Consider the following 72,089-nt stretch of genomic DNA (forward strand, 5'->3'; position numbering starts at 1 on the left):
GATGGCACAGAATTGTTTTGAATTTCAAATAAAAAAAGAAAAGTGTCCAGAAGTTGTATTTTTATAGAGTCCACATCATAGTTACTCAAGTTCACTTGAAACACTAGTTCATTACTCCTGGCATTCGGAGGCGTGGAGTACAGAAGAGGGGGGCCTTGACTTGCAGAGAGTGTTTGATTAGCTTGTGGAGAAGGGTTAGGATAGGCCTCTGAAGTTTCTTGCAAAACAGATTCATTATCATGTATGTCGGTGTCGTTAAGGATCCATGCTGGTTTCAATCGCTCAATGGACACAACAGATGGTTTGTTCTTAAAGAGGATCGTATAAGTATTTTCAGAGCGTGACAGGACCTGGTATGGGCCAGTGTAGGGTGGAGCAAGGGGTGAACGCACGGCGTCTTCTCTAAGCATCACATAGTTACAAGAACTGAGGTGTGGGTGAATGAAAACCGGAGGGTAACATGCGATCGAGGTTGCAGAAAACGTACCTTGGTGATATGCTGTCGAACCTGTCGTACCAACTCAGGAAGTTGATCCTCAGGAAGTAGAGGAGGATCATCAAGAAAATCCGCCGGAAGTGCGAGGTTTTCTCCGTATACCATCTCAGCAACTGACGCTTTAAGGTCTTCTTTGAAAACCATCCTCAACCCTAAAAGGACGCAGGGGAGTGCCTCAGTCCAAGGGGAAGAATGACACATGAGAGCGACCTTCAGGGTACGGTGCCATCGTTCTATTAGGCTGTTAGATTGTGGGTGATAGGCTGTAGTTCTGAATTTGTTGATACCACACAGTTGACAGAGGCGATTAAACAGATTAGATTCAAATTGTCTCCCCTGGTCTGTGGTGAGTGAAGTAGGGCAACCAAAACGAGAAAGCCAATGTTGGACAAGAGCGTTAGCTACATTGTCGGCCGTAATGTCCGCAATGGGGATAGCCTTGGCCCAATGTGTGGTATGATCTATCATGGTCAGTAAGTAACGGAAATTGTTAGATATCGGTAACGGACTGACAATGTCCAAGTGGACATGACGGTATCTACCTGAGGGCACAGTAAATTTGCCTAACGGGGGCTTAGTATGTTTGTGTATTTTGGCTCTCTGGCAAGGAATGCATGCTCTCGCCCACTGATTACAATCTCTTTTTACATTAGGCCAAATGTATCTCTCTGTAATGAGGCGCATAGTCGCGCGAATGTTCGGGTGAGCGAGGTTGTGGATTGTGTCAAAAACGTCTTTCCTAAGAGCTTTAGGGACTATAGGACGAGGATGACCTGTTTTAATGTCACAATACAAAGAGCAATCACCATTAGGGAAGGGAAGTAGAGCAATTTGTAAGGAAGTATCAGAGTCAGAGAGAAGGTGCTGTATCTCTGGGTCGGATAGCTGGAGCTCGTGTAAGCGGTGAGGATCAATAGCTGTCTTCAGGGAGGACAGGCATGACAGGTAGTCTGCTGCAACATTGTCATTACCCCTGATATATTGAAAGCCTGAAACATATTGTAATACTAAATCCATATGGCGGAACCTTCTGGGTAGTACATCTAATGCTGGTTTGCGGAGAGCCTCGACAAGGGGCTTGTGATCTGTGTAAACTGTCACAAGTCGGGCTTCAATATCTGTACGAAAGTACTTTACGGCCTCATAAATGGCGTAAAGTTCATGTTCAAATGTGGACCACTTTCTTTGCGTTTCGGTGAGCTTTTTTGAAAAGAAACACAGGGGTGTAGTACCTGTTGGTAGGGTCTGTTGCAAAACTGCGCCAATGGCATTATCGCTAGCGTCTGTGGTTATTGTCAGGGTGAGGGTGAGACAGGGTAATAGCGTTCACTAAGGCCTACTTAAGTGAGTCAAAGGCTCGCTGCATGGTCTGATCCCATTCTATGTGTCTGTCGCCTGTGGTATTCTTTCCCTTTAAGGCCTCAGTGAGAGGGGCTTGAAGAGATGCCGCATGTGGAATGCGGTGTCTAAAAAAATACCATTCCGAGGTATCTATGTAACTCTTTATAGGTTTGAGGGAAGGGAAGGTCAAGTATTTGTTGTACTCTATCTGAGGTGGGACAAATGCCCTCATTATTGACCATATATCCCAGGAAAGTAACCTCTGGCTTCTCCAGTTGGGATTTGTCATGATTAATCTCGACTCCGTGTCATGCCAATCTATCAAAAACCTGTTGGAGGTGTTGTTTGTGTTCCTCTGCAGTTGTGGAGAAAATAATAATGTCGCCTAGGTAGGCATAGCAAAAATTAAGGCCATGTAGAATGGTGTCAATGAATCTTTGTCAGGTCTGAGCAGCATTCTTCAATCCATAAGGCATAAACAAATATTCATATAGTCCAAATGGGGTGATGATAGCGGTTTTGGGGATATCTTCTGGGTGCATCAGAATCTGATGGTATGCCTTTTTGCAGTCTAACACAGAGAAAAAGTTGGCACCGAACATGGATTGTGAAAAGTCGTGGAGGTGTGGGACAGGGTAGTTATCAAGTATTGTTCTGGCGTTCAAACGCCTATAGTCTCCACAGAGTCGAAAGGAATTGTCCTTTTTGGGAACAACATGTATTGGGGAAGACCACGCACTGTCTGAGGGGTGGACTATACCCAAGCGTAAAAGTTCATTAATACATTCTTTGGCAGTGGTAAGTTTTTTTGCATTGAGGCGACGGGGGCGAGAATGGACAGGCGGTCCCTCAGTTGTGTTAAGCCGGTGACAGACGCCCATAGTAATGGCCTTGATTTTGTGAATAGGTGCGGCCAAAATACGTGGAGGGACACAGGAAGGTGCGACGTTATCATCAGTGCGCAGTAAGTATGAAAGGGAACTAACCTGAAACATGTTATCATTGAACGGTAGTTCAGTGAAAGCTGCAGTGTTGTCCACGGAGCTGCGCTGTGCAACAGCCAGCGGGATTCCATTGACTATGGTGTCACTGCATGAAGGAATCGATGCACGTGCATGCGTGGCGTTGCCTGTAACAGCTGTCGCCTCTGTGTTTTCATGAGAGGCGGACGGTGAAGCACAGGGTGGGGGGTTGCTGGGCGGGTTGCCGTCTTCGCTGTCCGGGTTGTGGCAGGTGCTGCTGTGGCTGCATATAAACAGCAGTGCAGTATGCAGATCCCATGTAGTTTCGTGCATGTTATTACTTTTAATTTTGATCTCCTCTCTAAACCCGCGCAATTCATCAGTCAGGGCATCACAACGTTGAAGTAGCCTTGCATTGTCTTCAGACAGTTGGTCGATTTCAAGGTGTTGCGTAACTAAGTTCACTATGGCAGCTTTGACCTCCTCAGATAGAATAGAAACTGTCTCTTTGTCTTGTTGACAGGACGTATTCGAGCTGCATTCTGTCCACGTGGATGGGGAAAATCTCGCCGAAAATTTTTGTTTAAAATCCACTGAGCAGAGGGCAGGTGTAATTAAGTCCAAAGAAAAGTTATGGGCAGTTGAGAAGCCCGATCCTAACACTGGCTCGTCGATTTCTACTACCAAAAATGTCCATTCATAATTATGTGTATCATCAAATTAAATGCGAAGTTGCGTTGCACCATAAAACTTTAATGAGGAATTGTTGGCTGCTCTGATTTGGTGAGGCGAATGCTTGATTGTAGAAGGATAAACTTGCCGATCCTGTGTTGTTACCGGGTGAAGGACGTCACTTGAAGCTGTGGTATGGGATGGTGAAGGATAATGTGGAATCTGGTGCTCAGCCAGTGTACTCTGTCTGTTGTTTTGGAAAGTTCAGCCTCTGCCATGAGGGGGAGGCGTAATGTTGAGGGGGGCACACGTAGATAACTTTCTTCTGTTGATTATCTTATATGCGGCATCAGCCAGCAATAATTTTGCTTGTAGAGGTTCCTGGTCGTGTGATAGGAGCTGCAGTTGGATAGCTTGCGGCAGCTTTGCAACCCAGAAAGAAAGTAAAGCTTCATCTGGCATAGTTTTGCTATCGAAGACTGCTCTGATACGTCGCCACAGTTGTGAAGGAGTCGAGTCTTTGAGATGTACATCTTGCAGTATGTATAAAACAGTCTCTTGCGTAGTCTTAGCTAGACATTCGCAAATCTGTTGTTTTGCCAGTGCGTAACGATTTGCGGGGGCTGCCTACAGCACTAAGTCTTGTACCCACTCAGCGTGGTCCTCTAGGGCATTAATAAGTGCAATAAATTTAGCACTATCTGAATCAATGTTTAGGGCGGCAATATAGTCTCTGCCAAAATAAACCACGTATGCGGATTTTCCATCGTGAACCTTGGTAATTTAGGAATTTTCTCACTCTTGTGTTGTGGATATAACAGATTTGATAGCACAGTGGACAGGAGTGGCGGAGTGTTTATGAAGCTGTCAATCGCGGCGTTCGCGGCGGCTGGTTTAAACACAGCTGGCGTGGGAGGCGCGGCAGGCACAGCCGGGGCTGCGGAAACAATCGGGGCGGGACGACTGTCCAACCAGTAATTGTTGTCACTGAAATTTGTACCCATCTGTTTTTGTAGTGAGAATTTGTCCAAAACTGATTTCTCAGCAATATATGGGGAGCTCCAAGTGATCTGTGGGCTCGAAAAGTCTGTGAGGTTCATAGTGTTGGGGCACTGTTGCACACTACATGTCACAGGAGGTTGTAAATACGATGCACTGTGAGTCACAAATTTAGGCACAGCACTCATGATTGGTTTGTAATAGACAAACGTAGAAAAACATTGCACAGCAGGTGACATCACTGACGATGCTGAATGAGTCCACAGCAGCATTGTTGATGGCGGAGAAAACTCCACGGCGTTGTACTTATCTTCCAATTTTATCCCAGGTGTTGGTGGCGTTGTGAATAGGAAACCGTGGAGAGGCAGTGTAGAGGCACCATTAGTATCATGTTGTAGTCCGAAAGGAACGGAAGGTGAGCAATGTGGAGATGTCGAAGTAAACGGCCACATTGTCGAATCGGACGTATGTTGCGCATCGGAGGTCACCAGTATGGCGAGTGTTATACTTATAACACAGAAAACACCATTTACTTTCACTATGTAATATTTTATTGGCACACGATAAATCAAAACACAAAGAAATAGATTTCGACAATCACGGTAACAGTCATGACGAATGTCTCACACCAACTGGACAACAACCAAAGTAAAGTAGAACGAAGTACAAAAAAGCAAAGATATTAATATTTTCTGGCAGTTCTGCCACAGTGTCATCGATGTAGCAATAAAAGCAACTAGGCTTTGCAGGAGCCATGTCCAGGGCAATGTCCTCAAAGTACTCCATAGACGGGATGGCTATTAATGGAGCTAATGGCCTTGCTATCATAACGCTGTCCATGTGGTAACAATATTCTCTATCATATAAAAGATATGATGATGTCAAAGTGTGCTTAAATAGACTGACAACACTGTTGTCAGATAACTGGGAGAGCAGATCTATAAATATTCACTCACATTCTCATCAAAGATTCTATAGATCTGCTCTCCCAGTTATTCGATGATGCTGTTGTGGGTTTAATAAGGCACACTCTGACATCATTGTGAGAGAGAGTTCAGGTTGGTTACACCAAACAACACACATTTAGCAGTAGTTCATTTATTCACCTAAACTAAAACACATGCAAGGTTCACAAATAACTGGACATGGCAGAAGGGCCCAAAGACAATGTTCAGATTCCAAAGACGAACGCATATCGATGCTGGTGTCGACTTCATCAGTGCCACATATCCCCCCCCCCCCCTCTGTATGGAGTACTCTTGAGTGGCTGGGGGGAGGGGGCGGGGGGTGACTAAGGTGTCGGCAGGGGTGGTCTGCGGGAGCTGGACCACGGTCAGCGCAACAGTGTCATCAGGGAGCTGTGTGGGTCCATTTCGTGAAGGAAGGTTTGGCCACTGAACCTGGAAGTCATTGAAGCGAGCTGGACATCGTACTGGGCATGCTGGTTGTGCAGCAAAATGTAGGACGGTGGTTTGTAGGTGGAATGGAGCGATGATGACGATGTCTCTGGTGGGCATGGCAAACACACGAAGCATGTCAAGGTTGACGTCGGGCAGGAGGGGAACACATTTCACCAGGTGGCAGGGAATGGTGGAGATTGTGTCATGAGCACTGGATGAAGAGAAACACATGACAAACAGTGTATAATCACGCAGTATTATTGAGATGTCATGGATTATATCAGGAGGGAAAGGCACAAACACCTCGAGTGAGGGCACATTCAAGATGGGGGGGCGTGAGAAACCTCGACAGGGTGAGGCAGGCAACGGTGGAGAGGTCAAAGGGACTAGCAAAGGGCCCGGCAACGAGGGTGTGATCATAGCTAAGCTCGATGTGGGGAGCATGTGCTCACTCGACGGAGTGTGTGAGACCGGAGTAGTGGGCGAGGTCAGAGAAGAGATCAACGATTGGAGCTGGGAGTCACGCGATCGAGTGTGTAAGTCTGACGTGGAGCGAGTGGTCAGAGTGTCATGAGCCATGACAGTGAGTGGTGTGGTTGTGGCCTGAAGGGGGGTAGAAGAAGGCTCAACATGAGCAGGCTTAAGTCTGTTGAGAGAGACTGTAACAGCTCAATCTTTCATCTGGATGTCATAGGTGTTGGCTGAGCACTGGAGAACTCGGTATGGGCCAGTATATGGAGGGTGTAGGGGAGCACAGACAGTGTCATTTCGGAGCATGGCATACTTATAATTGTCCAGAGATTTTGGGACGTGAACTTTAGGGCGGGAATGGCTGGCAGGTGGAGGGATATGGAGGTTGATGAAGCGGTGTCTGACACAGTCCACGAAGGAAGGTAAGTCAGACTGAGGGAGAGAAGTGGAAGGGCTCACAAGTTCGCCAGGGAGAACAATGTCTGGCTGTATACGAACTCAGCTATTGTGCCTTTGAAGTCTTCCTCATAGATCGCACGAATGCCAAGTAGCACAAGGGGAAGGGCTTCCATCCATAGTGAGTCGTGGTGTTGAAGAGCCGCCTTGACAGTGCAGTGCCAGTGCTCAGCTAGCCCGTTACTTGGTGGGTTGTGGATGCTGTGGTATGGATGCGCCGGATGCCGCAAATGTTACAAATCTCGTTGAACGGGGCCGACTCAAATTGTCTCCCCTGGTCAGTCGTGATGATATCTGGACTTCCAAAACACGATACCCATGACTCGAAGAAAGCTCAAGCAACAGTTTCTGCCTAATACTGGGGAGGGGGACAGAATCGACCCAGCGAGTTGTTCAGTCGATAGACGAGAGAACATAACAAGAGCTGTTAGAGGGGAGTAAAGGGCCGACCATGTCAATATGAATGAGCTGGAAATGCCCAGGAGGGGTCGAAAAGGTGCCGAGGGGGTGGGTGAAGTGTGCTTGTGTACTTCGCATCATTGGCACACGATGCGGGAGCATGCCCATTGCTGGCAGTCCTTGTTGACATTTCTCTACACAAAGCGGTCCGCTATGAGGTGGGTGGATGCTCGAACACCAGGGTGGGATAAATTATGCAATGCACTGAAGACAGCTCAACAGAGCGGTGTTGGGATGAGGAAGCATAACATGCCTGTACTGTCTTCGTAGATCTCACCCGAAATGCCAGGGATGGTTGTGCGGACGAAGTGTAGTGAAGGGGTAGAGTCTGAAATCAGGTTTTGTGTGTCCTCGTCGGCGGGTTGGAAGTTAGGCAGTTCAGAGAGGTCTAACAGCGAATAGACGGCGTTGACTCATGAAAGGAAATCAGCAACTATATTGTCAGCACCCTTTAAGTGTCTGACATCTGTGGTGATCTGAGATATAAAGTCCATGTATCTGAAGCAGTGAGGAGGCGGGTCAGCTGGCGGGTTTGTAATGGCCACAGCCAGGGATTTGTGGTCTGTTAAAACATAGAAAGGGTGTCCCTTAATGTCAGTCTTAAAATGCTTGATCATTTCGTAGACTGCGAGCAACTGCCTGTCAAACGCAGAATATTTCCATTGTGCATTGGTGAGCTTGCGTGAGGAGAACTGCAGAGGCGAAGTCTGGCCATCGATTGTCTGGCTAAGGACAGTGCCGATGGCAGTATCGCTTGCATCTATGGTGATGAAAAGCTGCACATTGGGATGAGGATGCATGATGGTGCAGGCCTCGGCAAGATTTTTGAGGGCAGTGAAAGAGTCAGTCGTAGCAGGGGTCTATGGAATGGACCATGATCCAGAAGGGTGGGTGCCTGCCAAGGCGTCCATCAGTGGAGCCTTAATCTCCGCAGCCTGAGGTAGATGTCGGCGATAATAATTAACCATACTCAGAGAGCGCGGAGCTCTTTGAATATCGCAGGTAGGTTTAGGTTTAGTGTTGTTTGTACTTTCTCAGGGGGCGGTGAAATGCCATCGGCAGAGACCTCAAAACCAAGAAAAGAGACAGCGGGTTGATGTAGCAATTTGTCCTGGTTGGTCTCGATGCCTGCTGCCACGAGAGTGTTCATAACAGTTTGCACATGTCGAATGTTGTCCTTGACGGAGGAGCTGAACACAACAATGTCATCAAGATATGCAAAGCAGAATTTTATGTCAAATAGCACTTTGTTGATGAAGCGTTGCCAGGTCTGGGTTGCATTTTTCAGACTGAAGGGCATCAATCGAAACTGAAATAACCTGATCGGGGTGGTGATTGCTGTATTCTTGATGTCTTCAGGTGCCGTGGGGATCTGGTGGTAGGCCCATTTGCAATCAATGACAGAGAACGTGGTCGGACCTGCGAGGGAACTGGTAATGTCTGCAATGTTGGGTATGGGGTAGGTGTCCATAATTGTTTGTGCGTTTAGTCGACGGTAGTCTCTGCACATGCGCCAGGACCCGTCTTTCTTGGGTGTCATATGAATGGGCGTAGACCAAATACTGGCAGAGGGTTCAATTACGCCGGAGCTTAGAAATTCCGAAATCTGCTTTTTAAGGTCAGAGAGGCGCTCGGGACAAAGTCGACGTGGTTTACTGGAGATCGAGGGACCTGGCGTGAGGTGAAGTTTGTGAACCGTGCTGTTGGTGACGATGGAAATGTTGTTGGCGGCATGGGAGGCAGTTTGTTTACAATGTGTGGCGGGCCGGGCAGGCGAGGCATGGTCATGGTGTTTGGGCCAATCAGCGGATCTGTCAAGAGCCGAGGCAGGAATGTGTCCCAGGAGTCAACGTGACAAGCTGGCCGCCGGCACAAAGCAGTGGCACCAAGGTCAGATGAGCTCAGTAGAGCTCGTGAGCTTTAGTCAGTCCATCGTCCGAGGGCGTGGCCTGTGGCAGCACGGTCGCAGGCAAAGCGCTAGGCGAGAGTGCACTGTTTGTGTTGTCAGTGGCGATCGCACGGCAGCGCACTGGAGCCAAAGTTGCATAGTTTGAGGTGCCGTCCGTGAGGGGAGGTGTAGGAGCCGTCAGTTCAGGAGCACATGACACTCATTGCACTGCGCACTTGTGTCCATCCAAGTGTCAAACACTGCTGTGTTAGGAGGGTGTGGCCCAGCGGAGCTGTCAGTATATGTTACAGCAGTCTTGATAGCACAGTTGCGAGGGGTAGCGGGAGGTAAACACATGGAGGCTCGATTGCTGTGATAGCAAGCAGATTCAGCGCACTTACTGACCTTGCTTTGTCCTTGCTGCAGTGTCTGTAATTCCTTTGCTGTGTCGGATAGCTGGAGCTGAGTTTCGTGGAGCCGGAGGGAGAGCTCGAAGTTTTCCTTCCTGAGACTTGCCAGGTAGGCAGTGGCTGGCGAAATAGGGCAGTGATGCCTCATGTAGTTTGTCAGCAATTGTCATTAGTTGCTCGACAGGTTCGGGAGACCTCTGAGCCAGAGCAAAGCGTATATGGGGAGGTAGTTTATCTGTCCAGATGGTGAGGAGAGCTGTGTCAGAGAGTAGATCGTCGCTGACCAGGGCCCGTAGCCGTCTCCAAAGTTGTGAAGAGTTGTCATTGCCTAGTTGCACGACGTGGAGCACTTGCCGTATTGCTGTCTCAGTTGAGGGCGCAAGCCGATGTAGAACTGTCTTTTTGGCTAGAGTGTACTGGGTAGCTGAGTCCGGGACATCGACCAGGTCAGAAATCAAGTCCTCCTGGTCGTGCAAGTGGGTGATAAGGCACAGAAACCTGGTTGATTCGTCGAGTTTGTAATGGTCAATCACTTCGTCCACAATTTTGAACCAGCTTGTTGCCCTGTCGGGATTGAATGGCGGCAGCATCGGTAAGCATTGTATAATGTTCGGAAGAACAGGGTGAGTTGAATTCGTTGGGGCACTGCCTGAAATGAGCTGTTGTTGCTGCAGTATTTGAGGAGAGTGTGCCTCCAGGGAATGTGGTGACGACTGCTGGTTGGGTGGCAGCGTGAAAGTGATGCGATGTGGTTGAGCGTGATGCATCGCGACGCTGATGGCCGACACGATTGAGACACTGTAATGTGTCGATAGCCGCTGCGGAAGCTCAACATCTGCAGGTGTGTTTGGATTGACGCGTCGCAAAAGATCGACGTGGATGAGGCACCGAGATGTGCCGAGAACAGTAGCAGAAGCTTGACTGGAGCTGGCACGGGGCGACAGGTGAGAAAAAATTCAAAGTTTGAAAACGCGTGCTCATCCGCGGAAAACTAGACATACAATCAGAGCCGGAGCCACCTGTGTTGCAGGGTGGCTGCGGAGGTGCGGGCTCTCCAGAAGCACAGTGTGGAAAATGATGTCGAACGTCGGACAGAATGTGAGAATGTTCACTGTTCATAGTCCCTCCACTCAAAACGGTGTGCGGATAAAGTTAATGTCGTGGCACAAAACACTGAGGTATAGCAGTGGGACAGAGATGGAGGTCAGGCACAGATAACAAGCTATTGTTCCTGTTGTAGGCCGAGGTATCGAAGCAGAAAGGCATGTGCTGATTCTGGCGTGGGCGTGGTCAGATGCTGAGGAGGTTGACCTGTGAACAAAGCAGTTCTGGCCACGTGGCAGGAATCTGCGTGGTACTGCATGGATTGTGGCGTGGCAAATCATTGTCCTGGTGGTGGTAGGTTGTCCAACGAAGTATTTGCAGAAATCGGCATTGGTCCCACACTGCACAGAGATCTGTAAGAGGTAACTGCACCATCGATGAGGGAGGGTACATGTGGTGGGAACAAAGGTGTCTGATAGCCGGAGTCATGCACACTCCTAACCTCATTTATTGTTGCAGGCTCGAAAACGTCCAGCGAAATCGGCATAATCGTTGAGTGAGAGGCATCATGTTGCAGTCCTGGTGGGTGTACATCGCCCGCAACATGATGCATGTCAATCACAAAATCCGGTGATAGGCGTTGGGCCAAAGTCATTGTTCGAATGCAGTGTTGATGTAATACATGCGAAAATAACCAACACGGAGGCCTCGGACACAGTAAAATGGCAAAAACGGAAGACGTTACAACTCAGGGTCACCAGTGAGGAGCAAGTCCGTGTTGGTTACACCAAAGAACACTCCCATTTTGCGGTAGTTCATTTATTCACCTCTTTACACAAGCAAGGCTTACAAAGAACTAGCTATGGCGGAAGAAAGCAAAGATAATCTTACCTCAGAGTCTGAAGATGATGCTCAAAGTCTAGATAAAAATGTATATCTATGCTGGTGTTGACCTCATCAATGCCACAAGCTTAATGCCCATGTGTCTTACATGCATCTGAGTTTGTGTTCTTATTACTTGTTCTATCTGGAGATCATTCTTGTTCCTTGTGTTATAGTTGTGACAGTCTGCATTTGTGTGTAGATTGCTTAGATTAGCTTTGGTTAAGAGTACACATTTAAGTATATAGACTGATGGCCGAGTAAGTATTCCTAACTTTTTGAAAAGAGGTCTGCAGTGAGCTTGTTTCAGACAGTGGGTAATTATTTGAACAACCCGTTTTTGTAAAATAAAAAAGTCTTTCAAATTAGATTTCGAGCTGGCCCAGAACACTATTCCAAATGAGGCAACAGAATGAAAGTATCCAAAGTATGCCATTCTGATGCCTTCTAGAGTGCAAACATTTTCAATAACTCTCAGTGCAAAGCAGGTTGAGTTAAGTCTATGTGTAAGAAATTTTATATGGTGTTTCCAATTCATAGCTTCATCTATATGCATTCCTAACACTTTTGCAAAATGCATCCTCTCTATTAGTCTGTCATCCAGTTCTAGATAAATATCTTCATCCTGCATCATTTTACCAAACTGTATGTAATTTGTTTTCTTTCCATTGAGTGTAAGTTTATTTGCACTGAATCACGTCTCAATAATTTTTAGGATTTTGTCTGTAGTTGACTGTAACGCGTTTTTAAAGTCACTCACTATCGGACTTGTGTCATCTGCATATAATACAATTTTGGCTGTATCATATCATAACTGTAAATCATTGACATACACTCCTGGAAATTGAAATAAGAACACCGTGAATTCATTGTCCCAGGAAGGGGAAACTTTATTGACACATTCCTGGGGTCAGATACATCACATGATCACACTGACAGAACCACAGGCACATAGACACAGGCAACAGAGCATGCACAATGTCGGCACTAGTACAGTGTATATCCACCTTTCGCAGCAATGCAGGCTGCTATTCTCCCATGGAGACGTTCGTAGAGATGCTGGATGTAGTCCTGTGGAACGGCTTGCCATGCCATTTCCACCTGGCGCCTCAGTTGGACCAGCGTTCGTGCTGGACGTGCAGACCGCGTGAGACGACGCTTCATCCAGTCCCAAACATGGGGGACAGATCCGGAGATCTTGCTGGCCAGGGTAGTTGACTTACACCTTCTAGAGCACGTTGGGTGGCACGGGATACATGCGGACGTGCATTGTCCTGTTGGAACAGCAAGTTCCCTTTCCGGTCTAGGAATGGTAGAACGATGGGTTCGATGACGGTTTGGATGTACCGTGCACTATTCAGTGTCCCCTCGACGATCACCACTGGTGTACGGCCAGTGTAGGAGATCGCTCCCCACACCATGATGCCGGGTGTTGGCCCTGTGTGCCTCGGTCGTATGCAGTCCTGATTGTGGCGCTCACCTGCATGGCGCCAAACACGCATACGACCATCATTGGCACCAAGGCAGAAGCGACTCTCATCGCTGAAGACGACACGTCTCCATTCGTCCCTCCATTCACGCCTGTCGCGACACCACTGGAGGCGGGCTGCACGATGTTGGGGCGTGAGCGGAAGACGGCCTAACGGTGTGCGGCACCGTAGCCCAGCTTCATGGAGACGGTTGCGAATGGTCCTCGCCGATACCCCAGGAGCAACAGTGTCCCTAATTTGCTGGGAAGTGGCGGTGCGGTCCCCTACGGCACTGCGTAGGATCCTACGGTCTTGGCGTGCATCCGTGCGTCGCTGCGGTCCAGTCCCAGGTCGACGGGCACGTGCACCTTCCGCCGACCACTGGCGACAACATCGATGTACTGTGGAGACCTCACGCCCCACGTGTTGAGCAATTCGGCGGTACGTCCACCCGGCCTCCCGCATGCCCACTATACGCCCTCGCTCAAAGTCCGTCAACTGCACATACGGTTCACGTCCACGCTGTCGTGGCATGCTACCGGTGTTAAAAACTGCGATGGAGCTCCGTGTGCCACGGCAAACTGGCTGACACTGACGGCGGCGGTGCACAAATGCTGCGCAGCTAGCGCCATTCGACGGCCAACACCGCGGTTCCTGGTGTGTCCGCTGTGCCGTGCGTGTGATCATTGCTTGTACAGCCCTCTCACAGTGTCCGGAGCAAGTATGGTGGGTCTGACACACCGGTGTCAATGTGTTCTTTTTTCCATTTCCAGGAGTGTATATGAGAAAGAGAAGTAGCCCTAAGATGCTGCCCTGGGGTACTAAAGGATCTTTTTTTGCTTCTGAAACTAACCTTCTTTTTTGATTTGAATTTTCAGTGGTGAGCTCTACAATCTGAGATCTGTTTTTGAGATATGACTCAACCCACATTTTAACTCTTCCTCTGACACCTACTGCTTCCAGCTTATCAAGGAGGATTTCATGGCAGACCACATTGAAAGCTTTAGATAGATCTAAATTGATTCCTACTAGACTTTTGTTTTTCTCCAAATTTTTAATTATTTCTTGGATGTAGTCTATGACTGCAGTTTCTGTGCTTTGTTTTGTATGAAAACCATGTTGATTACTATTCCAAAGCAGGGATTTTCTCTGCCTCGGGATGATTGGGTGTTGTGTGATGTCCTTAGGTTGGTTAGGTTTAAGTAGTTCTAAGTTGTAAGGGACTGATGACCATAGATGTTAAGTCCCATAGTGCTCAGAGCCATTTGAACCATTTGAACTATTCCAAAGTTTATTATTGTCTAGGGACTCTCAATTTCATCAGTTTCTCTAATATTTTGGAGGAAGCAGGATTGATTGATTGATTAATTGATTGATTGATTGATTTTTATTGCCCAAAAACAAAACATTTACAGGGATGTAAAGCTTGTATAAACAATGTCAATAAATGTACAAACAACAATGACAATAAATACACAAATAATTAATCTGTGTTAGAAATTATGCTCACAGAAATCTTCCATTGTATAAAAACAATTTTGAATTAATTAAGTTCTTACAAATATCTTAAATTTTTTCAGCTCCAGACTCTTAACTGACTCTGGTAGTTTATTAAATAGCTTTACAGATGTGTGTTTGAAGCTGTTTAAAGTTTTGGTATACGGGCAGTAGTCTTTTCTTACATCATTACAGTGTCATGTGTTATAACTATGTACATCAGAATTCAGATCAAAACTAGACAAGTTCTTTTTAATGTACAAGAGGCATTGAAATATGTATATGCATGGCAAGGTCATAATACTAAGTTTAATAAATAATTCTCTACAGTGAGTTCTAGGTGGTACTTTACATATCAGTCTGACAGCTTTTTTCTGGGCTGTAAATAAGCATTTTGAGCAGCAATTATTTCCCCACAAGATTGTCTCATATATCAAATGAGAGTAAATATAACTATAATAGACAGAAAGCAAAATTTTCTCATCTATTGTTGCTTGTAATTTTCTGAGCATAAATATTCCTTTAGAAATATTTGGTATTAAGTAATTCACATGTGCCTGCCAGCCTAAATTATTTTGCAAAACAATGCTAAGAAACTTTACAGAAACTGTCTCTAAGGTGATTCTATTGTTATAACAAATGTTTAATTCCTGTGTTTTATTTATGTTCATAGACAGGCTATTGGCATTGCACCAGTCAGAAAGTATATCTACCTTCAGTGAGGTAGAGATACTTAAGTTATTGTTCGTAGACACTGTAACACTTAAACTGATATCATCTGCATACAAGTAACAGTTTGTTGTATCATCTGTTTCATTGCTAGGTAGGTCATTCATATATAATATAAACAAGAGAGGGCCCAAGATTCACCCTTTAGGAACACCATGGTTAACGGGTAAGAAACTAGAATATTGGTTATTGAAGTAAACAGTTTGAGATCTATTAGGTAAGTATGACTGAATAATTTTAACAGCAGAGACTGAGAAACCTACAGTTTTTAATTTCATCAACAGAGTGTTGTGGCACACAGTGTCAAACTTCGTACTTACAATATATTTTTCTTCTTTTGCTTCAAGACAGTTACATATGTAGCTCATAACAGCATCACATGTTGATAGATTTTTCCTAAACCCAAACTGGCTATTTGAAAGTAATTGATGAGAATCTATAAAATTGATTATTTGAATACTCATTAGTTTCTCAGTGACCTTGGATAAAGTGGCACAAGAGAAACTGGCCTATAAGCGCTAGGCAAATTATTGTCACCTTTTTTGTGGACTGGGATTACTTTAGCTACTTTTAATTTTTCAGGGAAACAACTTTCATCAAAGCAGTAGTTTATGATGTGACAGAGAACCTCTGCTATATTATGACTACTAAGTTTCAATATTTTAGAGCTGATATTGTAAATGTCCAGTGAATCGCTTTTGCTAAGAGAAAGAATGACAGAGTGTACATCTTCTACATAAATGTGTTCAAAATAAAACACATTTTCCATAGCATTTTGGTTTTTTTAGGCAACATCCAAATAGTAGCTAAGTCCATGTTTACTATCAGGTATCTTAGTAACTACACTATCTACACTGCTTACAAAATAATTATTAAAACTATCAGCACTAATTTTGGATCTAGATACAAATTCTTTGCTACCCAATGCTAGAGTCAGGAAGAAGTGATATGGGACGGTAGTTTTCTTTTTTATGTCTGTCTTTTGAGATCTTCCGTCTCTGAAGAAACACACCTTCACTAAAGGATAAACTTGCAATATGTGCTAAAGGTTTTTCAATCTGCACTGCAGTTCTTGTTATGATTGAAACTGGTACTTCATCAACACCTGCTGCCATTTTTGGTTATTTATTTATTCATCTTTAAGCATTTACATGCAATCGATGTTGTCATGAGTAATGTACAATTTACATATTAAGAAATATAACTATTGTGAGGTATCACACAAAGCTAAAGTATACATTTTAAAAGAACATACATAATAGAGGAATACATTTTATACATAAAGATATCCCACATAACTAAATTGTGCATTTTAAAGAATGTGCATAATAAAAGAATACATTTCATACATAAGGATTTCTCCACATGTTTAACAGTTAAATGTGGAACTACAGAGACAAAAAAAGCTTAGGAAGAGGTACAAAGAGAGTTGCAAGTTGTTTCATAAGTCAGGTCTATTTTTGAAGAGTTTTCAAATTCTTTAACACTGTAAAAAGCTTTGTCTTTCAGCCATCTTTTAGTCTTACTTTTAAATATATTAAGAGAGACACAATGTGCCCGCACAGGTTATGTGTTGAAAAGCCTTATTCCCATGTATTCATAACTGTCTTGTGTTTTCTTGATTCGAGTTGTTGGTATGTCTATCTTAAATGTTTGATGAGTGTTATGATTATGAATGGACTGCCTAAGGTTGTAACTGTTAAAGTTTTCTTTTATGTGCAAAAGGCAACTGTATATTAAAAGAGAAGGGACTGTCATTATCTGTAATTCTTTGAAGTATGACCTACATGATGTGTTATTTTTGGTAATCCCAGAGATGCTCCTGATGGCTTTCTTCTGCCAAATAAAAATTTTGCTGGACCATGGAGAATTACCCCATAGAAAAATACCATAGCTGATATGGCAATGAAGGAATGCATCATAGGAATTAATCAGCAGGCTTTCAGAAACACAGGTGCATAATTTTTTCAGTAGACAGAAAACTCGCGAAAGCTATCAAGATATGTTGTCTATGTGACTCTGCCAGGTTAATTACGTATCTAAGTATATGCCAAGAAGTTTGGTAGAAGTGTACTCAATATCAGCATTGGATAAGTTGAAGGATATATTTACAGTTTTTTCATAGTTAATAGCTAAATCATTGGCTTTGAGCCACATATTGGATAATCTGAGAAACTCTTTACTTTGCTCCTTCAGTTTATTTATGTCCTTCCCTGAATTGATGAAAGTTGTATCATCTGTGTAGAGCACAGATTTACATGGCATATTGCTGGGCAGGTCATTTATAAATATCATAAACAGTAATGGCCCAAGCACTGATCCTTGGAGTACACCTCTAGTGACATTCAGTTACTGTGACTTTTGACCATTGTAGCTTACAGTTTGTTTTCTGGTTCTGAGATATGATTTAATGAGGGAGAGTTCCAGATCCCTAATGCCATAACAACATAGTTTTTCCAGCAGTATTGTGTAGTTTACAGAATCAAATGCTTTGCTCAAGTCCACTAGTGTGGCTTCAGCAGATAATTTGGATTTAAAAGAAGATTGCACAATAGAAACAACATCTTCAACAGCATTAATTGTTGATAACTGGGCCCTAAAACCATATTGAGACTTAGCCAGTACATTGTTTTTTGACAAATGCATGTTAATTTGCTTTTGTATACAATATTCGATTGTTTTTGAAAAAATAGGTATCAGAGAAGTTTGGCGGTAATTATTAGTGCAGTTTTTATCACCCTTTTTGTGTAATGGAATTACTACTGTCTTCTTTAGCCATTCTGGAAAAATACCATTGTCAAATATCCAGTTTATAAGAGTGCAGAGAGGGAATGATATCAAGTCAATTATTTTTTTAATCACAAAATTTGAGAGGCCATATATATCTTCTGATCTGGAGTCACTTAACTTTGCCACTGATTTAATTACATCACTTATTTTCACATGTCCCCAATTACAGTTTGGCACAGTATCAGCAAAGTTTTGTAAAAACTTGTTTATATAAGTAGATTGTGAATTTGATTTTGAACTCTTCTTATGAGGAGATGAGGGATTAGGGTTTGCTGCATTGATAAAAAAAGAGGTTAAATTCATCTAAGGTGACATTAACATCAGTTATAACTTTTTCACCATGACTACTTGTACCTAATTCTGCTTTAATGACCCTCCACACAGCCTTACACTTATTATTGGAGTTTTTAATGAAGTTATCATTTGCTCTACATTTTGCTAATCTGATTTGTGATCTATAGTGTCTCTTGAGGCTAACAACATTGCATTGTCAACACTATCATTTTTTACCTTATCATAGCATATCAATACCATTAATCTTACCTTCTGTAAATATGGTGTGAACCACCTATGTGGAGTAGTTCTACCATGCTTTCTTGCCATAGTTTTGTTTCGTTTGGTAACCATTGGACAGGAGGTATTGAAAATTTCAGATAGAGTACTAACAAACCTGCTACAAGCCTCCTCAACATTGTTGGAAGCATATATTATATTATTCCAGTTTAGTACCTTCAGCTTATCCCTGAAGCAATTTATGCTTTTATCATTTAATAACCTGACATACCAGGTTGGTTCACAATCCCCCATTGTTTCATTAATTGTTAGTTTTACCCATATACCTTTGTGATCTGTCAGATGATCGACATTAAGGAGTCCCAATTCAAAATCATCTTTATGTATATTAGTGATAAAATTGTCGAGACAAGAAAGTTATCTTGTGGGACTATAATTTGCACAGAAGAGATTATGGGATCTTAGCATGTTAAGTAAATTAGTATTTTTGTGTGTTTTTTTCCTTACATAAAAATTTAAATCTTCTAAAATTACTGTCTTGTGTTTGGTATATTTTTCTGTACGGTGAATAAGTTTACCAAAACACTCTACAAATTGATCGGCATCACTATCAGGAGAATGCTATATTGAAATAACTGTGAGTTTTAATGTTGGTAGTAACATGACAGCCGCTTCAAGAATGCCTTTAACACATATGTCCCTAACATCAAGTACAGTATATCTTAACCCTAGGTTGTCACTTATATATATTGAGGAACCCGCATAACCTTCATTGGGTCTGCAGTAACTTGTAATTAAATTAAAACACGGTGGTACATACAGTTTTATCTCTTCTTCTCTTAACCAGTGTTCATTAATACATAATACTATTTGTTGTTTCCATTCAAGACAACACCAAGCACTTCAGCTTTATATTTCAGCGATCTAATATTTAAGTGCATGAATAATATTGATTTTTCACAGCAAGAGGGAAGATGTGTGGTGTCTTGGGCCCAACTGGATGCACACATGGTGGTTTGCCTTTGACTGGTCCTCATGTTTGGTGTGGTGATGGTGTTATGTTTTGGTAGCGGCTGGACTTCCTTCTGGCAGGCCATAAAAAATCATTACTTCTCTGTGGTATTTTTTGGTTCTGTTTGAGGCTCAGGTGGCAGACTTTTTTATTTCACTTCTGCATAATTTATCTGGCATGGGGGATTTGATGTAGGCCTACTTGATAACACATTAGTGAGGGATGGCTGATTCGATGCACTAGATAACACTTCACTATGGGATGGAGATGATACAATACTTACTGAGGTTTCTGTCTTCTTATATGCTAATCGAGGTGACATTTTTGTTGTCTGTTTCACAAGGTTCTTGTTTGTTTCACATGTTACATAGTTTATGTGGGCAGGCTAATCACTCTAATTACTTCTTGTTGATTTGTTGAAGGAATATTCATGCTGCAGGCAACCCTTGGAGCATGTATTATTTTTTGTTTTGTGAAGTTTAAGCTCAGTGAATACGGTACATTTAAAAAATAGTTATTAATATAGTTTGCCATTTCCTTCTTTTCTATATTGCAATTTTCACTGCTTTTGAGTATTATTTCTTCCTCTGCTCTCAAGGTAGTAGTTTCATTCCTCACAATGACCCATATAGTTTGTGGTTTGTTGTGTGACTTACTGATTAAATTGTCATTATATAGCAACTTTGCTTTTTGGTATATTTTTCTGTATGTTTTTACATATTCTATAAACTGTGGATCTGAGCAAGTTTTAATTTCTTGGTTCAATCTTTTTCGTGGTTACACTGGAAATCCTAATGCCTGTAGTTATTGGTTTGTGTGCTTTTTGTTCTTAAGACTTGGACCTCACTAACTTCTTAGGGAAACACATTTCAAATTGTGACATGAATATAGAAGAAAAGGTATTATATGCATTATTTGCACTTGATTCTGATATCACATCTGTCCAGCTTACATTGGTTAGACAGTTAACAAAATGTGTGCAGTTTTCTTTAGAAAAACTTCTTTTATAAGTGTGGCAAGATGTTTTTTTTTTTTTTCACATGCATTGGGGGAACAGTAAGCACAAGAGCATTGTGATCAGATAAACCGAGGTCAGTGTTATTTACCTCCACTTCATTGGAATCTATGTTTGAGAATATATTATCTATGAGGGTCAGTGATGTGAGTGTTATTCGGGTAGGACCTATTACATGGGGTAACATGTTAAATGACTTGAGCAATAAAAAATTAAAAGAAGAGTTCAAAAAGTATCAGAAATACTATGTAGACCTCCTAATTTCAGAAAAACAGAAACTTTTTGAAAGTGTCATTCAGAACTCAAATAATATCTCCAAAACATCAAGGTCACTAGTAAATAGAGAAATATGTAAATCTGGGAAACATACAACTGAAAATCACTTGCTGATAAATGGCACAATAGAAACTGATCAGAATAAGATAGCAGATCTATTTAACAATTACTTTGCTTCTGTTAGCTCCAGCATAAACAATCAGCTTAAAAATCATAAATACAAATTCAGAGGAACACCAGTGTCAGGAAGTATATTTTTGACGCCAACAAGTAAAGAAGAAATAATTAAAATAGTGAGTAGCTTAAACAATTCCCATGCAGCAGGATATGATGGTCTTAGTCAGGACACTCTTAAGAAATGTATACATAAAATTGCATCACCTTTATCAACAGTTATCAATTCTCATATGGAAGATGGTCTATTTCCAGATGAGTTGAAAATTGCCCGAGTTGTGCCTATTTTTAAAAAAGGAAACAGGAATTTAGTAGAAAAATTCGACCCATTTCTGTTCTTCCAATAATATCCAAAATCTTTGAGAAAGTAATATACATAAGAATCTGGAACTTCCTGGTATGCAAAAAAGTGATTTCTAAGGGGCAGTATGGGCTTGTCAAGGGGTCATCCACCATTAAAGCAGCATCCAACTTAATTGAAGGTGTCACTCAAGCAATAGATAATAAAGAACATGTATGTGTCATCTTTGTAGACTTACAAAAAGCATTTGACTATGTTGATACGACCATATTGCTGGACAAACTGTGGAACTATGGCATTCGAGGCACAGCCCACATTCTGATGAGGTCCTACTTGACAAATAGGAAGCAGTTTGTGTCTATTAGCACTACAGAGGGAGCATACAAATCAGACACCACTGACATAAATTTTGGTGCACACTTACAGTGTACACTTAGAATTATGGGAAAGAAATGTGCCAGGGAGTCCTGCAGAAATTTGTTTAAAGAATTTAAAATACTAACTGTTCATAACCTGTATGCGCTGAAGATAATCATTCCACAGGGGTCAATATTAGGACCACTTCTTTTTATTATCTGTGTAAATGATATTCAGTCCATAACAAACCATGCAACAGCTATCTTATATGCAGATGATACCACGTTAATATGAAGCAATCCAAGCTATTCACAGCTCAAAGTGTAATCCAATACTGCAGCAGGCTTAATTCTGCAGTATTTTAATGAAAACAAACTAAAATTAAACACAAATAAATCTGTCTATATTGAATTTGATCTTGGGAGGCAAAAAACTCATGAAAACCAAATCTTACTGGGTGACGAATACATTAAAAAACAATACTCGAGCAAATTTCTTGGCCTGACACTAGATGCAGAGTTAAACTGGTCTGATCATGTGAATGATATTTGCAAAAAGCTATGTACTACCATATATGTCCTAAGAAAACTGACACCTTTTTGTAACATCATCACTCTGAGGCAAATATATTTTGCCCTATTTGAATCCCATCTAAGTTACGGGCTGGAGGTATGGGGATCCAGCAGTAAAGGTAATATGAAAAGTGTTCTTATCTTACAAAAGGAGGCATGTAGAATTATGGGAAAGAAATGTGCCAGGGAGTCCTGCAGAAATTTGTTTAAATAATTTAAAATACTAACTGTTCATAACCTGTATGTGCTGAAGATAATCATTATGGCAGTAAACAGTAACAAAACACTTAATAAGGAAATACACGATCACAACACTAGAGGCAGAGAGAGACCCCACATCATCTCTCATAGAACAACACTTTATGAGAAAAGCCCTCACTATGCAGGCATAAAACTACTGAATTGCTTCCATCCTAATATCTCCAAATTGCCCATTACAAAACTAAAAATGAAATTAAAATTATGGCTCCTAAACAATCCTGTATATTCAATAGATGAGTTTCTAGATTTAGTACACTCGTATGATGGAAGACCATGTACCTAAAAATATATGTCATCTCAGATCTTAGACTGTGTCACAAACTGTAAATATTTGAGTGTCAGATATGAATACTGTGTTACAAACTGTAGATTCCTTAATCTAAGTATGGCAATAACAAATTCTTGTATGTATAGTCCATATATGTAACTCTGTTCTCTCAACTAAATTTAGAAAAAGTTGTGTAGATAAAAGTGCCAGCCAATTATATGTAACTCTAGTAAGTAAGGCTCTGACTTATTCAGAAGACTGGAACAAAAAAAAACCTTTTTTTGTGATCAGTTAATGTTGGATCAAAATAAATAAATAAATAAAACTCTGTAAAATATTCAGAAATTTATCTTTAACCGTATTATTGCACATTACATTTATGTTAAAATCCTCACAAAGAAGCACAGTAGCTTTCTCACTGTACCCAATGTTTAACATAATTTCTAGTTTTGAAACAAATTTATCTACATCTCCACATGGTGACCTGTACACAATCATTACTATCATTTTCCTTTGCTTACCATACAACTCAATAGCAGCTGCTTCAAAATGCTTTTCTACACTTCACTCTTCAATATCACATCTCCTTTTGAATTTTATCCCTGTTTTTGTGTAAATACAGACACCAACACTTCTGGCATTTTCCCTACAGTAAGAGCTAGCTAGTCTAAAAGGGTGTATAATAATGTCGTTTAATTCATATGCCCTACACTGATGCTTCGAAAGACACAAAAACTCAATGTTAAACTCATCTAAAGCAGCTTCTAGTTCAAGGTATTTATTTCTTAGAGTCTGAATATTTAGATTCATAACTTGAAAAGAATTTGATGGGAGCCTAGATTTAGTTACACTTACAGTGTGCTTTATTGAACTAGTCGTAGAGAAGTTGATTGTCTGCACATTTGTTGAAAGTTCTATACTGCAACTTTTCCTGTTCTGAGGTAGAAAAAATCTGGTTCATTCTTGAAGGTCGTTTTGGTCTTAAGCTCATTTTTCCATTCTTTGGTGTGTCGGTTGTCACCGTAGGCTGCACTGATCTTGTTTTTCCATTATTCTTGCAACTACTTGGAATAGTGGAGTGTTTCCCTAAATTATAGATCTTGCTTTCGGACTCCTGTGTGCTTGTGCTTGTTCCAGCAGAGGTGAGCTGTACTACATTTGATATTACATTGGATCTTGAAGCTATTGGAGTACATAATTTCTTTTGGACTAGTCCTTTAGGCACAGCTTTCATAGTTAGAGTAGGTGCCATGGTTGTTACCTTCATATCTATACACATATTAGAGTCCTGTGTTGGGTCTTCTGCTTCCATTTGCAATATAATAGGATCATCATCTTTCTTGTCAATAAATTTCCACAGGATCATTTTTATTTGTGTACAGACATATTGCTTTCCCATATTATTCAAATGCATACCATGTCTGGTATAAAGCACTCTTTCTAAGCCATCAAGTTGTAAAAACAATGTATTTGAGAAGGCTTTGGTAATCTTTTCCAGTATTCTGTTCGTGACCTCAATTTCCTTGTTTACACACGAACTTGGAACTAGATCTTTTCTGAGTGGTATGCTTGATAAACACCCCCCCCCCCCCCCATGAACCATGGACCTTGCCATTGGTGGGGAGGCTTGCGTGCCTCAACGATACAGATAGCCGTACCGTAGGTGCAACCATAATGGAGGGGTATCTGTTGAGAGGCCAGACAAACGTGTGGTTCCTGAAGAGGGGCAGCAGCCTCTTCAGTAGTTGCAGGGGCAACAGTCTGGATGATCGACTGATCTGGCCCTGTAACACTAACCAAAACGGCCGTGCTGTGCTGGTACTGCGAACGGCTGAAAGCAAGGGGACACTACAGCCATAATTTTTCCCAAGGGCATGCAGCTTTACTGTATGGTTAAATGATGATGGCGTCCTCTTGGGTAAAATATTACGGAGGTAAAATAGTCCCCCATTCGGATCTCCGGATGGGGACTACTCAAGAGGACGTCGTTATCAGAAGAAAGAAAACTGGCGTTCTACAGATCGGAGCGTGGAATGTCAGATCCCTTAATCGGGCAGGTAGGTTAGAAAATTTAAAAAGGAAAATGGATAGGTAAAAGTTAGATACAGTGGGACTTAGTGAAGTTCGATGGCAGGAGAAACAAGACTTCCGGTCAGGTGACTACAGGGTTATAAATACAAAATCAAATAGGGGTAATGAAGGAGTAGGTTTAATAATGAAAAAAAAAAAATATAGGAGTACGGGTAAGCTACTACAAACAGCATAGTGAATGCATTATTTTGGCCAAGATAGACATGAAGCCCATGTCTTCTCAGTAGTACAAGTTTATATGCCAACTAGCCCTGCAGATGATGAAGAAATTGATGAAATGTATGATGAGATAAAAGAAATTATTCAGGTAGTGAAGGGAGATGAAAATTTAATAGTCATGGGTGACTGGAATTCGAGAGTAGGAAAAGGGAGGGAAGGAAACATAGTAGGTGAATATGGATTGGGGCTAAGAAATGAAAGAGGAAGCCGCCTGGTAGAATTTTGTGCAGAGCATAACTTAATCATAGCTAACACTTGGTTCAAGAATCATGAAAGAAGGTTGTATACATGGAAGAAGCCTGGAGATACTAAAAGGTGTCAGATAGATTATACAATGGTAAGACAGAGATTTAGGAACCATGTTTTAAAGTGTAAGACATTTCCAGGGGCAGATGTGGACTCTGACCACAATCTATTGGTTATTAACTGTAGATTAAAACTGAAGAAACTGCAAAAAGGTGGGAATTTAAGGAGATGGGACCTGGATAAACTGAAAGAACCAGAGGTTGTACAGAGTTTCAGGGAGACCATAAGGGAACAATTCACAGGATTGGGGGAAAGAAATACAGTAGAAGAACAATGGGTAGCTTTGAGGGATGAAATAGTGAAGGCAGCAGAGGATCAAATAGGTAAAAAGATGAGGGCTAGTAGAAACCCTTGGGTAACAGAAGAAATATTGAATTTAAATGATGAAAGGAGAAAATATAAAAATGCAGTAAATGAAGCAGGCAAAAAGGAATACAAATGTCTCAAAAATGATATCGAAAGGAAGTGCAAAATGGCTAAGCAGGGATGGCTTGAGGACAAATGTAAGGATGTAGAGGCTTATCTCACTAGGGGTAAGATAGATACTGCCTACAGGAAAATTAAAGAGATCTTTGGAGAAAAGAGAACCACTTGTATGAATATCAATAGCTCAGAGGGAAACCCAGTTCTAAGCAAAGAAGGGAAAGCAGAAAGGTGGAAGGAGTATATAGAGGGTCTATACAAGGGCGATGTACTTGAGGACAATATTATGGAAATGGAAGAGGATGTAGATGAAGATGAAATGGGAGATACGATACTGCGTGAAGAGCTTGACAGAGCACTGAAAGACCTGATTCGAAACAAGGCCCCCGGAGTAGACAACGTTCCATTAGAGCTACTGACAGCCTTGGGAGAGCCAGTGCTCACAAAACTCTACCGTCTGGTAAGCAAGATGTATGAGACAGGCGAAATAACCTCAGACTTCGAGAAGAGTATAATAATTCCAACCCCAAAGAAAGCAGGTGTTGGCAGATGTGAAAATTACCGAACTATCAGTTTAATAAGTCACAGCTGCAAAATACTAATGCAAATTCTTTACAGATGAATGGAAAAACTGGTAGAAGCTGACCTCGGGGAAGATCAGTTTGGATTCCATAGAAATGTTGGAACACGTGACGCAATACTGACCCTACGACTTATCTTAGAAGAAAGATTAAGGAAAGGCAAACCTACATTTCTAGCATTTGTAGACTTGGAGAAAGCTTTTGACAATGTTGATTGGAATACTCTCTTTCAAATTCTGAAGGTGGCAGGGGTAAAATACAGGGAGCAAAAGGCTATTTACAATATGTACAGAAAGCAGATGGGAGTTATAAGAGTCGAGGGGGATGAAAGGGAAGCAGTGGTTGGGAAGGGAGTGAGATAAGGTTGTAGCCTATCCCTGATGTTATTCAATCTGTATATTGAGCAAGCAATAAAGGAAACAAAAGAAAAGTTCAGAGTAGGTATTAAAATCCATGGAGAAGAACTAAAAACTTTGACGTTCGCTGATGACATAATAATTCTGTCAGAGGCAGCAAGGGACTTGGAACGACAGTTGAACAGAATGAACAGTATCTTGAAAGGAGGGTATAAGATTAACATCAACAAAAGCAAAATGAGGATAATGGAATGTAGTCGAATTAAGTTGGGCGATGCTGAGGGAATTAGATTAGGAAATGAGACACTTAAAGTAGTAAAGGAGTTTTGCTATTTGGGGAGCAAAATAACTGATGATGGTCGAAGTAGAGAGGATATAAAATGTAGACTGGCAATGGCAAGGAAAGCGTTTCTGAAGAAGAAAAATTTGTTAATATCGAGTATAGATTTGAATGTCAGGAAGTCGTTTCTGAAAGTATTTGTATGGAGTGTAGCCATGTATGGAAGTGAAAGATGGACGATAAATAGTTTAGACAAGAAGAGAATAGAAGCTTCCGAAATGTGGTGCTACAGAAGAATGCGGAAGATTAGATGGGTAAATCACATAACTAATGAGGAGGTATTGAATAGAATTGGGGAGAATAGGGGTTTGTGGCACAACTTGACTAGAAGAACGGATTGGTTGGTAGGACATGTTCTGAGACATCGAAGGATTACCAATTTAGGATTGGAGGGCAGAGTGGAGGGTAAAAATCGTACAGGGAGACCAAGATATGAATACACTAAGCAGATTCAGAAGGATGTACGCTGCAGTGGGTACTGTATTGTATTGTATTGTATTTTTATTGATCCAGGCAATCATAGTATTGTACAGCTGTACATATGATATTGGATAGGTCAAGAGAGCCATTTACAAGTAATTTTTACAAATTGATTTTTACATTATTTTGTAGCAAGGAAATTATCTATCTTAAACAAAACAGTTAATACAAATCATAGAATTGTAAGGTTGTACATACGATATTGGACAGGTCAAGGGAACATATTTGCAAGTAATATTTAATAAATTGATTTTACATTATTTTGCAATGAGGAAGTTAGCTATCTTTAACAAAACAGTAAATACAAATGTTGTATGGTAAAATACAAACAGCCAATACAAATGTAATAGTAAAGTAGTCCAGTGCATTTCATAGACATGCACAGTATATAATAATCCAGTATATTTCATAGACATGCACAATATATAATTTTCAGACCTAATTGAACATTTATCATATTGTTTAAATTTTTAACCCCTTTCAAAAAATGATCAGCTGCACAAAAGCAATGGTCCAAGAGATATTTTTTTAACTTATGTGTGAAGGCTCTTGGGTTCTTTGTTGCTTTGATTTCATTGGGTAAATTATTATATTGGGAGATGAAGAAGCTTGCACAGGATAGAGTAGCATGGAGAGCTGCATCAAACCAGTCTCAGGATTGAAGACCACAACAACAACAACAACATGCTTGATAACACTTCATTAAATTTTTTTAAATTATTCAGGGACCTTCTAGCATATCTGATGGCTTCTCTGGTCCTGTTTCGGTAGTAATCATTTGCACCATCAAATATTAAAACAACGTCATTTTTAGTTACTGGGCTTGCTGGTGTTTTGCAGTCATTTGTGACTTCATTCATTGGAGCACCTGGCTTAACTACGCCTGTTGCATTAGCTTGTAGTTCTTTCAACATTTCTGCTGTTTTTCGCCCATGACTATCAGCAAGAATAACTATTTCTCCTTGAAATCCAATGTGTTCATTTGTATTGCATTTGTGTTCTGGTCTGTCGCTTTTTCTTATAATGTTCACCTTCATATATTTGATGTTCAAGATGACGGTGATTGAGAAGTTTAGTGAATTTGTGCCTCCAGTTATTTCGAATTTTCAAATTTATCCGGCATCAATAGCAAGAAGATGATCAACAAAAGTGTTTCGCAAAGTTTCAAGTCGAGTGCCACGCAAAAAACCCGCAGTGAAAAATTATCCAGATCAAAATGGAAGTGTGTAACATGTGAAGTCCATCCTGACAAAGCAAAACTAGTTGAAACTATTAATTCTTTGCAAGAAATTGTGCGCAGATCCTTGGCAGAAAACAAACTGTTACCTGATAGACTCAAATGTCTTTAAAATGATCATAGAAAACTAAAAACCGCCGAGCAGGGCGTAAGTGAATTCGACAGAAATAAAGTGTACACAGTGACCGAAGATTCCATCGCCATTTCAAGTTTTCCAACACATTCTGGGTGTACCGGTAACGCTAACCATAGCGCAATCATTTCGTCGTCTTTAGTAATAAATTCTCCTGCCGTGCTCCAAAAAACCGTAGGCCTATCTACAAAAGATCAAATCGTGCACCATCTGAAAGAAAAGCCTGTTATTAAGCAAAATGTGGAACCTCGCCAGCCAAAACCGCCACTCGTAAACGGAAGCAAGGTAAATTCAACATTCAAGATGACAGTTAATTTAACTAACACCACAAATGCAGCAAGAAGAATAAATGTATGTTTAATGGGCGATAGTCATCTTAGACGCCTTGCACACGAAATAAATGCTTCAGGTTTTATTAAACCTGGTGCTCGTCTTGACCAAGTGCTTTCAACTGTAAACAATATCTCTCGAAAGACAATGAAGGAAGACTTCATCGTAATACGTGGTGGTGCAAATGACGTCGCACACAACGATGGTTTGCATGCCGTTAATGCCCTAAAATCTGCTCTAAAGCATCTAAATTACTCAAACGTCATTGTTCTCGATATTCCACACAGGTATGACTTGCCTCAATTCTCGTGTGTAAACGGGGCAGTAGCATATACAAACAGTCAATATGCAGAAATTTGCAACCGTTACGCAAATGTACAAATGGTTAACGTGCAACATTTTAGTAGAGATCTTTACACCACCCACGGCCTTCACCTCAATCGGCGCGGAAAAAGTCACTTAGCGTCCATTATTTGTGAAATCGTCGTAAATGCTAGGAACAACATATACTCAAAACACACATTCGAAGAATGAGTGCTCCATAACACAAGAAGACTGCAGGAATGGGTATAGACAGACGACATTGGACAAATGGCTGCTGTAAACACCAGGTAAAGCTGATTCTTCCCAGGCTCCCAGTACACAGAAACAGACCAACTTGAATAAATGGATAGTGAAAAATACCAAACCCACTCTGTCAGTTGATATGCCTTTTTTAGGGATAAATGTCTAAGTGGTTCTGGTAGGGTGACACGTCCATCAAGCGTTCAACAATCCAAACTCACTTTCAGATTAATTCAGCAGAACTTTCAAAGTCTTGGCAATAAGCACTATGAGTTGGATACCATTGCAGCTATTGATAACCCTGATGTTTTAGTTATAAGTGAACACTGGTACACAGATGAGCTAATTAGTGTATGTAAGCCACTTTTCATTATCTTTTGCTCTGCCTTCAGTAGAAAAGAGAAACGTGGTGGTGGGGTAGCTATCTTTGCAGCCAGCGGTAGTAATTAAAGTGTAATAGATGTAAGTGCTTTCAGCATTAAGGGTGTAACAGAACTAGCAGAAATTAATTATAAGTGGGGGAAAGAGAACTTAATTATTATAGGCCTATACAGACCTCCATCTGGTAGCCTAGATAGTTTCTTTGATGACATTGACATTGACATTAAACACTGCAATAAAAATGGCTGGGTTAACGTAATATTAACTGGAGATATAAACATTGACTTGCTGTCCAGTGACTCCGTATCTAAAAAACTAATGCTAATACTAGCTCAATTTAACTTAACATTTCTGATAAATGAGCCCACTAGAGAGGTCAATAGTATAAAATCATGCATTGACAACATTATAACTAACATGTCCCACTTTACATGCAGTGCATCAGCTCTGAAGCTTGCCATTTCTGACCAACATGCAGTACAGGTATTGATAGAAGCTGAAAATCTTCATGTCAATAGAAAAGAGAAACAATATGTGACAAAAAGAATCACCAATGACAACAAAGTTAAAGATTTCAACAGTTTGCTAAAAAGCCTACGATGGGGTGAAAAAAAACAGCATTACTTTCAGTGAGTTTTCATCAGATTTTTATTATTGCTTCAATGTCTCATGTCCAGAAATAACCTTTACAGTAAATGACTGCAAAAAGATACAAAAAAATAACTGGATAAATCATGAAGTAAAAACAGCAAGAGAGATACTTGGACTTTTCCAATATGCAATAATAAATAATAACATTAATAGTAGACTAAAGGTAGAATTTAAGAACTATCAGGATTACTATAAAGATCTTCTGCTAGAAACTAAAAGTAAATATGTAGCCACAATGTTAAGAAACTCTACTAACACAGGTTTACCTGTTTGGAAAGTAATAAATAGCTTTACGGATTGTAAGGACAGATCAACAAGTGATTTTACTATAGACCGTAAAGGGCATATCATGAAATGTCAATGTCAGATTGCAAATGTTTTTAATGAGCACTTTTCTTCTGTTGGAAAATCTGTCAATGACCATTTTAAGAATCTTCAGCATAGATATAGGGGCATTCCAAGCAAACAAAGCATATACTTGGCCCCAACCAATAACAAGGAAGTCAAAAACATAGTAATGTCATTAAAAAATACAAAATCAGCAGGCTATGATGGATTGTCTATCAGTACACTGAAAATGTGCATAAACAACATATCTGATGTCATGGCCACAGCAGTAAATGATATAATTGCATCAGGTTGTTTCCCAGATAGTCTAAAGACAGCACCAGTAACCCCAATTTACATGAAAGGTGATAAATCTAAAATTGAAAACTACCGCCCCATCTCAATCTTACCTGCATTTTCTAAGGTAGTTGAGAAAGTTATTTACACTAGACTAATGACATTCCTGAGTCAACACAATTTAATATTTGAAAATCAGAATGGCTTTATGAAAAACAAGTCAACATCAGTAGCAGCAGCACAATTAATAGACAAAATAATAAAGGCCATAGAGAACAAGGAGTATGTAACTGGAGTGTTCCTCGATCTAGAAAAAGCTTTTGAGTGTGTCAACATCACCATATTATTTGACAAGCTGTGGAACCCGGGTATCAGAGGAACTGGCTATGAGCTAATAAAATTGTATATGAGCAATAGAAAACAATTTGTGTTGCTTAAAACAAACAGTGGGTCTTACAAATCTAAAATTACTGATATCAAATATGGAGTGCCTCAAGGTTCTGTCTTTGGACCCCTTCTTTTCTTGAATTATGTTAATGATATACAGTATTGTTCTCCTAACTGTACAAAAATGTTTTATGCAGATGACACATCAATAGTGTGTAAACACAAAGATTATGAGAGTCTGGAGGTACTGTGCAACAGTGTAACTAATGAAATAGTCAAGTATTTTAATGAAAGCCATCTAAATGTAAGTGCTTCAAAGACTGCAATGATGGAATTTAACACAACGAAACAAATAGAATTTGACATGAAATTATCCATAGGAAATGACATTGTAAAAAAGGAAAAATGGACAAAGTTCTTGGGAATTACAATCCAGGACAGCCTCAAATGGGACATGCATATTGATTCCTTAGCATGTAAGCTGTCGAAGAATGTGTTTGCTATAAATATGATTAGCAAATATTGTAAGGACATGTGTGTACTAAAAACTGCTTATCATGCTCTACTCTCATCAAACTTAAACTATGCTGTAGAAATATGGGGTGCAACAACTCAAGCCAACCCAAGTACATTATTAATACTACAGAAAAAAGTTATCAGAATTATTTGTGGTGCCAAACCTCGAGAATCATGTCGTAATCTGTTCCCAAAATTAGGTGTGCTTACCATTATAGGTGTATACATATTGAAAGTTATATTGCTTGTGAAAACAATAAATCCAAATTTCAACTGTGACCTGCACCAGTACGATACAAGGCAAAACTTCAGATACCATGTAAATAGCCACAGAACAGCTTTATATGAAAAAAATGCACTTCATGCTGGGCTGAAGCTAGCCAATGCCCTACCAAAAAGTCTCACAACCCTTCCTACTAACAAATTAAAAGATCAGCTAAAAAGAATTCTAATTGAAAACTCTTTTTATTCCCTAGATGAGTATTATATCTGTATGAAAAGTGCTTCATAAGTATGTCAAGCTCATAGTTTTAAGTTACCTACAACTAATACAATGTTGACAAAAACAATATTTGTAATATTGTGATTGTATACTACCAAATGTAAAATCCATCAAAATGTAAAATTTATAAAATACAAACAAATCTTTAGTTTGTAATTTATAAACTGACGTATTGAGAAGAATCATCTGTATGATGTCCTGAAACTGTATTACTTCTAGGGATTGTATTTGATTATTCAATGTTGAATAAATATTATTATTATTATTATTTGCACTGTTGCTTATACGAGGTGCGTCCAAGTTCTAAGGCCTCCGATTTTTTTTCTCCAGACTGGAAAGAGATAGAAACATGCGCAATGCTTTAAAATGAGTCCGCGTTCATTGTTAATACGTCCCAGAGATGGCAGCACCGTACGGCAGATGGAATTTTACCGCCAGCGGCGAGAATGAGAACTGTTTTAAATACTTAAAATAGCGACATTTTCCTTACTTGAACAGCGTGCAATCATTCGTTTTCTGAATTTGCGTGGTGTGAAACCAATTGAAATTCATTGACAGTTGAAGGAGACATGTGGTGATGGAGTTATGGATGTGTCGAAAGTACGTTCGTGGGTGCGACAGTTTAATGAAGGCAGAACATCGTGTGACAACAAACCGAAACAACCTCGGGCTCGCACAAGCCGGTCTGACGACATGATCGAGAAAGTGGAGAGAATTGTTTTGGGGGATCGCCGAATGACTGTTGAACAGATCGCCTCCCAAGTTGGCATTTCTGTGGGTTCTGTGCACACAATCCTGCATGACAACCTGAAAATGGGAAAAGTGTCATCCTGGTGGGTGCCATGAATGCTGACGGACGACCACACGGCTGCCCGTGTGGCATGTTGCCAAGCAATGTTGACACGCAACGACAGCATGAATGGGACTTTCTTTTCGTCGGTTGTGACAATGGATGAGACGTGGATGCCATTTTTCAATCCAGAAACAAAGCGCCAGTCAGCTCAATGGAAGCACACAGATTCACGGCCGCCAAAAAAATTTCGGGTAACCGCCAGTGCTGAAAAAATTATGGTGTCCATGTTCTGGGACAGCGAGGGCGTAATCCTTACCCATTGCGTTCCAAAGGACACTATGGTAACTGATGCATCCTACGAAAATGTTTTGAAGAACAAATTCCTTCCTGCACTGCAACAAAAACGTCCGGGAAGGGCTGCGCGTGTGCTGTTTTACCAAGACAATGCACCTGCACATCGAGATAACGTTACGCAACAGTTTCTTCATGATAACAACTTTGAAGTGATTCCTCATGCTCCCTACTCACCTGACCTGGGTCCTAGTGACTTTTGGCTTTTTCCAACAATGAAAGACACTCTCCGTGGCCGCACATTCACCAGCCGTGCTGCTATTGCCTCAGCGATTTGCCAGTGGTCAAAACAGACTCCTAAAGAAGCTTTCGCCGCTGCCATGGAATCATGGCGTCAGTGTTCTGAAAATGTGTACGTCTGCAGAGTGATTACGTCGAGAAGTAACGCCAGTTTCATCGATTTTGGGTGAGTAGTTAATTAGAAAAAAAATCGGAGGCCTTAGAACTTGAATGCACCTCATATCAACACACTCCATAACACACATACTTTATGCATTTTTACAATACATTCTTTTAGATGTTCAATATCATTGGCTACATTATTTGGCTACATTAATGTTGAAATTTCTTACATAGGGCACCGCAAAGGTTACATGATGGACACCATTCCTAAAGTGGTTTTTCATTGCATTAAATGGTAGTTCCATGGAAACAAATTTGGAAGGAGCTGAAGGCCTCAAAAATGTTAAAGTCTTCCCAGAAACTATTTAAATTAGCTGAAAACTTATGTTCATGTACAACTGAGTTACTTTGTTGTGATTGCTATTGAAATGTGCACTTCACTTGGTCACAAGCTGAACAGCTGACATTTTGTGGTGCAACTGGAGAACTAGGGAAAGCAGCACACTTTCTCTTCTACTTGCTATGTACACTGTAAAGATTTCTAGAAAGCAGATAAGTCTGTGAGGGAATGGGAGAAAAAGCTAAATACAGAAAATTAGTAACCAAATATTAAATGTTGTTGACAAAAGGGGAAAAAATGAATGACAAATATAGAGTGAAGGTAGCCAAACATAGAAGTGCCTTGTCAAACAATTAAAAAGAGATAATTGAAGAATAAAAATAGCCAACCAAAGCATTACTAATAGCCAAATAAAGAAAAAAGATCACCAAAAACTGAAAGAAGTTACTGAAATAAAGACAAAACATCACCAAATAAAATGTAAAGGCATCTTAATGAAGAAGAGAGTTGGCCAAACAAAGAAAAAATTCAGCAGGAAAACGGAGAGGATTGCTAAATGAGTAAAAGAAGATCACTAAGTATGGAGAAATGTCACAGAACATGAAGAAAAAATGAGTATGTGAAAATATCGCCAAACGATGAAAGAAGGCAAAGAGTTCATGGGCTGCTGTAAGATTGTGCAAAAAATAGCCAGTAAAACTGAAAAAAGAGATAGTCATTAAATGTATTGTTAATATCACTGAAAAGCAAAAAAAGTATGCAAAGAAAAAAGGATGTCTAACCTAGTTCTCAATACAGGTGGGTTTCCCTAATCCTCGGGCGAGAATGATCTGCCCTTCCTTTTGAACCTTTCCCAGCCTACACCTTTCTGGTCCCTGGTGAAGGAACGATTAGTTCTAAAGCTAATAATGGCCTCTTATGTGTGCCTATCAGCAGTACTATTTGTTTTGCATCCTGAAGGTAAGAAATGGAAAGAAATTTTTTTTTGTATTTTTATTAGTTTTCTTCATTAAGTTTACCTTGGATAGAACATTATTTTTGTTTGTCTGTTAGCTCCCAGGCAGAATATTGTCTCAATGCTTAGCTACCAAGTTTGTTCTTGTTTATTTGCTTTGTATCACTCTAAGGTATTATGCAGTCACTGTTTGTGTTCCACCCAGTTGTTTCTAATGCATTTTAGATCTTTTAGCAGAGGTGTATCCTAAAAATGTTAGTAAGGCATGCAACATGAAACTTACCAGTTGTATGTACATGTGACTTTGCTTACTCACCATAGTTTTTATTTATAATGGCTCTGTGGTTTTTCTTGCTGAACCCATCAGTAATGTTGTCAAAAAATGAGTTTTGAGCAGCAACAGATACTTTTCTATGGAGATGACGGACAGAGCAGATAGATGACTTTGTCCTTGCATATTCCTGATAAAGGTCTTTATTTTTTACAGTGTGGAAAAGAATCATTCTACTGATGACAATGTAGCAGGTATGGTTAAAATCAGTTCACAGAATTTGCAGAGTTCTGGAAGTGTGAAGTTCATTTTCATAATTTTCATACAGGAAATCTTGTAGTTCCTTCGCAGACTTGTCTTCAAGGTGTTGTGTCATAAACATAGTTCTCACATTGGACTTTAAACTATCAATATCAAAAAACTTCCCATATATTGTCCATAATTTTCAAATCCCTTCTCAGGGAACACATCTGCAAAGCTTGAGAAATTTTTTATTTCAAATATTTCAATACATTTAAGCCGGGCAGCAAAGCAAATCTGATGTTTAACTGCATGATTAGAATATCTAACATCTCAAATGTACATCCTCCTGTAGTCATCCTTTACAGGTGTTTCTTTTATTTATTTATTTATTCTTTGCCCATGGACTCCAGCTACAACTCCAGCCGAGAGTATTGGGTGTGTCATACAACAGGCTATTAACATCAAACTTGATTTCATTATGTATAAATGAAACATAATTAAACAGAAATAGTCTATAATCATACAAAGGTATTAAATGTTTCACATTATATATACACACAAATCCAAACAACATGCAGAAATGATAATTTTTAAAGGTACATTTCAGTAATGATATAACATATTTAAACACCATCTTAGTATTCACTCAAACTGTATATACATTTCTCTGTGAGATATAGTTTCAAATGATTTTTAAAACATTTTAGGTCTGTTTCTTTTTTAATGATTTTGGGGAGTTTATTAAAAAAACCTTTTGCCTGCTTCCTCAGGGGCAGTCATAGACAGTTTCAGATTTCTGTTTATCATGTAGTAATTTTCATTTCCTCTTTTACTGTGTTTGTGTACCTCTTTATTTAGGAGGTGTTTATTGGTTGACCTTACCACCATTATGCTTTGGTATAGGTACAGTGAATATACTGTCATAATATTATAGTGTACAAAAGCTTGCCTACAGGTCTGTCTTGGTGGTATTTTTGCAATGCATCTCACTGCCCTTTTCTGAATTGTGAATTTTCTTTTTAAATAGCCAACTTGTGCACTTCCCCATATATGAACTTGAGGGAATATGGAATAGTTGTAGGTAAACAACTAGAATTCTCTCAGATACAGATTTATTCACACTTAGCTTCTACACAGATACAAGTCCGGAGGCTAACTGCCTTTAGTGTCCAACATCCTCCCAAAGCCCCCTCCTCAAAGATAGCACACTTATGCACAAAACAAATATCGATATTTATGGCGCTCTACGCCACAAACTGAATAAGACAAATGTAAGTCCATAATACATTGATCTGAGGACTTTATCACGCACAGTCTTAGCTGTTTTATGCATGATGAAGATCTGTTTGTTTATCTTTTTACACAGTGCATCTATGTGCTCCCTCCATGCCAAATGTTTGTCTATTATAGTTCCTAGAAAGTTTGTGCTGGTTACTTATTTAATAGTCTTTCCATTTATATTAACATTTATATTACAATTTTCACTATGCTTCGTCTGAAATACTACATTCATTGTTTTAGACTGATTCATTAACAGGTTGTTTTGTGTTAAATATTTAATAGATTTTTCGATATTCAGGAGTGCTTCCTTCCGAAGCTCCTCCTTTGTGTCAGCTGTGCAAATGATTGTTGTGTCATCAGCATACATTATAAGTTTCTGATTTATATAGCTAGGGAAGTCATTTACGTAGAGTATAAATAGTATTAGCCCAAGCACCGATCCTTGCGGCACACCGTTTTTAACTGTTTGCAATTCTGATCTGTAGTTTATTATATTTCCCCCACTACTATGTCTGATTTCTGTGCATTGTTTCCTATTTGTAATGTATGATTTAAGTATGTCATTGCATTTTCCTCTAATTCCATACTGATATAATTCCATCATTAATTTTGAGTTGTTCACACAATCAAATGCCTTAGACAGGTCCATAAAAATCCCACAAGTCTTTTGTTGCCTGTCAAGTATATTAAGAACGTGCTCACTTATATCTGTTGATGCTGTTTTTGTTGACTTCCCTTCTCTGAAACCATGTTGTGATGAATGCAATATACTGTACTTTGTTATAAAACTTACAGTTCTATTCTTTATTATCATTTAATAGATTTTAGCAAATGTTGAGATCAATGATATTGGCCTGTAATTTTCTAATTCATCCCTGTTCCCTTTCTTAAATATTGGCTTCACTTTACTTACTTTCAGTGAATCTGGAAATATACCTTCTTCTATCGCAGCATTCAGCATGTGTGTCAATGGTTTTAATATACATTCTCTGCATTCCTTTATGAGATGTGATGTGACACCATCCAAGCCAGATGAATGTTTAATTTTAAGTTGTTTATTAGGTTTGACACTTCTGTATCTGTTGTAGGTATGAAAACCATAGTATGATGTGTATGTGGGGGGTTTAACAATTTACTTACTGCATTTGTTTTATTTTGTCTTATTAATTCATCTGCTACAGTAAAATAATATCTGTTAAAAGTATTGACTATTTCTAGAGGGTTTGCGTTGCTTTTCCCACTCATCAGTGGGCAGATGTCCTCTGCCCGATTTGTTACTTTTCCTCTCTCTTCCTTAATGAAAGACCATAAACCTTTTGAGTAGTTCTTTCTCTTATCTATAGACATACTGATGAATGATGCTTTAGTTTCTCTGATAAAACTACAGTACTCTTTCTTTTTTATTTTATACAGTGCGTTGTAGGCCTCAGTATTTTTTTGTTTGGAGAGGTCATAATACACTCTCAGATTATTTCTGACATGGAATACTTCTCCAGCCACCCAGATTTTTTTTTTTTTTTTTTTTTTTTTTTTTGACAAGACTTTTACTAACAGGACGTGTAACATTATAATAATAATTGAATAAAGAAAAAAACTGGTTCCATTTGGTGTTTGCATCTTTAGCTGCATATATTTTTTCTCAGTTTTCTGCCTCTAACATCTTTTTTAGCAGATTTATGTTATGTGGGTAGTTCTGTCTTCTTATCTCCCATATCTTCTGCACTGAATCACTAGTCTTTATATTTATGTCTATCATGATTGCAAAATGGTCTGCTAATGTGGAGTTTATTACCTGTGTGTCACAATAGCATGTAGGAATATTTGTTATTACATGATCAATTATAGTTTTACTATGCTTTGTTACTCTAGTTGGTTTTATCTATTTTTATTTTTAGATTGTATAAGCACAATAAGTCCAATAGGGTCTTAGTATTGTCTGTATTTTTACTTGTGTCTATGTTCAGATCTCCTATAATGATCAAATAAGCATATGTTTTTGACAGGTGTTGGATTACATCTTCCAGAAGAAGGTTTTAATTACACCATTTGGTGATTGATACAAACCTAATACACAACATAAATTCCCAGCGATTTTAGATTCCAGTGCTGTAGCTTCAAAGCTCAATTCTATAGTATATTTTGTTATATTTATGGCTTTAGTTGATTTATAGTTAGAAAAAATGGCAACCCCACTACCTTTATAGGAAGTTCTGCAATAACTGGCTACTTTCACACAATTCTTCAAGTTGTACATTCCTATGTGATTTTCTTTTAGCCCATGTTCTGTAGCTACTAGAATGTTTGGCCTATATTCCTGTAATATTACATCTAGTTCCCCTGTTTTATTGTTTATGTATTGAACATTTTGGTGAAGTATTCTAAGTGTTGGCTTTAAATTTAATAGTTCCTCTTTCTGTAATATACTAAGCACTTCACTTGTTCCCTTTGCTTTTGGTACTATGCAGCGATTTTTTTCAGTTTGTGTCATTAAACCTGGATCGTATCTTTGTCCTGTGTTTATATTCCCCTCACTATTGTCACACTGGTATTTAAGATGGACAGTTTTACTTACATCTTTTTCCATGTTCTCTTTCTGCTTACTCGATACCATAAAAAATCCTCACTTAGTGTAACAGGTCTCCTAGTTCTCAGGCATCTGTCTTGATTGGAAGCTGCTTCTGCTGTTGATCTCCCAGGCCTCAGGTACCTCTTCTGTGTGGTTGCTGTTGGCTCCTGTGCTCTCCGACTTGGTGACTGCCCTTCTTTGTTAGCTGCTGCAGCTAATGGCCCTTGTATGTTTTCCTCACAAGCATTTTCATTGCCTTGAAATAGGATGATTCCTTTCTTCTCTTCCTCGGAGTATTGTATATGCCTTCAGCCTTGCAACTTATTTTCTGAAAAGCATTGTGTCTCTTAGCATGCAGCTTTTCTTTCAAGTCTTTCACTTCCTTGCTGCAAAATGTAATGTCTCATAACATACTGGCCCGTACCGAGTTCTCCGGTGCTCAGCCAACACCTATGACATCCAGATGAAAGATTCAGCAGTTACAGTCTCTCTCAGCAGACTTAAGCACGCTCATGTTGAGCCTTCTTCTACCCCCCTTCAGGCCACGACCACGCCACTCACTGTTGTGGTTCACGACGCTCTGACCACTCCCTCCACGTCGGACTTGCACACTCGATCGAGTGACTTCCAGCTCCAATTGTCGAGCTCTCCATCGACCTCGCCCTCTACTCTGGTCTCACGCACTCCGTCGAGTGACCACATGCTCCCCACGTCGAGCTTACCTACGATCACACCCTCGCCGCCGGGCCCTTTGCTGGCCCCTTCGACCTCTCCACCATCACCTGCCTCGCCCTGTCGAGGTTTCTCACACACCCCCATCTTGAATGTGCCCTCACTTGAGGTGTTTGTGCCTGTCCCCCCCAGACATAATCCATGACATCTTAATAATACTGCATGATTATACTCTGTTCATCGTGTGTTTCTCTTCATCCAGTGCTCATGACACAATCTCCGCCATTCCCTGCCACCTGGTGAAATGTGTTCCCCTCCCGCCCGACATCAACCTGGACATGCTTCGTGTGTTCACCAGGCCCACCGGAGACATCGTCATCATCGCTAGGTTCCACCCGCAAACCCCGGCCTACCTGTCACTGCACAACCAGCACACCCAGTACAACGCCCGGCTCGCTTCAACGACTTCCAGGTTCGGTGGCCAAACCTTCCTTCACGACATCTACCCACACAGCTCCCCGACGACACTGTCGAGCTGACCATGGGCCGGCTCCTGCAGACCACTCCAGCCGACACCTTAGTCTTCCCCCCCCCCCCTTCCCCCAGCCTCTGAAGAGTACTCTGTACTGCGGTTCCGCCATGTTCAGTTCTTTGTGAGCCTTGCATGTGTTTAGGTGAATAAATGAACTACTGCTAAATGGGTGTTGTTTGGTGTAACCAACCTGAACTTCTCCCTCATACATATGGTTTCAAGACAGTATTTTGTTTGCACACTTATATAGCATTCTAAGACTTTTTAATGACTCTTTGATGTCACTTGTGATCCATGAATTTGATTTTTTGTTCATTTTCATTTTCTTCAGAGGCAACGAAGAAATATCATAGCAGTACCATCAGCAGGGGTAACATTGGCACACTTTTCACTTTTCCACTTGGTACTTGTACATTACTATACATCAAGTGTATATTAATAAATAATAAGATGCCCATTTTAAGTTATTTATTGGTTTAGATAGTAAGCAATTTGCTGCTCTTCTTCTTTTGTTAAAATGTGTTTCAAATACATTGCAACCTATATTGCTACATAATTATAAAAAATTATTGAATCTGTTGAAGTTTCAATACAGCAGAAATTTTTAAACCTAATTTCCTTTGATTTAATATCCGCTCTTACAAATATACATGTTCCACCCCGTCTGCATATTTCCCTGCAAAAGCTGCTGACCAACTGGAAGCCTGAAATCCCAACAGCACATTTTTGTATTTCTTGCAGCCAGTGTTCAGTTACAGACAAGATAGAAATCTCCTTCAATGAACCATTCAAAAGGACCTCTAGCTCATGTAGCTTATGGTTAAGCCCTGACCATTGTGATACAGGAGAGTTAAAGAATTATTCAGTTTTATGAGAGGTATATTTCTTGCCTGGGTAGTTCTTTGAAGAGCAGGCTCTTGTCTTCTTTTTGTTTCTAACATGATTTTCACCTTCTGGGAGTCCTGGACTTCTTTTTGGTTGTTTTCTTCTACAGTGGATTTGGCATAAAAAGTCATTTGTATGTTGTTTGGATGCTAACTTCTGCTTGGTGCTTCATCGTGATCTGTTGTTTTAACCTCTGTCCAATCTGGTACGTCTTCCTCTTCAGTCTTTTTACATGGTGATATTGTCTTCTGTGCTGGTTCCCTGCCATTTGTTCATTCCACTGAAGGCATATTTACTGTTAACTTTTTCATTTCTTCTTCTGTTATTTCCGTATACTGAGGTGATATCAACTTCTGTGTTGCTTCCTTTTCACTTGTTCATTCCCTAGTATACATATTTACCGTTAATTTTTTTTGTTTCATCTTCTGTTATTTTCCATCTTGTAAGCATTCAGTTTCGGTGAGTGACTGATCTTCCTGTTGCAAGCATTTAACAGAGATCAGTGGGCTGAATCATGGCTGAATAATGAAGGTTCCTGACAATTAGTTTAAAATTCACAGTTGCAAAATCTAATGCGAATTCTTTACAGAAGAATGGACAAAATGGTAGAAGATGATCACAGGGAAGATCAGTCTGGATTCCGAAAAAAAGTAGACCACACAAGGCAATACTGGCCATATGACTTATCTTAAAAGTTAGGTTAAACAAAAGCAAATCTGCATTTACAACATTTGTAGACTTAGACAAAGCTGTAGACAATATTAACTGGGATGCTTTCTTTGAAATTCTAAAGGCAGAAAGGGTAAAATGCAGGGAGCAATAAGCTATTTACAACTTATACAGAAACCAAATGGCAGTTATAAGAGTTGAGGCACACAAAAGGGAAACAATGGTTGAGAAGGAAGTAGAGACATGGTTGTAACCTATTCCTGATGTTATTCAGTCTATACATTGAACAAGTGTAAAGGAGCTTGAAGAAAAATCTGGAGTAGGAATTAAAATCCAGGAAGAAGAAACAAAAACTGCAATTCTGTCAGAGACAGCAAAGGACTTGGAAGAGCACACGAACGGATAATAGATAATGTATTTGTAGATAAGTACATTTACAATAATTTAACAGTGAAAAATATTATAAATGGCCTCTCAGATCATGAAGGGCAATTTCTCACTCTAAACTAAATAAATGTACAAAGGAAAGAAAATTTCATTTGGAAAAACTTTAGGATTATACATGAACACACAATTGAAGGCTTTAATCAGCAATTACAGCTAGTAGACTGGTCTCTTGTGTATGCTTCAATTGATGTTAACTCAAAATTTAATATATTTATCAATAAATTTACAACTCTGTTTTCAGAAACGTTTCCTAAGAAGTCAGTGAGAGAAAACCAGTTAAAATCTGGAAACAAGCCTTGGATTACTAAAGGCATCAAAATTTCTTGCAAAACAAGAAGAGACCTATATGCAGCAGCCAAAAGATCAAATGATCCCAGTAGGAATATGCACTATAAACTCTACTATAAAGTTCTGAATATGATCATACAAGCAGCAGACAACATTTGCCTGAAGACAGAAATTGATTACCTAAGCAATAAAGTAAAAACTATTTGGAATTTTGTTAAGAAGGAAAACAAGGAAAAATGCAGTTTGTAGTGAAAATATCCAAATAAAAAGTGAGGGTCATCTTGTTAGCAATCCAAAAATAGCTCCAGACACATTAAACGAATATTTTTAACAGTAACAGAAAAAATAGGTTTACAAGGCTCCATGAACCAAGCCATCAGTCTTTTAAAAGCCAGAATACCTAGCTCAGTACAACACATGAAGGTAACAACAGTCACCGTTTAAGAAATTAAAAGAGTTATTAAATCACTGAGAAGTAGAAACTCTACCGGGATGATAATATTTCTAACAAATTATTAAAATACTGCTGCAGTGATGTAAGTAAAGTCCTTTGCCATATTTTTGTTTGGTCACTTAAGCATGAAATAGTTAATGAGAGGCTTAAGTACGCAGTTGTAAAACCACTGTATAAGAAGAGAGAAAAGTTGGATGCTGCTAACTATCGGCCAATATCACTACTCACAAGTTTTTCAAAAGTTTTAGAGAAACTAATGCATGCCAGGATAGTTTAGCATCTCAGGGATCAAAATATCCTCAGCGAAAGTCAGTTTGGATTTAAGAAAGGTTTGTCAGCAGGAAATGCAATATTTGCATTTGCTGGCAGTCTTGGAATCTATTAACGAAAAAATAAAGATGGTTGGGATTTTTTGATACCTAACAAAAGCATTTGACTGTGTTAGTCACCAGATTCTTTTACAAAATGCTGCACGTCTCAGTATAAGTGATTCACCAGCGAAATGGCTTGACTCATACTTGTCAAATAGGAAACAGAAAGTTGTAGTTGATAGTCAAAATGGAGTCCTATTATCCTCATAATTGGGTACCATCACATCTGGAGTGCCCCAAGGCTCAGTTCTGGGCCCCCTACTTTTTATTAGCTTTATAAATGATCTGCCTCTCCGTACGGAATATTGTAGATTCACCATTTTTCCTGATGACACTACACTACTTATTGATAATTCAGTAAACTTGAGGAAACAGCAAATAAGGCTTTAAGTGAAACAGTGAACTGCTTTAACATCAATGGCCTTTATTTAAATTACACTAAAACAAACTATATACAGTTCCACATAACATTCAAAGATGAAGAAATAGTAGTAAAAGTAGGTGAGCAGGTGATCACCAGGGTGGATACCTCAAACTACCTAGGCTTGCATATTGGCAGCAAACTGAACTGGTCAAACCACATCCTGGATCTATGCGAAAGATTGAGCTCAGCAACTTATGCATTATGCATTGTTTCTTCTTATAGAATTATGGAACCATGAAGTCAGCCTATTATGGCTATTTTCATGCCATTCTGGTACACAGAATTATATTTTGGGGTAATCAACACTGTCTAAAAAAGTACTGTGTGTAGAAAAAAGAGCCAAAAGGATCATGCGTGGAGTCCATCCTAGACTCACATGCAGGAATCTTTTTAAGAAACTTGGAATCCTTACATCCACTGCACAATATATATTCTCTTTGATGTGCTTCATAAGGAAAGAACAATCCATTTTTTAATCTGAATGGTGAGTATTATGAGACGAGAAGAAAACATGATATACACTATGAACAGGCAAATCTAAGTATGGTACAGAAAGGAGTCCATTCATGGGCTGTAATATTTTTAACACCCTCCCTTCAACAATTAAGTGTTTGGTAAAAGATGAGCTTTTGTTTAAAAAATTTTTAAGGCAGTTCCTATTACAGGGATCATTTTATACCATAGAAGAGTTCCTGAACTACAGAGTTCAGCATTTGTTGTATTGTTAAATGCAAATATGTGCCCAAATCTAAATTTGTAATCCTGACAATTGTTTATTGTAAACACATATTTAGCATTATTTATTTTCTGTGTGTAATATTTATTTATCTCTCAAAATTGATTTTCTGTACTAGAACTTAAGTTACTGTTTACTGTACCGATAATATGAAATAATTTTGTTTTGTTTATATGTGCTACGATAGATTTCTGACAAGTTCCATATCCTGTAATACTGTCACAACATGGATCACCGGAAGAAGAAATAAATAAATTAATAAACAAATGGACAGTGTCTTGAAACCTTGAGGCAGTAGATGAGTTTTATTAATTGAGCAGCAAAAAAAAAAAAAAAAAAAAAAAAAAAAAAAAAAAAAAAAAAAAAAAAAAAAAAAGAGAGAGAGAGAGAGAGAGAGAGAGAGAGAGAGAGAGAGAGAGAGCAGTTGAGGCCGTAGTAGAGAGGATAGAATATGTAGAATGGCAATGGCAAGAAAAACGTGTCTGAAGAAGAGAAATTCGTTAACATTGATTATAGCTTTAGGTGTTATTAAGTCTTTTCTGAAAGTATTTGTATGGAATGTAGCCTTGTAGCTATTGAAGTGAAACATGTACAATAAACAATTTAGACAAGAAGAGAACAGGAGCTTTCAAAGTGTAGTGCTACTACTAATATATGAGGAGATCACATAACTAATGAGGAGATATTGAACAGAACTGAGGAAAAAAGGAATTTGTGGTGCAACCTGACAAGAGGAAGGAACCGGATGATAGAACACGTTCTCAGACATGAATGGATCACCAATTTAGTGTTGGAGGGAAGTGTGGGGCATAACAAATGCAAAGGAAGACCAAGAGAAGGATATAGTATGCAGATTCAGAAGGATGTAGGCTGAGGTAGTTATTTGGAAATGAAAAGGTTTGTACAGGATATTGTAGCAACAGTGACAGCAATAAGTTAACCTGTTCTACAGCTTTTCTGGAGATAATTTTACCTTTTTCCAAAGCAAAAATTGTCAAGCATTTCATTCTGTTTAGGTGAAAACTCTGTATCACATTAAGATGAAATGAGATATTTTCTGTTTTCTATTCTATAAGGTACTTTAGACTCTATTTGAACGTTTTGGTTTATCATACACTAAAGTACACAGACGTTTTTTGACCTCCAAATAATATTCCAATTTGAACAGGCATAGGTTGGGAACCACACAGTCTAGAAGGCTGTGAATTGCCTTGTTTTGATGCCATCGTCGTTGCGGCTCAAAAGTTGGCGTTAGATGCGAACGAATCAGTTATGTGTTTAAAAGTATGAAAAGTGGTGTGGTACGAAAGCGCAAACAAAGTTGATATTTGGCGCGGTGGCAAGTGGTAGCGACCGTAAATGCGTTTGCAATATATACAGTCGCTCCCAACAGACACAGCGCCGAGTGTCTACGTTGTTTGCGCGTTTAGGTATTTTTGTTGTGTATAGCACTTATTGCCGTTTTATATTTGTATAAAATGGATAAGTGTAAAAGTAAGTTAAAGAAACGCAAATTTGAGGATAACATACCTCAGATCCGAATTTGCGTTCGAAGCCGTAAAAAACACGTGCGGCAACAGTGAAGGGAGTGTAAATAACAAACATTATTCCCGCTAGTAGTTGGTGCAGTTGTAGGGAATCTGAATTTTGTGGTAACCTTTCGCCACAATGGTGGTAATCAAACCAGAGATTGGTGAATCCAGAGCAACTAATGAAATGTTTGAATGGGAAGACCCAGAATGTGAATGAAACCCTCAATAATGTTGTGTGATGTATGCCTAAACATGTCTTTGCTGGCCCTATGACTGAAGTTAGCAGTTTCTGGTGCTGTAATAACTTTTGATAGCAGGAACTATAAAAGACTGAAAATTCTGTAAAAGGTAGGGATGAAATTAGGGCAGAACTCACCTTGAGGTCTGCAAATAGTCCATGCAGAGTTTGCTGCTTAGTAAATGACGAAAGGAGCAAGAAAGATAAGAAGGTAAAGAAATAAATATCTAAAACCAATAGAACCGTTTACCCTCTCCTCTCCATAGCAAAATGTTTGTGTGTGCAACAACTTGATTATACTGGTAACACTGATTAATTTATAAAGTTTATATGTCAGTAGCCTACAGTGAGATCAGACACTAGGTTAACTTTCAAGTGGTACATACAATGAGCTGTATGCCCCATGGCTTCCCATTAATTACCTCAAGGCAAGAAAATCATAGATAAAAAGCAAATACAGGATTTATAATAATAATAGAAGTATCATTCCTCAACTTGATGCACTTGTTTACATTAATGTATGTTATTCAAAAATGGTATTCACCAAAGAACATTTTCAAAGTTCAAGAACGTTGTGTTCCCTTACACTGTGAAGTAGTGCCCTGGTAAGTGCTGAGTTGGATAATGCCTGATGCACAAAAGTCACTCTACAATGTTTTGGAACTAAGATTCTTAACTGTAGTTTCACATTTGAGCAGTCTGAGTACCCATGCAAACATTGCAAAAGGAAATATTCTTGTGCATATATAGTTGTCTGTCATGTAAATATTTACTTCTGCTGCTTACATATTTAGGAAGACAAAAGTATGATAGTGAATGGTAACACAGGTATTTATAGATTCTGTTTGTGATATAGACACTGGTTGAGGTGGGTTGCAAATGCTTGCAAATATATTCCCTTAGTGCTTGACCCAGTATACACTTATTTGATGAAAAACAGGTGTGAAAATTATGACAGTAGCAGTAATTGTAGAAGGTAAAACACTAAAGGGGGGGAAGAATTCTGGAGTACCGCTTATGTCAAATTCTGCATACCAGCGTTGGGGCTATTCAGAGAAATTGAGGGAAGATGACTTATAAACATGATGTGGATTATAGTAATATTGTTTCTTCTGGACCTGTCAATGCAAATGAATTGCTTTGCCACCTACAACAGTTTCTGGGACACTGCCTGGCTAATAATGGAGCACAATGAAAGTAGTCAGATCTGTGAAATGCCTAAGAACCGAAACAAAAACAATAAATGATGCACTGCAGATATGGTCTATGGCAGCAGCACTGTGCTGATAATATGAAGACACCAAGTGTGTTTAATGTTTATCCCTTCCTGTTTTTGGATGGTGGGAAGATATAGAGGAGAGTCATCTCAGCCTATGAACACCAATGAAACACTTTCAATTATGCAGTGAAGCTGACACGAAAGCCGCCATGGTTGTCAGTTAAAATTTATACAAGATGTACTTTTATGGATTTTATTGTTATACAAAAGTGCAATTTTATTTTTTTAAATTTTTGTATAAAATAAGTAGGTAATGGATTAAAGTATTTCATATTTCCTTTAATTTGTATATTGCCACATTAAAAAAATATATTATTATTAAAATTACAATCCTTTTGTTTCTTGTGAGAGAGTATTCTATTATATTTTTAGTTTACACCATATAGATTGACTTCATTTCTCATTTGCAGGCAATTTTTTGTGCATACGGTGTGGTCGATCATATACTGCAAAACGTAATCTCTCCAGTCACCAACGATTTGAATGTGGTGTTCTTCGCCAGTTTGTTTGCTCCTTGTGTGGAAAGAAGTTTAAGCGCAAACACCATCTCAAGGATCACGTCAAGTGTTATCACAGAGCTTATCAAGGGACAGCTGCCATAAGCTAGCCGTATGCACATCTTTCACAGCACAAATCTAATTTTGTAATTGTGAGACAACATAAAATCTTATACTCATCTTATGTATTACAAGGGGTTGGCGTAAGATTTAATGATTAACTTTAAAGAGTAAGCTATATAATTAATTTTTGTGTGTGTTTACAAGTGCCTGTTTGCAGTATTTCATTATTGACTGCAGCAGAAGTGTTGTAGCTGTGTTAGGCCAAATCAGATGACTTCTTTAGCCATATGGATTGAATGGACACATCTGCAGCATTTATGTTACTGCTGACAGCCAAATACCACACAATACCCCACTTTAGCCATGGGCTGCACTTTTTTGTTTTTCTGCTGGTAGTGATGTGCCCTGTGCTGTGGCACAGATGTGTTCAGGACTTCAGGTGTGAACCTGCAAGCAAATAAAAATTAATTGCATTACTTTATTTTTTTTATTTAAGTGATCTTTAAAACTTTGTTACTACTACTTGTACAGATTTGTTACATTACTACTTCCATGCTGTGTTGACATTTTATGAAGATTTCCCCCTTGTCCAGATAAATATGTGGTTGTAGAACTGATAAAGCAACAGGTGCCACTTGTTGTAATGTCTACTTAGTAATAAATAAAACTTGCTTCATGAAAAAAATTAATAATTAAGTCTCCTTTCTTTTCCTTTAGACTGATAAAAACTGAAGTGCTGTATCAGACTGCACCATGGGCTGCACTTTTTCGTTTTTCTGCTGTAGTGATGTGCTACTGTGCTGTGGCATGTAACATTGGTGGCTGCTGATGCACAGCAGCCAGGCTTGTTCGTTGTGATGAGCAAAATTTTTTCCTGGGGAGTTATGCTCTGTAACAGGATTCAGTCACCATATTGAAACAAAAGACAAGCTTCTTTATGGAATTAGCAATGAACAGTACATACAGGCTGCCAAAGTAGGATCATTTAAAAATCTTACTCCAAGATGGAAACTACATGTATATTTTTTCTTTGATTTGAAATGCAGTTTGTTGTAAAACTATTGATTGGACAGTATGTGACAATGAAGTGCTTCATTTCTTTTTTGTCTTTGCTCTATATGCAGATAATTAAAAATGTTTCATTCTGACTGATATGGTGTGATAGTGTGCGCTAATGTATTTACTTATTTGAAAATGTCTCCTGATTACAGTTTTCATTTGCAGGCAAGTTTTTATGCATTCGCTGCAGCCGATCATATACTACAAAGCGTAATCTCTCCAGTCACCAACGATTTGAGTGTGGCGTTGTTCCCCAATTTATTTGCATGGTATGTGAAAGGGGGTTTAAACGCAAACACCATCTCACTTATCATGTCAATATATGCCGCAAAGCTCAACAAGGTAAGAATCCAGAAGGTAGATAATTACTCATGGAAGGCATAATTATTTATTTATGTGCATTCATTTGTACTGTCCTCTTATTGCACCTCTTTATTTCTACTACTTGTACTGATTTGTTACATTACTTTTATGCTGTGTTGACATTCTATGAGGATTTGCTCCTTGTCGAGATAAATATGTGGTTGTAGAACTGATAGAGCAACAGGTGCTATTTGTTGTACGGTCAACTTAGTAATAAATAAAACTTGCGTCCTGAAAAAAATTAAGAACTTAAGACTTCTTTGTTTTCCTTTAGACAGACAAAAATTAACTGATACAAAGTAAGGTTCTGTATCAGACCGTGCCTCTGGGCTCCATCTTCTAACATTGGTGGCTGCTGATGCACAGGTCCCAGGCTTGTTCGTGGTAACAAGCAAAGTTTTTCCTGGGGAGTTATGCTCTGTAACAGGAGCCAGCCAACATACTGCAAAACCAAAAGACAAGCTGCTTTATCGAATGAGCAATGAAATGTACATACAGGCTGCCAAAGTAGGATCACATAAAAATCTTACACGAAGATGGAAACTACATGTATATTTTTCCTTTGATTAGAAATGCAGTTTGTTGTAAAACTATTGAATGAACAGTATGTGACAATGGAGTGCTTCATTTCTTTTTTGTCTGTGGCTCTAAATGCAGATAATTAAAAAGGTTTCATTCTGACCAATAAGTTATGATAGTGTGCGCTAATATATTTACGTAATTGAAAATGTATCCTGATTACAGTTTTCAATTGCAGGTAAGTTTTTATGCATTCGCTGCGGCCGATCATATACTTCAAAGCATAGTCTCTCCAGTCACCAACGATTTGAGTGTGGAGTTGTTCCCCAATTTATTTGCATGGTATGTGAAAGGGGGTTTAAACGCAAACACCATCTCACTTATCATGTCAATATATGCCGCAAAGCTGAACAAGGTAAGAATCCAGAACATAGATAATTACTCTTGGAAGGCATAATTATTTATTTATGTGCATTCATTTGTACTGTCCTCTTATTGCACCTCTTTATTTCTACTACTTGTACTGATTTGTTTCATTACTTTTATGCTGTGTTGACATTCTATGAGGATTTGCTCCTTGTCGAGATCAATATGTGGTTGTAGAACTGATAGAGCAACAGGTGCTATTTGTTGTACGGTCAACTTAGTAATAAATAAAACTTGCGTCCTGAAAAAAATTAAGAACTTAAGACTTCTTTGTTTTCCTTTAGACAGACAAAAATTAACTGATACAAAGTAAGGTTCTGTATCAGACCGTGCCTCTGGGCTCCATCTTCTAACATTGGTGGCTGCTGATGCACAGGTCCCAGTCTTGTTCGTGGTAACAAGCAAAGTTTTTCCTGGGGAGTTATGCTCTGTAACAGGAGCCAGCCAACATACTGCAAAACCAAAAGACAAGCTGCTTTATCGAATGAGCTATGAAATGTACATACAGGCTGCCAAAGTAGGATCACATAAAAATCTTACACGAAGATGGAAACTACATGTATATTTTTCCTTTGATTAGAAATGCAGTTTGTTGTAAAACTATTGAATGAACAGTATGTGACAATGGAGTGCTTCATTTCTTTTTTGTCTGTGGCTCTAAATGGAGATAATTAAAAAGGTTTCATTCTGACCAATAAGTTATGATAGTGTGCGCTAATATATTTACGTAATTGAAAATGTATCCTGATTACAGTTTTCATTTGCAGGCAAGTTTTTATGCATTCGCTGCGGCCGATCATATACTTCAAAGCATAGTCTCTCCAGTCACCAACGATTTGAGTGTGGAGTTGTTCGCCAATTTATTTGCATGGTATGTGAAAGGAGGTTTAAACGCAAAGCGCATCTCTCTCATCATGTCAAGAGGTGCTACAAAGCTCAACAAGGAAAGAATCCAGATGGTATATAATTACTCATGGAAGGCATAATTATTGATTTATGTGCTTTCATGTGTATTGGCTTGTTAATTCACCTCAAATTAAATTGTTTGAATGAGCAACAAATTAGAAATGTCAGTCTAAGCAAATGCTTGAATACTGTAATAGAATAGCAGATGCTATTTATTTCAAATTAGGAAGTGGTTTATGGTGATCTCTCTCCTTCTTTCATTATCTTATTATTCCTGTTTACTGTCCATACTGGGATCTGATACTCCTGGTGACGTTTCTCCTTTATGTATTTATTCTGTGTATTAACAAACTTATAGTATTCCTAGACTAGCTTCTTACGGACAGTTTACATACAGGCAAAGACTGAGAAGATCAAATACATATACAGGATTGGCAACTAAAGTAATAAGGCTAATGGCATAGTGTACATCTGATGTCATGGTCATGCTTTTGTCTGCGGCAGTGACACCATAATGGCTTCCTTGAAATAAGCTTCCAACTTGTTCATGAGCTTCAAATAAGTGTTCACAACTTTTTCAAGAATTTGCTCTTTACAATGCATTCAGAATATGAGGGTTAGTCATTTCAAACAATTGTTGCCTTCAGGGTTTCATAGTGTGATATACCAAGAGAAATTTTTGTTTGCTTTCCTAACATCTTAAATTGTACTCACTTAACAGAATTCCAGCTACATAGCTGTGAAATTATTTACTGTAGGAAATGTTGAGAATGCTAGTAATGATATGTAAATCTAAAACTTTACTTTCTAGTTGTGATGTAAATACAATGTTTTTGTTCGTTTCTAAAAACAATCATTGTACTCGGGTAATGAATCTATTATTTGTATAGATATACTGACACACATAATGTTGTACAAGCTGCCATTAAAGATAACAGATGTGTTTTACACTCTTACTGTTGCATAAAGAAAGTAACATTTTGTGTGAACTTTACAAAATCAGCATTCTAAAGTCATTCTGCACGAATCATTGTCTTGTGTATGTGTTTCTTTGGCAATAATAAACTCTTTGGAATTTTCAATTAGTGAGCATGTTGAGACACATATGTGCCTATCAGGAATTTCTGAAGAAGTAATAAGGTGTTTTTTGGATATTACTACAAACTGAGAATCTTGTTCAAATTAAGGCAGTTGCAGTATGGCATATTTATATTTCTGACAGTAAATTGAAACTAAGAGCTGACATAGAATATCTAATTTTTCAGTACTCCTGAATTTTTAATTCCCATTATCAGTCTGTACTCAGTTTGCCACTTTGTTGCTTTGAAAACATTTCTCTAAAGTAACGGAACTTAACATTACTGCAAAATTCAGGGTTTATATTATTTGATTAACATGTACAAGGTAATAGTTCATTTGTTACAGGGTCTAATTAAGTAAAAATAGACGTGATTATTAAGATGTTCAGTAAAATGAATTGATCTGACTGTTTCAATCAAAGACCTCATTTATATCTTTCTGATTGCTTGAGTATTTGATAAGTTCAGCTTGTTATGTTTTTACAGGAAGGTCAAGTGTATCAGGACTGCAGACATGTATCAGCAACAAATAATTAGTTATTTGCATAACTTTATTTATTTATTTGAATTAATCGTTTAAATCTTATGATCACTCCTTGTACAGATTTGCAAGTATTTTTACCTTACTTTTATGCTATATTGATAGCTTATGAACCATTTGCTTCTTTTTTTAGGTACATGCATTCATATGCAGTCAGATAACTCATAGAGAAATAGGCACCATTTGTTGTGTTATTAGTTAATTCAGAAATAAAACTTACTTAATGAAAAAATTTAAGAGTTTTTTTGTTTTTCTGTAGACAGATGCAACATAACTGATACTCAAGAAAGTGGTGTATCATACTGTCTTTGTGCTTCAACATGTAGCTTTGCTGGTTTCTGATGCGCTGGCTCCTGGCTTTGTTCCCAGTGACCACCTTCATTTTGTCCTGGGGCATTATGCTCTGTAACGGGATCCTATCAACCTACTGAAACCAAAAGAGAAGCTGCTTTATCAAATATTAAGTGAAATGTGCACTATACTGCAAAAGTGGGGTCACATGAAAGACTTACACCAAGATGAAAACCTCATGTTTATGTGCATACCGCAGCTGTATGTATGGATAGCATTCAACACCTTGTGTAGGGGTAGGAGGTTCGCATTAGTTTGAAATATTCACAAGTAATTTAATAATGATTTACCCTATTATAAAAATATATGTTTAAGACTTGCACTCATCTCAAATGAAGTATGTGCAGAACTTCAGCCAGTGTATGGAGACTACATTTAGCAAAGGCCTCAGATTCTTCAGGGATTTAAAAAAAAAAAAAAAAAAATTGGAATACTGAGATCATATTAATGTGAATGTTCCAATCAATGAACATCAGCATTGAAAACTTTCAAGGAAATTAGTATTCTCATGTGCTCTGAGTCTTGCTTAACAGTCTTAATGTATAGCAATTAAGCACATAAGATCTGTGGATGAGGAAAGTCTGCATGAAAATGATTCACTTTGTCTTTTGATGCACACCATTACTTGTGACAAAACTTGTTTTTTTGGAATGATTCAGAAAACAAATTCTGAAGTCATGAATAGATCCCTTTACATCAACAATGAATCAGCTTAAAATCAAATGCATGCTGATTTGGCTTTTTGGAGACATTGTCAATACGAAACTTGTACCTGAAGACATTTAATTAGCATAATTAATAAGAAATGTTAGGCAGCCTTTGAAAAAGGATAGGTTATTTATGCTCTGGAATATGTTAAAATTTTATTGAATACACTGAAACACACAATAAATTATACAAAGTTCACGAGTTTGTGATCTGTGAATTTTTGAAGACTTTAAATGAAAACAATTACAGTTAACATAACTTGAATTGCAGTGGCACAAACCATTTGCAGGCGAGCCTTAAATCTATCACTTTGCTTGAATCTATCACTTTGCTTGAATCTATCACTTTGCTTGAATCTATCACTTTGCTTGAATCTATCACTTTGCTTGAATCTATCACTTTGCTGAAATCTATCACTTTGCTGAAATCTATCACTTTGCTGAAATCTATCACTTTGCTGAAATCTATCACTTTGCTGAAATCTATCACTTTGCTGAAATCTATCACTTTGCTGAAATCTATCACTTTGCTGAAATCTATCACTTTGCTGAAATCTATCACTTTGCTGAAATCTATCACTTTGCTGAAATCTATCACTTGGCTGAAATATTATCACAGTCTTTTAAAGTAGAACTTGGTCATATGTGACAAGCTGGCTGGAGATGCTGTGCTGCCTGCTGCTCACAGTGATCCCACTGGGTAAGGGTCTAGTGAGGCATATCAATAGTATGGTATCATCCCTCGAGACAACCTACAGGATTTTTGGCAAATAAAAACATCCTTGTTGCTTCTCAGTCCACTTATTTCCCAGATCTTAGTGAATCCAAGTCCTTTGTTTTTATGGTGGTAGAAGCACAACGAAAGAACAGCATACCTGAACAACAGAAATCATTATAGCATCCTTAATTGACCAGATGGAGGCTTTTGTAGTCACCATGTACTAGCATTATTTTGAAGAGTAGAGTCAGAGGTATGGGCTCTGTGTGGTTTCTCAAGGCACATACTTCCAAGATTTACTTAATTTGTTATGTAAGAAGCTCGTAAAACATCAAACTCAAAAACTGTACTGTACGTTACTGAATAACAGATAATAACCATAGAAAAAATTATTTGAAATGTATAATTAAATATAAATAAAAATATGCTTTAAGAATAAGGTGTGCAAGGCAGTGCAAAATCAAAAACATTGAATTTGAGGACTTTGTGTAAGCATAGCATTAATTTAACAATGGAAAATCCAGGATAGAATAACAATAATAAGGAAACAATAGATTGCTACTCACCAGACAGAAGAGTCCCAGACAGGCACAATGAAATAGAATGCTAGAAACAAACCCAGATGCAAGACTGTCCCATACGTCTTCCCACTACCACCTACTCCAGTCAGTCACAGGCATCTTCTACCCGATTGAAGGCAGAGCTGTTTAGGAAAGCAGCCACATGATTTACAATCTACATGGGCATAACAAGTAATAAGCTGTTTGCCTGCACGAATAGCCATCACCAGACTTTGGCCGAGACACAGCTGGGCTACGCAATTGCTGAGCATGCTGCCTAGCATGATGTGCATTACTTTTAAGACTGCTTAACAACCTGTTTGTCATCTAGATTCTCCCCGTCAACACTAGTTTTTCTGAACTATGCAGGTATAACACTCTTTGCAACGTATCCTTTGTTCCCATAACCCTCTGGCCTTGGACTTTGCTAGGCTCTGTCCTCCACCCACCTGTCCCCTTCACAGTTCGCACTTCGGTACTACACATACCTTCCAGTGCACCTGCATTGTCCTTTTCCCATCCATACTTTACTCCTCTCTCCTTTCCTCCTCCCTCCTCTTCCCGTCCTCCCTCTCCCTCCTCAATACAGCCTTCCAGTGCTGGATTCATGATATCCCTGCAAGCTCCCATAGGCACCATTGGCTTCTTCTCCTACTATCCTCCCCTCTCTCCACCAAATAAGTCAGATGCAGTTACAGTGGGACCTTAGTGTTCGGAGATGACAGTGGTAAAGTGTGTTTGAGTTGTGCTCTTGTGAATCTCTCTGAGTTTTCTTCATATGGTAATAGATTTGCTGAAAAAATTGAATATTTCTTGGATTCTTTTTCATTGTGCCCGTCTTCGACTCAACATCTCTTCTATATTTATTTATTTGTTTTGATCTGTCTCTGTGCATTTTTATGTGATCGATGTCATCATAGGGAGTTAACATATATTGCACAAATACATTTTGTTGATAGTTACAGTGCAAATACTAGTAATAATACAAGCCACATAAAATATACACCCGAGAACAGTTTCTTAATTTTACAGTACATAGAAAATAATATGCAGAAGTATTAAATAAACTGTTGACATAGTAAGGTAAGTACAGAGTAGTTTACATTATAATTAATTTAATACCTCAAATCTTCCTTAGAACAGTTTTGAATTTCTGAAATATTGTAGAAAGCCTTATCTTTCAACCATTTTCCAGTTTTTGTTTTAAAGTCATTGACTGAGACAAGATGTGCTTGTAAATGTAAAATGTTAAATAATTTTATGCCCAAGTATTCATAACTAGACTGAGTTTTTTTTAATCTAGCTGTGGGCATATGTATTTGTTTCATTTGCCTAGTTTTATGTTTGTGTACACCTTCCCTCAATATGTAGTTATCTAAGTTTTCTTTAATCAGTAACAGTATATAAAAAACGATAGGTGTGTCAGTACCTTTAAGTCTTTAAAAAGTCATCTGCTGGAGGTTTTAGAGTTTGTAACTCCAGCAATAGTCCTGAAAGCCTATTCTTGCCAGATGAAAATTCTTTGGCCCCTTCAGAATAACCCCGTTAAAGGATACCATGTTGCAGGTGGCAGTGAAAGAAGTCATAGTAGGAGTTGAGTAATAGAGGTGGTGTTGCACATGTTTGTAATTTAGTCACTAAAAAGGTTACATGGAGAGTTTTCTGCATACAAGGACTGTGTGTTTGTCCCAGGTTAATTTGGAATCAAGGTACATACCAAGCAGCTTAAAAGTTGAGCATTCGGTTTCATTGCATGATAAACTGAATGAAAGTGATGCTCACTGTTTTTTCACAGTTGATGGATAGCTCATTCGCTTTGAACCATGTATTAGACAGTTTAAGGTTCTCATTGTTTTCCAGTTTGTCGGTTTATGTCCTTCCCTGAGCTAATGAATGTTATCATCCGCATAAAATACAGATTTACAGAGCATGTTGCTAGGAAGGTCATTCACACATATTAAAACAATAAAGGGCCAAGCACAGAACCCTGAGGAATGCCTCGAGTTACCTAAGTATTGATATTTTTGGCTCTTGTAAACTAAAATTTGTTTCCCGTCACTGAGAAAGGAGCTTGTGAGGGAGAGTTCTGAGTTTCTGACTCCATAACACTGGAAGTTTCTCCAGTAGTATTGTATGGTTCACAGAATCAGATGCCGTGCTTTGTTGTAATAGAATGCCTTCAGTAGGTAACTTTGATCCAAATGAGATTTGTATAGAAGAAAGGATGTCTTGAACTGCTTTCACTGTTGATAATTTGGACCTAAAACCATATTGAGATTCAGCCAGAATATTTTCAGATAAATGCCTGCAAATATCCTGTTGTACACAGTATTCTATTTTTGATACTCCGTAGTGCTAATTTGTCATTTTAGTTCACATGTCGTAACAACCTCTTTGTAAAAAAAGTCTCAGGGGAATTCATTTATTTATTACTCATGTTTTGCTGATTCTGTTGGGATGGATTGCCTCCAGGGATGTGGTCTGAGTAAAGTTATACATCAACAGAAGAGAAGCAAATGTTAGTTAATTGTTAATGCAGTGCACATATAAAGTTTCTATCTGCCTTGGGCTTTCTGTTTGTGACAGTTAAATGTAACCTAATAAATTCTAATGTGAAGCTGTCTTGTCTTTTTTTGTGCGGGGGGGGGTCTTCATTTTTATTAACAAGACACTGTTTGCCTTCTATTTACTTGATGGCAATAGTAACTTTTTTTTTTAAGAAAAAAGGTAATTAAGTACATCTGTAACAATATTGGTCTGTGTACAATAGATTACAATTTGTCATGAAAATTTACACTGGTACTGGCAAAGTAACAAACAAAGAGTTTCCAACCCTGTATTCAGACAATAAGTCCACTTACAATAACATCATGTAAATCAGAATAAGTCATCAGAAATCCATCACAATAAGAGGCACACCTAAATACAAATTATTGTACTTTCTTGTTTGTCCAAGCAGAGTACCTGTAAACAGAAAAAAAATAGTAATTGCTTCTCATTGAAAAGAGAAGACTGAGTAGCAGAGAATGGGTAAAAAACTGCTTAGCTGTTGAACAAAATCTTTCAGAGAACTACCATAATATCAATAAACACTAGTGCCGTAAAGGCACAAGTAACAATCTCTACTGGGGTGAGTGGTGGGGAAATGGAAGGGGCATGGAGTTGGGAGAGAGAGGGTGGGACAGTCACATAAAATCATTATTATCAAAGGTGAATGGATGACTTTAATTTGTTATGAGGTTTCCGGGAAATTGCAATGCACCTGTAATGAAATGACATACAAAACCATAGTGTGATCAGTTCATTGTATTGTTCCAGTTTAGGAGTCCTCATGAAACAGACATTTAAAAAATTCAGGAGGATCCCAACAGTTCAGTTTAGTCCAAATGAAAGTGGAGCAAAAATGCTCAGGAAACTTAAATGGGAATCCTTGGAAAAAAATTAAATATTTCTTGGAAAACACTGTGTGTAAACTTTGAGGGCTTCTACATGAAGAAGACTGTAGAATCATTATACTGCTACCGTAGTGTTTCACACGTAGGGATCATGAAAATTACATAAGAGAGAATAGGGCACTTGCGGAGGATAAGAGTCGGCCATCCCCTTGTTTCACATGAGAATGGAACAGGAAATGAAATCAATAATGATGGTTTTATGTACACTCTTTCACGCAGTGTACAATGGCTTGTGGAGTGTGTATGTGGATGTAGATATAGATGTAGACAGCAGCAGGTTAAGGAAGATCATGCAGAGAGAGATTAAGGGATTGTTAGGAGAAATGTAGAGAGACATAGGTACTATGCAATGGGATGATGGAAGATACAGAGTAAGAGAAAGGGAGAAATTGGAAAAGGTTCTAATGAGGGATATATGATAGCATAAAAAAGTAACAAGAGGAACGAGTGGCAGTGTGAGAGATGCAAGGTGAAATTGAGTGGGAACAGAAGGGAACCCAGTGAGGACTCCATATCCTTATTCCCCCCACATCTGTAACAACTCTTCCATTCATTCCATCTGATTCTTCTTATCGCAAAGAGCCAACCTATGGGATGTTGACCTTCACCCCACTGATAGGTACTTAAAAACCTCTGTTCACATCAAATGCAGTGGTCACCACCACTTTGACAACTGCCACCTATCCACAGCATTCCACAGAATGTGGCCAGCTGTGGACTCCACATTTTCAAGGACAAGCTCGCTCTGTCCCAGAATACTGAAAGCATCCAAAAACCAAAATTAATCTCCCAGCTGTATAGAAAATCAGATCTCCCATGCCCTATCTCCGAACACATCTACACTCTATGAGAATATGAAGATGGTACCTGTTCTTTCGGACATGTCCAAAAGAACAAATGCCATCGGTGACCATGCAGCTCTCTAGAATAAAATGGTAATTAAATCGAGACCCTAAGCTACCGACAGTCATTGATATACATTAACGGGGACAGTTGAAAATGTGTGCCACGACCGGGGCTCGAACTCAGGATCTCCTGCTTACATGGCAGACGCTCTGTTCGTCTGAGCCACCGAGGGCACAGAGGATAGTGTGTCTGCAGAGATTTATCCCTTGCATGCTCCCCGTGAGACCCACATTCCCAACTTAATGTCCACACACTACATTCGTAGTGGCCCTGCTCATTACACTCATTACTCGCGGCAGACAGTCTTACCGAGTCCCGTAAGAGTTTGGGCAATGTGTGTGCATTCACACAGAAGGTCAGTGACCGGTTAGCCTTTGCTATATGAAGATGGTGTCTGTTATTTCGGACATTTCTGAAAGAACAGATACCATCAGTGACTGTGCAGCTCTCTAGAATGAAATGATAATTAAATCAAGACCCTAAGCTGCCGACAGGCATTGATGTACATCAACGGGCACAGATGAAAATGTGTTCCCTGACCGTGGCTTGAACCTGGGATCTCCTGCTTACATGGCAGACACATTGCCCGAACTCCTACGGGACTCAGTAAGATTGTCTGCCGCGAGTAATGAGTGTAATGGGCAGGGGCACTACGAGCGTAGTGTGTGGACATTAAGTTGGGAATGTGGGTCTCACGGGGAATGTGCAAGGGATAAATCCCTGCAGTCTCACTATTCTCTGTGCCCTCGGTGGCTCAGGCGGATAGTGTGTCTGCCATGTAAGCAGGGGATCACGGGTTCAAGTCCCGGTAGGGGCACACATTTTCAACTGTCCCTGTTGATGTTTATCAACACCTGTTGGCAGCTTAGGACCTTGATTTAATTATCATTTCACATCTATACTCGTCCTATATAATGTGGCCAACCATGTAGGCATGCCTCCTTCATCAGTCAGTATAAACAAGGGCTGGAACAACTAATTCACATATAGCGCCAGAGATGATGAGAAATATCTGCCCCAGAAGCCTTCCTATCCCTCTCAGATAGGTGTTTCAGGAACCGCCTAACTTGCACAATATCATTATCCATTTGTATGTTCCTCCTTCTCTAACGTTTTTAATGACAGAGTGTGTGAAGTGTGTGTGTGCAAACTCCCCACTTCTCTTACACGAGTTGGCTTACTTGGTCATGCGCAGCCGATCTTCTTCTCTGGATAGCTGTCTTCTGGAATCTCTACAAGCTTCTTCTCCAAAGAATGATGCTAGTCAAGGGAACCTTTAAGACTCTCTCTCTCTCTCTCTCTCTCTCTCTCTCTCTCTCTCTCTCTCTCTATGAAATAATGAGGTACTCGAAGAATACTTTTCAACAACTATCGGTATATTTGAACTTCCACAAAAAACAAAATGCACACTTCTCGCATAAACTGACTTCATGTAAGTCACCCGTGTCATCTCACATTAGAAACAATTAAGTTACATTTACAACAGAGTTGGTTTGATAACCACAACTCTATTATACGGGAATCATACGCATGTCTCGCCTCTAGCAAGTTCAAGTTAAGTGTTTATTCACAATTCCGAATCTCAGTTGTTCTTTTCTCACTATCAATAGTCACAATTACAAACATCACAGAATAACACAGAAGTTCCTTGGTTCTTCCGTGTGCTTTTACTATGACTTCCATGGATCGCCCGAAAAGTACTTGTCGGTGCCGTTCAACCACTGCGTCGACCTTTTGCTCACACCTGCACACACAGAAACGTGACGCACAGTAGATAGGGTTCCTTTTTCTCACTCACATCTAAAGGAACATGTGTTCGCGACAGTGGAAGGCCGAGTGGTTCTAGAATTTACGCACAAATTCTCGAAACGCTACACTTCATCATTCTATCTGAGGTAAACCCTAAAGGAACATTTGCTCATAGATATTCAACAGTAGTTTACTGTTGAATATCTATGAACAGTAAAAACCTAACCACAAAGTTCACAGTTCTTGAAGAATAGAAAGGTACGTATGGAGAACACACTGTCATTGCTTTTACACATAGCGTAATTGTGTAACACTTATTTCACAGTTAAGTTGATGCATTGTTGTTGTTCTAACCAACACAGGTTTCTCGTCTGAAACTCGGCCATGGAGTGACTGTCTTGTGACCAAAAATCGGGACCTTATATATCATCACAATAATAGGTGCTGAAACTACACATAGTTCGAAGTTTAATTTACAGAAATTACAATTAAAACTTAACTCATTAAATCAACTGACTACAGTAGAGTCCTGTTAATCCGAAATAATTGGGACCGGACCTTGTTTCCGATTACCGATTTGTTCGGATTAGCCGGAATTACAGTGACGAGTTTCTAGAATGAAATATACCAAGCAGATAATTAGGTACACCATGGTAACAAATGAGAACAAGTGTGGGAACAATGGCTCACTCTCACTCCCTTCCCTTGTTGTGCATTGTTGAAACCTTTGTAGTGTCTGAGGTCAGTGCACTGCCAGTTGGCTCGCAAAGTGCTTGGGTATATTAGTTATCGATAGCTGGCACACATAACAGTTGTATTGTACTCATTCAGGTGTAGTGGTGTACATATTTTCGTCATGAGTAAACGGAAAACATACAACGTTAACTCTCTAAGAAAAACTGAATGCTTTGAAGTGGATAGGCAATGGTGAGAATGTATCTAAACTGGCAGCAGAACTGGGTCTTGGTAAAGCAACCATTTGTGATTCAAAGAAGAACCGAATGAAGCTCAAACATTCCTGTGCCACGTATTCGGGAAAAACACTCGAAATTCGGTAGACTTTGAAACAGTACCAGTATGATAAAGTGGATGAAGCTCTTTTCCTTTGGTTTATGTACGAAAGATAAAGGGGAACTCCTTTGAGTGGAGCACTGGTTCAGGAGAAGGCTGTTTACCTGAACAAGTTAACGACTGGTGATGAGTCTTTTAGTGCAAGTATGTATTGGTTGGACAGATTCAAAAAATGTCATGGAATCAGTCAGCTAACAATTACTGGAAAGAAGCTTTCTTCTGATTGTGACGCAGTGAAGGAATACTTGGATGAGATTGAAAAAATGATAAAGGGAAAATATTATCCCCAACAAATTTATAACACTGACGAAGCTGGCCTTAATTTTAGGGCACTGCCAATAAAAAGCCTGGCATCAAAAGCAGAAGACCATGCTCCTGGTTTTAAAATGTGCAATGATCATGTGATACTGCTGGTAATCACAAGCTGCCTTTAATGATGAGTGGCAAATCTGCTAGGCCCAGAGCTTTTGAAAACTGCAACATGAAGTCTCTGCCCATATATTATCACAACCAGAAAAAAGCATGGATGGATGGTAAGCTGTTCAAAGAATGGTTTCACGGCCAGTTTGTTCCCTCAGTTTGATGGTTTTCTGAGGAAAATCATTTGTCTCTTGTGCAATCCTTTTGATTGATAAGAAGCCATCTCCCCCCGCACTGAGAAATTATGTGATGGAGAAATTGGGATGAAGTTTTTGATGCTGAATGTTACACCACTTCTACAGTTGATGGACCAGAGCGTACTGCAAACATTAAAACTGATTTCAGAAAACAATTTTTAGGAATGCTGATCCAAGCTCATAGCATTCCTTTAGTGGACAACATAAAAAGACCAGTGTGAAGGAGTTGTGTATTGGGCTGCTGAGGCATGGCTGAATATTTCAGAAAATACTCTGAGAAAATCGTAGAGAAAACCGGACATCTTTTGAATTTCAGGACAACCTAGTTGAAAACGAAGAGGAAAATCTACTACAAATGATACAGACAATCCCTGGATGTGAAGAAGGTCGTGAAGGAGACGTAATGTGTGGATGGCAGTGGATAGGGCATGTGTGGAGAACCTTACTGAAGCTAATTTATTTGCTGCTGTCACTCAAGACCAGGAAGAAGTCGACTGCTGTGACAAGTGACAATGAGCCTGAAAGGGACAAAGGAGAGCTGGTGCCACACAGTGACACAGCGGAAGCCCTTGACCCTGCTCTACGTTATTTGGAGCAACAGCCCACTGCTACACCTGCTGATTTGATGTTAATGAGACGATGACACAACTATGCGTCATATAACAGACTGTCTTCCTTACGCCAAAAACAATGACTGAGTTTTTGTCATCTAAAAAGTAGGGATAAAATGTCCGCTGTTTGGCAGCTTTTATTTCATTGTTATGCATTGTTTAAATCTAATGTTTTCTTGCCTCTTTTTCTAATACATGTTTACTGTACTGTGTAAATTAAAATAGTGTGTATGTACAGCAGTGTACCACACAGTTTTCCATACTTAGACTAACATTTTTCATGTTTGGATTAACCGAACGTTAGGATTACCAGGGTTCGGATTAGCGGGACTCTGCTGTACATTGAAAAATTGGTTCTTTTTAACAGTTTCTTCTACTACAAGGGTTAAGCCGAATTATTTGTTTAAATCATGAAATTAACAAATATATTTACAGGGAGAATACTTTTGAAAAAGTCTTAATTACTTTGGAATAAATTAAGGGTTGGCTTTGCTAACATGTTTTCGAATAGAGTCAAATAAATACTTTAAGAATACTATTAGTTGTTCCTCCAAATGCTTATAACTAGTACAGAATTTATATTTGTTTATATGTCAACAATAGAATTCAAGTTACAAAACAATTACTGATTGCATCCTGTAACAAAAGATACTGACTAGAAATAGTCAGATTGCATCCTGTAACAAAAGATACTGACTAGAAATAGTCAAAATAAATGAGAAAATCAATTACATACATAAAACTAAGCACAAAGTTAGATCTGCTGTTATATTCCTTAAAACTGAGGCCCAACCATTCTCTTTTATGAAAATGCAGATTATATTCACGTATGTTAATGGTAATTAATTCAAAAACAAATTTTAAGGAGGCAGATGGCAAAACGAGGGGAAGGAAAAATCTCCAGCTTGCTTCATCACACTTTGGTGTATTGTGAGAATTTTAGGAAAGTGTGGTCCATCTGTAAATAAGACCATGAATTGAACACTTGTGAACTGTCCTTGAGTATTGCTTGAGTGTTTGGGATCCCCACCAGGTTGGATTGAAGGAAGACATTAAAGCAATTAGAGGCAGATTGCTGGATTTGTTATTAGTAGGATCAATCAACAGGCGAGTATTCTGGAGAAGGTTTGTAAACTCAAATGGGAATCCCTGAAGGGAAAACTATGTTCTTTTCATGAAACACTATTGAGAGAATGTTGTTGTTGTTGTGGTCTTCAGTCCTGAGACTGGTTTGATGCAGCTCTCCATGCTACTCTATCCTGTGCAAGCTTCTTCATCTCCCAGTACCTACTGCAGCCTACATCCTTCTGAATCTGCTTAGTGTATTCATCTCTTGGTCTCCCTCTACGATTTTTACCCTCCACGCTGCCCTCCCATACTAAATTGGTGATCCCTCGATGACTCAGAACATGTCCTACCAACCGATCCCTTCTTCTAGTCAAGTTGTGCCACAAACACCTCTTCTCCCCAATTCTATTCAATACCTTCTCATTAGTTATGTGATCTACCCATCTAATCTTCAGCATTCTTCTGTAGCACCACATTTCGAAAGCTTCTATTCTCTTCTTGTCTAAACTATTTATTGTCCACATTTCACTTCCATACATGGCTACACTCCATACAAATACTTTCAGAAACGACTTCCTGACATTTAAATCTATACTCGATGTTAACAAATTTCTCTTCTTCAGAAACCCTTTCCTTGCCATTGCCAATCTACGTTTTATATCCTCTCTACTTCGACCATCATCAGTTATTTTGCTCCCCAAATAGCAAAACTCCTTTACTACTTTAAGTGTCTCATTTCCTAATCTAATTCCCTCAGCATCACCCGACTTAATTCAACTACATTCCATTATCCTCGTTTTGCTTTTGTTGATGTTCATCTTATACCCTCCTATCAAGACACTGTCGATTCCGTTCAACTGCTCTTCCAAGTCTTTTGCTGTCTCTGACAGAATTACAATGTCATCGGCGAACCTCAAGGTTTTTATTTCTTCTCCATGGATTTTAATACCTACTCCGAACTTTTCTTTTGTTTCCTTTATCGCTTGCTCAATATACAGATTGAATAACATTGGGGATAGGCTACAACCCTGTCTCACTCCCTTCCCAACCACTGCTTCCCTTTCATACCCCTCGACTCTTATAACTGCCATCTGCTTTCTGTACAAATTGTAAGTAGCCTTTCGCTCCCTGTATTTTACCCCTGCCACCTTCAGAATTTGAAAGAGAGTATTCCAATCAACATTGTCAAAAGCTTTCTCCAAGTCTACAAATGCTAGAAACGTAGGTTTGCCTTTCCTTAACCTTTCTTCTAAGGTAAGTCGTTGGGTTAGTATTACCTCACGTGTTCCAACATTTCTACGGGATCCAAACTGATCTTCCCCGAGGTCGGCTTCTATCAGTTTTTCATTCGTCTGTAAAGAATTCGCGTTAGTATTTTGCAGCTGTGGCTTATTAAACTTGATAGTTTGGTAATTTTCACATCTGTCAACACCTGCTTCTTTGGGATTGGAATTATTATATTCTTCTTGAAGTCTGAGGGTATTTCACCTGTCTCATACATCTTGCTCACTAGACGGTAGAGTTTTGTCAGGACTGGCTCTCCCAAGGCTGTCAGTAGTTCTAATGGAATGTTGTCTACTCCAGGGGGCTTGTTTCAACTCAGGTCTTTCAGTGCTCTGTCAAACTCTTCACGCAGTATCATATCTCCCATTTCATCTTCATCTACATCCTCTTCTATTTCCATAATATTGTCCTCAAGTACGTCGCCATTGTATAGACCCTCTATATACTCCATCCACCTTTCTGCTTTCCCTTCTTTGCTTTGAACTGGGTTTCCATCAAAGCTCTTGATATTCATGCAAGTGGTTCTCCTTTCTCCAAAGGTCTCTCCAATTTTCCTGTAAGCAGTATCTATCTTACCCCTAGTGAGATAAGCCTCTACATCCTTACATTTGTCATCTAGCCATCCCTGCTTAGCCATTTTGCACTTCCTGTCGATCTCATTTTTGAGACGTTTGTATTCCTTTTTGCCTGCTTCATTTACTGCATTTTTATATTTTCTCCTTTCATCAATTAAATTCAATATATCTTCTGTTACCCAAGGGTTTCTACTAGCCCTCGTCTTTTTACCTATTTGATCCTCTGCTGCCTTCACTATTTCATCCCTCAAAGCTACCCATTCTTCTTCTAGTGTATTTCTTTCCCCCAGTCCTGTCAATTGTTCCCTTATGCTCTCACTGAAACTCTGTACAACCTCTGGTTTTTTCAGTTTATCCAGGTCCCATCTCCTTAAATTCCCACCTTTTTGCAGTTTCTTCAGTTTTAGTCTACAGTTCATAACCGATAGATTGTGGTCAGAGTCCACATCTGCCCCTGGAAATGTCTTACACTTTAAAACATGGTTCCTAAACCTCTGTCTTACCATTATATAATCTATCTGATACCTTCTAGTATCTCCAGGGTCCTTCCATGCATACAACCTTCTTTCATGATTCTTGTCTTGCAATTTAAAACCTGGTTCCTAAACCTCTGTCTTACCATTATATAATCTATCTGATACCTTTTAGTATCTCCAGGGTTCTTCCATGCATACAACCTTCTTTCATGATTCTTGAACCAAGTGTTAGCTATGATTAAGTTATGCTCTGCGCAAAATTCTACCAGGCGGCTTCCTCTTTCATTTGTTAGCCCCAATCCATATTCACCTACTATGTATCCTTTTCTCCCTTATCCTACAGACGAATTCCAGTCACTCAGTCTTCGTGGTTAAGTGTGTGGAAATAATGCAATATTATTCAACATGGAAATATACTTGGATGTCATAGAGAGATAAGTAAATCTATTTCCCACTCTTTGTTTGGCTATGAAAACTCTGACAGAAATCCATTGTGTGATTTCTATTGAATCTTTATTTTGCTTCAGTCAGAGATTTGAGCAAAAATGTTTTTTCAGTTGTGGGGCTACCTTTGATCAGTTTATTACGTACATACCCTTAAAGTAATTTCTTCACATTCCTGTTTCACTTTTTGTTTTATTTTCACTGTTTTTCAGTTAGTTCCTATCTTGTTGATAGAAGAGTTGATTCTTTTCTGGAAAGTACCTGCATTTTAATGCTCTGATGACTTTTTATTTAAAATCTACAGTACTGTGTATAATGTCATTTAACATCTGACTCTGTCGCCCCTTTTCATCACAATTATGAATGACCTCGAGAAAGTGCCACTTGATGCTAAGTAATATTTTCTCTGGGTTTTGCATGATATTCTGTTTCTGTATATAAAACAGGGGTTAGGTTGATTTAATTTGCTTCCGTAAGTAAATTTCTTAGAACATCAGTTTTCAAAGTACTCTGTGACTAGTTACAGAATATATTATATTTTCTTATTAACATCAAGGGTGTTGTGCATATCTTTCTATGTGATATTAAAGAAGAATACTAAAGTCAAGGTGGATTGATCAGGTAACTGAGAAGAGGTACTGAATCAAACTGGGAAGAAAAGAAATCTAAGGCACAATTGTCTAGAACGAGAAATTAATTGAAAAGAACTATCCTGAGAAGTCAACAAATGGTCAATTTGGTAATGTAGGAGAGTGTCTGTCTGTGTGTGTGTGTGTGTGTGTGTGTGTGTGTGAGAGAGAGAGAGAGAGAGAGAGAGAGAGAGAGAGTGAGGGGGGGGGGGACGTTTTTTTTTTTTTTAAGGGGGGGTGGGGTACAAATTGTAGAGGAAGACCAAGGCTTGACTATAATAAACAGATTCAAATGGACATGTGGAGAAGAGGAGGCTTGTACAGGTAGACTATCATGATGAGCTGCATCAGTTCAGACTGAAGATTCACAACAACAATGTACCTATGATAAAATGATATTAAGAAACAGAAATACACTGACATGATTTGTATCTGGTAGTTCATCTAAACTAGTTAGAAGTTAATTGATTTTATTTTTAACCCTATAATACTTTATGCAATAAGTTTACTTTAAGCACCTTTTTAGCATCACAAGTTCCAGGTTCAAAATTTTTCAGTTGTATTTATATTTTTTAATACTGATAATCTAAAATATGAGTTTACCCTAAAAAATTTGCAGCCCTCACACCAGTGACAGTAGGGTTACTCCTATGAGTGAGTGGCAAATTCCCTGAAAGATTCTGCTATCAGTGAGACCAACTTCCTTTCCTCAATTCTATAGAAATCTAGGCCACACCTCATACAACCCCAACCCAACTTACCTTCCTATAGCACCAACTGACACTCGTAACTGACTGATATAGCTGTTGAACTGGGACCAGTCATAATGCCTCAAAACATTAGTATCATCTGTTGCTGAAGCTATCTCTTAATAAGTCAGTCTTAATGCTCTACCCCTGTCCGCCCCCCATAGCTGAGTGGTCAGCGTGACAGAATGTCAATCATAAGGGCCCGGGTTCGATTTCCGGCTGGGTCGGAGATTTTCTCTGCTCATTGACTGGGTGTTGTGTTGTCCTAATCATCATCATCTCATCCCCATCAACACGCAAGTCGCCGAAGTGGCATCAAATCGAAAGACTTGCACCAGGCGAACGGTCTACCCAGCGGGAGGCCCTAGTCACACGACATTATTATAGTACTGTACCCCTGATACATGTCAACACTGTTTCCTCCTCTACTTGCTATCACAGCATAGTTCTCTTCTCCAACATCTTTCCACAAATAATCTCTCATTGGTATCCACTTGGCTGAGGTACACATTTTTCTTAGAGAAGTTTGTGGTCTTGTACTTGTTTTCTAATTCTTAATGCAGCAGTTGGTCCACAACCTCTCCCATCACTACTATCTAAAAGCAAGACTTTCCTCCTCTTTCCTACTTTATCTGAACCATCGGCCTATTGAAAGGCCTTTTGTGCTTTGTCTTCTACACCTTCATGTATTGGAGACTCTTAGTTCTGTAACTGGAGTAGTAAGGCAAAGTTATTTTCTCTGCCAATAACTAAACTGGCAGAAACTGTCCTCTTCCATTGGCCTCTGTTTCCAAATACTGCTTCCTGGTTCTTGTTCTCCTTCATCACCTTTTAACCTTTCTAGCTCCTTCTTAGGACTGTCAAGCTTAATCTTAAGTGGTCTAACCTCTACTTTTGCCATTAAGCTATCAACTTGTATCAGTGCATAGACATCTTAATACCATGTAGGTGTATCTCACATATCACTGTTTCCCATGCCATTGCATCCCCCCTCCCCCCTGCCCCTCCCACAGTGAATACATCCATAACAACATCTGCACTGCCCTGCAGAACTAACTTTCCTATGGAAGCTCAAATATTATTCTTTCACGCATAAATGTTTCACAGATCTCTTGTCGCATCATATTTGTATTCAGTTTCAAGCTATTGATAACTTCCACCACCACCATCATCATCGTCAGAAGATATCGGTGGCCAGTTAAGAACTGTATATTGTTGGCCATATTACATCATGGAGACATGACAAAGTCATATAACCTCCATATGCTACCAGAGATGATGACAATGTCTTCTGAAGAACATTGGTAAGATACTAATTAGGTTATATCATAAATGACTCAGCCGATTTCTATATTGCCTTTTAGTGTGTAGCATCAGTTTCCATGCAACTCTAATGTTGTAACCACTGTCCCATTTAGTGCTGTCATTATTCATTTTGATTATATTGTCTTCATTGATGACAGAACCCCAGTATTAGGTATATGCATTGGATAATATTTCCATTTCATCAAACATAATCGTATGTTTGTTCATGAGTCTTTGTATGGCAACAGCAGATTTGTCATTATTGTAATATTTAATATGGCATCAGTGTTAGGAATTCTGATACCAAGGCTGTATGTTACTAGGTGCAGGATCTCTTTAACTTTATTGGGTGGTCAGATAACTGACCGAGTACTGAGTCGGACCAGGACTCTACCTATTTTGTTTGTTGTAGCTCCGAAGAAAGGAAGTAATGCTGTAGGCTGATCAACTTCTAATGATTGAGATGTGTGTTTTTGTATCTTAGAGGTGGATAATTTAAAATCTCGATTTCCATAGCCATTCTGCCATATTACTGCAATGTGGCAGGGTGGGATAACACTTAGTGAATTGAACAGTACCAAGTTAGTTTGTGTATTCAATCCCACAGTCATGTTCTCTGCTTACATATTGTGTGTATGTACTTTCCATTTATCCACATGTTTACTTCAGTGAGAGCTTTATCTTCACCTTTGTTTGATGTTTATGCAACTTTCAGCTAATTATTCAGTTTTATTATGCAAGCTAGTAGTTGAAAGAACATTCTTGCAATTATAAAGTAGTCAATAGTTCTGGAATCAAGCCTAATGTTTTGTCATGCCAGAAGTTGTATGTGCAACAGCACACACTTTGTACACAAC

General features: G+C 39.1%; 3 protein-coding genes across 3 annotated transcripts; 2 read left to right on the forward strand and 1 right to left on the reverse strand.

Moving 5' to 3' along the window:
* Positions 1-15,312: 15,312 nt before the first annotated feature.
* On the reverse strand, positions 15,313-16,290 carry LOC124606529. The gene is made up of 3 exons (XM_047138514.1): positions 16,097-16,290; positions 15,713-15,876; positions 15,313-15,611 (listed from the first exon to the last, which is right to left on the reverse strand). The coding sequence occupies exons 1-3, from the start codon at positions 16,288-16,290 to the stop codon at positions 15,313-15,315; spliced, it is 657 nt and encodes a 218-aa protein (XP_046994470.1).
* Positions 16,291-29,801: 13,511 nt separating this feature from the next.
* LOC124606530 lies at positions 29,802-34,785 on the forward strand. The gene is made up of 8 exons (XM_047138515.1): positions 29,802-29,821; positions 29,930-30,213; positions 30,268-30,759; positions 30,848-31,422; positions 31,558-31,927; positions 32,015-32,813; positions 34,497-34,596; positions 34,696-34,785. Exons 1-8 carry the CDS (start codon positions 29,802-29,804, stop codon positions 34,783-34,785), a joined length of 2,730 nt encoding a protein of 909 aa, XP_046994471.1.
* An 11,875-nt stretch (positions 34,786-46,660) lies between these two features.
* LOC124606791 lies at positions 46,661-53,419 on the forward strand. Its single transcript, XM_047138859.1, has 4 exons — positions 46,661-46,724; positions 50,289-50,465; positions 51,244-51,420; positions 52,199-53,419. Exons 2-4 carry the CDS (start codon positions 50,436-50,438, stop codon positions 52,415-52,417), a joined length of 426 nt encoding a protein of 141 aa, XP_046994815.1. The 5' UTR covers positions 46,661-46,724; positions 50,289-50,435; the 3' UTR covers positions 52,418-53,419.
* The last annotated feature ends 18,670 nt before the right edge of the window (positions 53,420-72,089 follow it).

Source organism: Schistocerca americana, chromosome 3 (assembly GCF_021461395.2).
Source record: "Schistocerca americana isolate TAMUIC-IGC-003095 chromosome 3, iqSchAmer2.1, whole genome shotgun sequence".
NCBI lineage: Eukaryota > Metazoa > Arthropoda > Insecta > Orthoptera > Acrididae > Schistocerca > Schistocerca americana.

Bases quoted from the DNA above. Each gene is read 5' to 3' on its own strand.
- LOC124606529 (XM_047138514.1), bottom strand. From the start codon at position 16,290: ATGGCAGCAGGTGTTGATGAAGTACCAGTTTCAATCATAACAAGAACT. The intron at 15,877-16,096 runs GTAGCAAAGAAT...TCTTTCTCTTAG, and splicing joins CTTCCTGACTCTAGCATTGG to CAAAAGCGATTCACTGGACA. The intron at 15,612-15,712 runs GTGACAATAATT...TCAATTTTATAG, and splicing joins AATCCCAGTCCACAAAAAAG to ATTCTCATCAATTACTTTCA.
- LOC124606530 (XM_047138515.1), top strand. From the start codon at position 29,802: ATGGCTGCTGTAAACACCAG. The intron at 29,822-29,929 runs GTAAAGCTGATT...TGCCTTTTTTAG, and splicing joins ATGGCTGCTGTAAACACCAG to GGATAAATGTCTAAGTGGTT. The intron at 31,928-32,014 runs GTTCTGTCTTTG...TGTTTTATGCAG, and splicing joins CAAATATGGAGTGCCTCAAG to ATGACACATCAATAGTGTGT.
- LOC124606791 (XM_047138859.1), top strand. From the start codon at position 50,436: ATGTCAATATATGCCGCAAAGCTCAACAAG. The intron at 50,466-51,243 runs GTAAGAATCCAG...TTTCAATTGCAG, and splicing joins ATGCCGCAAAGCTCAACAAG to GTAAGTTTTTATGCATTCGC. The intron at 51,421-52,198 runs GTAAGAATCCAG...TTTCATTTGCAG, and splicing joins ATGCCGCAAAGCTGAACAAG to GCAAGTTTTTATGCATTCGC.